General features: G+C 43.2%; 1 protein-coding gene and 2 long non-coding RNA genes across 6 annotated transcripts; 1 reads left to right on the top strand and 2 right to left on the bottom strand.

Moving 5' to 3' along the window:
• The first annotated feature begins 19,321 nt into the window (after positions 1-19,321).
• Positions 19,322-70,171, top strand: LOC143491515 (NLR family CARD domain-containing protein 3-like). 4 transcript variants are annotated; one of them, XM_076990600.1, is made up of 9 exons: positions 19,322-19,455; positions 25,471-25,620; positions 25,946-26,071; positions 27,198-27,272; positions 31,835-33,614; positions 34,159-34,335; positions 34,657-34,833; positions 68,920-69,096; positions 69,201-70,171. In XM_076990600.1, the coding sequence occupies exons 2-9, from the start codon at positions 25,488-25,490 to the stop codon at positions 69,205-69,207; spliced, it is 2,652 nt and encodes an 883-aa protein (XP_076846715.1). In that variant the 5' UTR covers positions 19,322-19,455; positions 25,471-25,487; the 3' UTR covers positions 69,208-70,171. The 4 variants fall into 4 exon arrangements, with proteins under 4 accessions (XP_076846715.1, XP_076846716.1, XP_076846717.1 ...); XM_076990601.1 differs by lacking the exon at positions 25,946-26,071; XM_076990602.1 differs by lacking the exon at positions 34,657-34,833.
• LOC143491513 (uncharacterized) lies at positions 36,608-43,544 on the bottom strand. Its single transcript, XR_013125220.1, has 2 exons — positions 42,570-43,544; positions 36,608-39,342 (listed from the first exon to the last, which is right to left on the bottom strand). It is a non-coding gene; the product is annotated as an uncharacterized LOC143491513 (long non-coding RNA).
• Positions 65,662-66,256, bottom strand: LOC143491523 (uncharacterized). Its single transcript, XR_013125225.1, has 3 exons — positions 66,139-66,256; positions 65,879-66,052; positions 65,662-65,779 (listed from the first exon to the last, which is right to left on the bottom strand). It is a non-coding gene; the product is annotated as an uncharacterized LOC143491523 (long non-coding RNA).
• Positions 70,172-72,089: the final 1,918 nt, after the last annotated feature.

The following is a 72,089-nucleotide window of genomic DNA, read 5'->3' as shown; positions in this document are numbered from 1 at the left end:
TTAAATGATTTATATTTTTTGTCGGGACCGAATATTAAAAAGAAGGAAAACCGGGACAGGTGGCAACACTAACTGGCGCTACAGAGCTTGGAGGCGGACACAAACGCTGAGGAGAGCGAGATTTATTAAGAGGAATGATCATAATCAAAGTCGTTCAAACAGGCAGAGGTCATAACGGGCGAGCCATCCAGGTTTGACAAATAAACAGGCATGACGATACTAAGAATTAAACTAAGACACCGAACGAACACTTTAAACCAAACACGGGGTAAACGCATACAAACTAGAAAATCAGGCTACAGAAAACACAGACGACTGAGCAACGAAATGAGTAAAACTCACAGACCAGGAAGCGTAGAACACTGAACAAAGAGCATGAATAACAAGAGCACAACACGACCAAAGAGCATGAATAACAAGAGCACAACACGACCAAAGAGCATGAATAACAAGAGCACAACACGACCAAAGAGCATGAATAACGAGCACAAACTAACCAAATAGAACAAAACAACCAATAACCTATAAGTGAAACACTGGGACTATAAATACACAGAACTAAACAAGACACACACAGAACTAAACTAGACACACAGGTGAAGACACTGATGACACGGGCGTGTCAGACGAGGGGAAACCATGGAGACAGACACGCAGGGAACAACACAGACACGAGGACAGGAACCCGAAGTGACAGAGAGGGGGGTGTAGCCCTACGTGACAGTCGCATTGCTATCTTACAAAAACAATTTTGTCCAGTCTATTTTTTGAGTTTTGTGTAAAATTATATAATTTTGTCTTTTTGTTCTCTATTTTTGTGTTGTTTCAGTACACACAAAGGACATGAATGTGTATAACAAAAGATGTACAGTCCTTTTGAATTAAGGTTTTTGCATGACAGAGTCAATATGCCAGACTTATAATGTAATGACTATTTTATATAAGCTAATATTTGTGTTTTCTCCCAAGAAGGAAGAAAAGCTAAAGAACATTTGTGAAGGATACTCCTTCGACAGTTGTGAGGAATTCCAGAGAGCACTGAGATTATGGAGTGAAGAGGGCTACCATCCAATGCACAAAATTAAAATTTATTTAAACATGATGTAAATAATAAAAACCCCAATTTATTTCTTTAAAAAATGTACAAACCATCCAGAAAAAATGAATTAAAAAGTCAAATCTGTCTTCTGCATTCTGTGAAATTAAATAAAATTAAAGAGGCTGATAATGTACTGGCAGGAAGAATATTTGTATACATCATACTGTAACGCTGGCGACTGGGTGAAGGACGAGACACAGAATCCTGTTCGCTACAGACGTTACTTTATTTGTCTTTACACATATAGCGCAGACAGTGCACGTTTAACACTCATATAGAGACACGTATAAACAACGACGAGCACAAGACACTGCGCGAACGCACATTAAATAGACAAACTACATAAACCCCACATGATGACGAGACGAGCCACAGGTAAAACGAATTATCACAGGACGCAACTGCACCCACGGAGATCCACTGACGCAGACGACGTAAACACACGCCCAAAGGGAGGGGTCGGGGACCATAACGTGACACATACAATGTGGTGTACATATCAGGGTGCTACAGACAGATATTAACTTGTGTTACATTTTGTTTTAACATTATTTATCACTGGCAGTGTATATTACATTTAGTATTTACCATGTGATTACTGCCATTAGCGGTAAGCGACTTAGGATAATTAAATTGCTATTTAAATTCTAAGCATGGTAAAGAAAAAGACTCACAAGTGAAAAACAAAATTCAAACAGGTCTACCCCATAACCCCAAATAAAAGTATCTTCACTTCTTGTAAAATAATTTGTAAGTAAAATGGAACACAAAAGAATAGTACTAATCTTTGATAAATCAAAATGTTGGGTGCAAATAGTACACACTGCTACGTATAGCCGGGTGCAAATAGCACACACTGCTGCATATACCCGGGTGCAAATAGCACACACTGCTATGTACACCCGGGTGCAAATAGCACACACTGCTGCATATACCCGGGTGCAAATAGCACACACTGCTATGTACACCCGGGTGCAAATAGCACACACTGCTGCATATACTCGGGTGCAAATAACACATACTGCTGCATATACCCGGGTGCAAATAGCATCTGCCTTTTTATTAAAGGTGTAAAGTCACTGAGGAACTGTTGGATGTAGCTGTTATGCATGGAACTACAACGGGACAGGACATTTTTGATGCGGTGGAGAAATCTTTAAGTAAAAATGCATTGCCCTGTGAAAACTAGGTAGGACTAACTACAGATGGTGCACTGGCAATTTGTGGAGAAAAAATGGGCTTGGTAGGACTAATAAAGCAGAAAATGCAAAATATGAACTGTCACACGCCTCATAACGTGTCTTTGCATTATCCACCAAGAAGCTTTGTGTGGGAAGGTGCTGGGGATGGATGACATAGTGACCACGGTCATGAAAACGGTGAACTTCATCCGGGCGTGTGGCCTGAATCACCGTCAGTTCCAGATGTTTTTGCAGGAGATGGGCTCGGAGCACGGGGATGTGCTGTACCATACAGAAGTGCAGTGGCTAAGATGTATATAAGAAATCTTGTATATAAAATGTATAAAAATGTATATAAGAAATCTTTTGTTCCTTCGGCAACCACAATTCTGAACTCAAAACAGGTAGTATTTTAAACTTTATATGTGGTATATAGTATAAGATGGAGTTTTGTTGTGTTTTTTGTGTAAATTTGTGATCTATAAAGCCATGTCAAAGACGAATTTCTGTCTTCAGACAGACAATAAAGACTTCATATTCTTAAGTAGGAGCAAAGTCCTCCGGCGATTTTTTGAGCTCAGGGAAGATATTGCCCTTTTCATGCAGAGTAAAGAAAACCCCTTGTCTGTATTGTCAGATCCAAAGTGGCTGTGTGACTTTGCTGTGTTGTGTGACCAGTGGTGTAGTCCTAAAAAAATAAGTAAGTTGTTGACGGGGGTGTGGGGTGTCAAATGAAAGTTGTTGACTGGGGGGGGGGGGGGGGGGGGGGGGGGGGGGGGGGCAGTGTAAAATCATCGATCGATCGCCAGGGGAATTACTAGCATTACTAAAATGCGACCCGCCCCCACAACACCACTTGGGTGGACAAGGTAGAAATAATGTTTTTTTTTTATTTGAAATAATTTTCTACTTTAAACTTTGCTTTCGTCAAAGAATGCTCCCTTAGCAGCAATTACAGCATTGCAGACCTTTGGCATTCTAGCTGTTAATTTGCTGAGGTAATCTGGAGAAATTTCACCCCATGCTTCCAGAAGCCGCTCCCACAAGTTTGATTGGGTTGATGGGCACTTTTTTCGTACCATAAGATCAAGCTGCTCCCACAACAGCTCAATGGGGTTGAGATCTGGTGACTGCGCTGGCCACTCCATTACATATTTTTTTACAGATAGTTTGTGCATTATTTGGAGGTGTGCTTTGGGTCATTGTCCTGTTGCAGGATGAAATTGGCTCCAATCAAGCGCTGTCCACAGGGTATGGCATGGTGTTGCAAAATGGAATGATAGCCTTCCTTATTCAAAATCCCTTTTATCTTGTACAAATCTCCCACTTTACCAGCACCAAAGCAACCCCAGACCATCACATTACCTCCACCATGTTTGACAGATGGTGTCAGGCACTCATCCAGCATCTTTTCAGTTGTTATGCGTCTCACAAATGTTCGTCTGTGTGATCCAAACACCTCAAACTTTGATTCGTCTGTCCATAACACTTTTTTCCAATCTTCCTCTGTCCAATGTCTGTGTTCTTTTGCCCATATTAATCTTTTTCTTTTATTAGCCAGTCTCAGCCTTTTCTTTGCCACTGTAGGTACCATGCCTCCACAGACAAAAGGGGAGGGGTGCTCTCCCTCGCGGCATGACCACATCAGGACGGATGTGGAACTACGTCATCAGACGAATCCCCTTTGAAAGGGGGGATCCCCCTTTGTTCGCTTTCTCTACCTGGCTGCTTTAAAGTAGCTACCTAGAGACGAAGAGCGCGCACACCTTCGAGAACAAAGCGGTATTGGTTCTGCACTCGGACCCTGTGCAGCACGCGACGCAAGAAGTAACTAGTTCGCTACTTTTATATCTTTTGCGGAGTTCGCTAAAACCAATCGCTTCAGCTAGCCGACGATTAAGAACGGTTTGAACATTCGCGTGACGGCCGGACCTCCGCAAGTTCATCTTAACGTCGACAGCGACCACTTCCCTGGGACACCACGCAACGGACCATCGAGGGACCGCTGATTGAACGGCCACCACAGCTTCCCCTGGACGGAGCAATGCGATCCAGTGGAACCTTCTTCACGAAAGCGCACGAAGGAGTCCTCCTCAAGAGGCTGCCTGGCCTACTGCGTGGGCCGCGGACTGAACAACTAAAAGTAAGACTGTGCATCTGGGCAGACTTAGAACAATATATTGTGATACTCGTTTCTTTGTGCTTAGAACAATATATTGTGATACTCGTTTCTGTGTGCTTAGAACGATATATTTTGATACTCATATCTTGCGCTTAGATCGATATCTTGGGAATGTTTGTTTACGTCTGTGTTCATGCTAACGTTCACGTTAAACTGGATTCTGTTTAAAGCTTAGAGGTAATCTGTTTAAAGCTTGTTCGGCTCATCTTATCACATCATTTACCCCATACTTAGTACCAAAGACCTTGTATAATTGTTAGCTGCGTCCCACTATACGCTCGTTGGGGCTGTATAGTGACCGACGATACTGTGTCTTCGTTAGGAAACATTTGCGTTGTGTTCGTGACTGTAGTGAGAGCTCGGTGTGGATTTCGCGCCATCGAGTTTCTCTTTGTCTGAAAGATCTCCTCCCCCACATGCACGTACACACGCACGCGCATCCGCGCGCACTCGAATACACGCACACACGCGCACTCGAATACACGCACACACGCACGCGCATCCGCGCGCACTAGAATACACATCCACACACCCACACACACACACATGCACACACTCACACACACCAGCCTCCCCTCTTGTCCCCTTTGTTTGCTATGCTTTTATTATTATGCTTTGTGAAAAATAAATGTTTTTATGTTTAAATACTGTCGTTTGAGTCGTTGTTTCTCTGTTACAACTTGAAGCCAGAACTATTATTTGAACCATAACCTTCAGATTTATAGTTTGTTAATCAAACAAATTGGGCTATGGGAGTTGACCACAATTAGTGGAGACCTTAGTTAAATTGAGTTCATATAAAAATGGGTAAATTTAACACGGTCTGAACTTCCACCACTTCGTAGGTAATTTTATGAGACTGATTACTAATTAAATTTGGCCAGCACCTACACCACTCTGCCTTGAACGCCAGCATCCCGGAGTCGCCTCTTCACTGTAGACGTTGACACTGGCGTTTTGCGGGTACTATTTAATGAAGCTGCCAGTTGAGGACCTGTGAGGCGTTGATTTCTCAAACTTGAGACTCTAATGTACTTGTCTTCTTGCTCAGTTGTGCAGCGGGGCCTTCCACTTCTCCTTCTACTCTGGTTAGAGCCTGTCTGTGCTCTCCTCTGAAGGGAGTAGTACACACCATTGTAGGAAATCTTCAGTTTCTTAGCAATGTCTCGCATGGAATAGCCTTCATTTCTCAGAACAAGAATAGACTGTCGAGTTTCAATTGAAAGTTGTCTTTTTCTGGCCATTTTGTGAGTTTAATCGAACCAACAATTGTAATCCTCCAGATTCTCAACTAGCATACAGGAAGGTCAGTTTTATAGCTTCTCTAATCAGCAAAACTGTTTTGAGCTGTGCTAACCTACTTGCACAAGGGTTTTCAAGGGTTTTCTAAATATCCAATAGCCTCCTTACACAGCAAACACAATGTACCATTAGAACACTGGAGAGATGGTTGTTGGAAATGGGTCTCTATACATCTATGTAGATATTGCATTAAAAACCAGACATTTACAGCTAGAATAGTCATTTACCACATTAATAATGTATAGAGTGTATTTTTGATGCATTTAATGGTAGCTAAATTGCTACTTTTGAACGGTAGTGTATGTTTAGTTGCTGTTGCAATGTATTTCATGTTTACATGGTTTTTTTATACAGACAAATGTTTATTGTAATTCAAGCATCTCATTAGTTTGATGCAAGGCTGTTGCAGCCAATTTTTTTGTGAAATGCTATATCTCACGTTATTTTTTGGATTTTATTCTAATTAAGCCTCTTTTCAGTATGTAAAACGTTTTTGATCAAAGTTAATTTGTTTGATATTATAATATACAAATTTATTTATTTATAAAAAAATTCTAATTTATTATATATTTAGTTGAATAGTTTGATCCTTGATTGATGGAGCTTATGGATTTCATAACATGACAAATTAAAAAAAATTATGTTATAACAGAGCAACAAGCAAACATTTTTTCCATTTTAATTGAATAAGTAATATATTCAGAGTTATTTAACATTAAGGAGTAGCTACATTCATTTTATATTACATTTGGTTACATTTTGTTACATTTATAAGTTACATCTGGCCCTTTGAGGACAGCCATTATGCCAATGTGGCCCTCGGTGAAAATGAGTTTGACACCCCTGGTCTAGCTGGTGAAATTAGATAACTCAGAGCGAGGGCAGCACAAAAGGGATGAATGGATGTATATATTGATGCAAACGTACATACTTGATGAAGTCAAGTCACTACCTCAACCCTAGGTTTAGGTTTGGTTCGAAATTCAGGTTCAGGTAGAAATTTGGGTCGGGAAAACATCCAGGATACTTTAGATGACAAACAAACTCAGAGTTAATCGAACTGCATCTGGCCAATCACAAAACATCTCAGAGGTCATTGGAACGCGCGTCTTTCTGCTAAATCTCCCTGTTTGGCGTGTAAGTAGCATGTAAGCAGCATGAAAGTGACCACTGTACCACCCAGAAATGGCACCTTGTGGCAGCTGTCACATAATTGTGGCACTTAGTGTGGCCTCTGTTGTCCAGAAATGCCGCCTGCCTCTGCTGACAGCTATCTAAATGAAATGAAATGAACCTTTATTGTCATTACACATTGTACTTGTACATTGCGCAACGAAATTGGTTTACAACCCCCCCCCCCCTCTTGGTGCAATAGAAAATAGAATTTTTTTTTTTTATTAAATAGAAAAATCTAAAATATAAACAATTTAAATGACTAAAAGCTACATATTGCACATTTGTATTTTAGCAGCAATGTAGTGCATATTTGTAGAAGCAGCATAAGTTTATTGCACTTGTCTCTGTAGCCAGACAGTACACCTGCCTACCGGTGAACTGTATGGTCTTTGTTTAACAGGGATATGGTCCTGTTATAAAAACTGTCCCTCAAGCGATTTGTCCTTGTTTTGAGGTGTCGGTAACGTCTGCCTGAGGGCAGCAGTTCAAACATCTTGTGTCCTGGCTGTGTACTGTCCTTGGTGATCGTGTGAGCCCTCCTGAGACACCGAGTTCTGTAGAGGTCTTCCAGGGAGGGGAGAGAGTGTCTGATGTCCTTCTGCGCTGTGTTGATGATTCTCTGTAGGGCCTTTTTGTGTGCGATGGTACAACTGGAGAACCACAGAGATGCAGTATGTCAGGACACTTTCCATGGAGCAGCGGTAGAACACAGTCAGCAGTTTATTTTCCAAGTTCAGCTTTTTAAGGGTCCTTAGGAAATAGAGACGCTGCTGGGCCTTCTTCACTACTGCTGAGGTGTTAGAACCCCACTGGAGATCTGCATCCATGTACACCCCCAGGAACTTGAAGCTGGACACCCTCTCCACACACTGTCCATCAATGTGAATTGGCTGCAAGTTGGGCTTCCTTCTTCTGAAGTCTACAATCAGTTCTTAAGTCTTGGAGGTGTTGATGACCAAGTTGTTCTCCGAGCACCACTCCACTAGCCTTTGAACCTCCTCCCTGTATGGCCTTTCATTGCCATCAGAGATCAGTCCGACCAGAGTGGTGTCATGAGCGAACTTGATTGTGACGTTGTCAGAGTGGCTGCTGACACAGTCATAGGTGTACAGAGTGTAGAGGAGTGGGCTCAGCACACAGCCCTGTGGAGAGCCGGTGTTAATGCTGAGAGCTGTGGAGAGATGTGAGCCCACTCTAACTCTCTGTACACGGTCTGAGAGGAAGTTTCTTATCCAACTGCAGATAGTGTGAGGAAGACCAATGTCCATAAGTTTGACAGTCAGTCTGGGAGTATGGTGCTGAAAGCAGAGCTAAAATCAACCCAGAGCAGCCTGGCATAGTGTCCCTGCAGTTCCAGGTGGGAGATGGTGGCATGGAGCGCTGTTTCTATGGCATCTTATGGTGATCTGTTTGCTCTGTATGCAAACTGAAGTGGATTGAGGGTAACTAGGAGGTAAGACCTGATGTGGTGCCTCACCAGTTTCTCAAAAAACTTCATGATGGCTGGTGTCAGGGCGACTGGTCTGAAATCCTTTAGGCTGCAGATGCTGGCCTGTTTTGGGATTGGCATAATACATTTGGGCTGTATAAATCCCCACAGGTTGTGTTGTTCAGTGTTGTGCATTCAGCCTGTATTCTCACCTCACTATGTGGGATAATCTGCTCTGCACTTCGGACTTCTGCCTATTTGTGGACTTTCTGCTGTTCTTCATTCGTTTAAGTATTCCTTTGTGTTTGTCCGCCAAGTGTCCTGAGTATTTGTGTTATTCTAAGTATGGATAATAAAGTCTTTCGCTCACAGCCTCTGCCTCCTGCTGTCTCTGTCCCGGTGTCACATTATGGAGGCAAACACATCACACATAGTTCTCACTGCCCTATGCATCACCAAGAAAACCATCCTCATTAATAGGAAATCAGAAAAAGATCTGCATATTACCCATTATTACTTGATGACATTAGTCTGGAGGGAATGTCTGCTTCCTCTAAAAACCAGTAGGAGTAATTTAATACTCTTTGGTTCCCACTGATCAGTTCCATTACTTAGTCGGGGTGGATGGCTGTGGTTTCGTCTCCCGGTGGCCTAGCAGGTAGCTGGGGATTGACCCGGGGGGGCTGCTTGTGTCAATGACTTCCTGGGGCTGAAGGGCTGTGGCTGCACCTCCTACCACAAGCACTGGATTCACGTGGCCACCAGCATTCTCAAAATCTCTTCAGATGTTTACTCCTATCCTGCTGGTACAGATGTTTACTCCTATACTGCTTGTACAGATGTTTACCCATATCCTGCTGGTACAGATGTTTACTCCTATCCTGCTGGTACAGATGTTTACCCCTATCCTGCTGGTACAGATGTTTACTCCTATCCTGCTGGTACAGATGTTTACTCCTATCCTGCTGGTACAGGTGTTTACCCCTATCCTGCTGGTACAGATGTTTACTCCTATCCTGCTGGTACAGATGTTTACTCCTATCCTGCTGGTACAGATAGAGTTCATCAGTACACAGTTAAACAGCACTAACACCAGAGGTGTCAATTCTAGGTTCAGAAAGTAAAAGTCCTCACCAGGATTTTGCTCAGGCTTCCTGGATTGTGTTGATTCCATTAATTTTACCTGGATTGCACTAATTAGAAAATCTAGTGTAGGGGTTTCACCTACTATTCCTTTAAAGTAGATATAATTTGTTTTAACTTCATTATTTAAACTGTCTCATATTCTAATTATACCAGAACCACAACTTTTAGTTACCAACTAAAAGTAATTAATGGTTTGGTATTTGAAGGATTTATCTGGGAATTCTTTGGAGGTTTTGGCAACAACCACTTTCGAATGACATCAACACAGACAATTTGGTGAAAATAAATGATACATTTATTTAAAACAAACTATTCTAAAATAAACAGCATCAACAAGGATCAGTATATTTACAGTCAAGACTCATCTAGCATCTAGTGTGTGTGTGTGTGTGTGTGTGTGTGTGTGTGTGTGTGTTTGTGTGTGTGTAAAAAGGGGAGGAGAGTAAATGTGTGCGTGTGCGTGTGAGGAGGCAGGGGTTGTAGTTTCAGTTCTCCTATGGAGAACAAAGCAACTAAAATGGCGCCGACTTTAAACAGTAGAGCAGCGCTGCTGTATGTTAATGAGCTCAGCTGGTTTATTCCAACGTGGTCAGAACAAAGAGTAATGGAGCTGGCTTAATAACTAAAAATTTATGTGGTGTGTCTGAGAATGGGGACTACAAGCTGTCCATTAATCAGATAAATAAAAGATGGTGGCATGCACAGCAAAGAGAACTTTGTATATACAAATCTTGACGAAGACTATCTAAACAAAGTTGAACACAAAAACACTGAGAAGGTTTTAGTTAAACTTAGATAAGTCTGCAGTTCAAGTAACTATGCCCATTTATTAAACTATGCCCAGCGGTTAGACTCTCACGTGTTGAGGATTTTGGGTAGTGTCGTCGTCCTCCCTGAATTAGGAGGGAATTTCCACCACAGGCTTCTCGTTGATAAAAAGCGACGTCTTCCAGGTGTGCTGGGAATCGTCCTTCTGGATATGAAGTTCAGGAATGTGAGTCTCGTTCACGGTTTACCGATAGGGAATTGATCGCCTTTGTTTCAGTTTGTGTGGCCATGTCATCAAGCTAGATTGAAGTAAATCGGTGAATCTGTTTTCATGGTAACTTTGATCAGTTGGTGGTTAGATTACACCATAACTCGGGCTCGTTAATTAAGCAATATGACTTTCAGCTGTTTGCTGTTAGTCGTAGCAAAGTTCATGTGTTCTCAATAAAGAAAACCGGAGAGAGAGAAAATTGGCTGAGCTTCTCTTTAATAGGTCTAACCTATGTGTCGGTCAAACCCAGAGACCAGGGGCGGACTGGGGAGAAAAAGTGGCCAGAGAGTTCCTGACAGACTGGCCCACAATATATATATATATATATATATATATGACCCTGACAAAATACAGGGGAAAAACAACTGGAAAGCTACTGAAACCTACATTGTTCACTCAGTGAGTAACCTCTGCAGCTTTTCTTTTTTTTCTCTCTCAGCGCCACCTTTACGTTTCGTAGTTTGTTTAGACCCTGGCTTAGACTGCTCCATCTTTTTGGCAACGCGGACTTATTTTTTCACGTTTCAGTAGTGTCAACCGTGTCGCGGTGGGATCACATGATGAGTTAGACCCTCAGCAGTGTCAGTGGGCAACTGGCGTCTCTCTCTTGACTAGTCACTCGTGGGATACAAACAGGGAGATACAATTAATGTGGCATTAGTATGGACAAGGCTTTTCCAGTTCGTGACTAATTGTATTAATAAGTGACACAGCTGCTGTATGTTTTCGTAGTCCGGCCTGGATTGTCTGGGACAAGTTGGTCTTTTTTCTGATCTCCGCTGCATGCCGTCAGCCCACATCAGCTGGCCGGCATGCTTGTTCATGTGTTTACAGGCCCAGTCCGCGGCTGCGCGCTTAGCAGATTTGCCTGACTGCAGAGGGGGAGAGTTCCTTATACTGTTAGATCTTAGTGCAGCTTTTGATACTGTAGACCACAACATTTTGCTGGATAGACTAGAAAACACGGTAGGTATTAAAGGAGTCGCACTCTCCTGGTTTAGATCATATTTGACCGACCGCTTCCAATGTGTAAGTGTTAATAATAAAACCTCTAAATCTGTGCAGGTTAAATATGGTGTCCCACAAGGGACAGTCTTAGGACCACTTCTATTCACACTGTACATGTTACCCTTAGGCGAGATTATGCATAAGCACGACATCAGTTTTCACTCCTACGCAGACGACACTCAGCTATATTTATCGGCTAAACCCGATGATTTAGGCGTAAACAGTAAAATCGAGAAGTGTGTAGAAGATCCTGATAAAACAGAGCTAATAATAGTTGGGTCTAGGGCTGCGAGAGACAAGATACGTAATGTAGCATTGAATCTACATTCTTTTACTATAACCCCCAGTGCAGAGGTAAAGAACTTGGGCGTCACAATAGACCCAGATCTCTCGTTCGATACACACATTAATAATATAACTAGGGTAGCGTTCACTTATGCAACATTGCTAAAATTAGAAACATATTAAATACTAGTGATGCGGAAAAACTAATCCATGCATTCATATCCTCTCGTCTAGATTATTGCAACTGTCTCCTAGCTTGATGTTCTGGTAAATCGATAAACAAACTCCAGCTGGTTCAGAACGCAGCAGCGCGAGTTTTAACAAAAACTAAAAAGTTTGATCACATTAGTCCCGTACTATCGTCATTACACTGGCTGCCAATTTGTTTTCCTATTGACTATAAAATACTTTTATTAACATATAAAACACTGCACGGCTTAGCTCCAGAGTATCTTAGTGAACTTATTGAACATTACAACCCAGCACGTTCACTTTGTTCACAGGACGCAGGGTTATTAACTGTTCCTAGGATCAAAAAGATCGGTAACACTTTACAATACGGTTCCTTAATTAATGTTTAAGTACTTATTAACTAAGCAATAGGTAATGGAGAATTATCGTCATAGTTTTACCTTAATTACTCTTCACTATAATAAACTACTATGTTAGGTAACATGTAAGTAATTAATAAGTAGTCTTCATCAATTTTCGTAACTACTTACTTTCGGTTCCTTAATTAATGTATTAGCTAAGCAACAAGTAATAGAGAATTATCATCATGGTTTTCATTAATTACTTTTCACTTCACTGTTAGTTCACATATAAGTAATTAATAAGTTGTCTTCATCTATTTTTGTAACTACTCACTTAATCAGTCCTTCATTAATGCTTATGTACTTGTCACTCCGGCGTGTATTTTTGTGCATGTGCGCTAGTTTGGGTAAGCCCCCTGTGTGAGTGTGTGTGTCTAGCGATGTCTAGTCAATCGCCTTTATAAGTTCTCTCACCTATCTCTAGTCTCGTTGCACACGTTATGTATTATTGTTAACATTGTCATGAGTGTTGTGTTGTTCGTTTTCGCCACTGCTTTAAACGCATCCTTACATACAGGCTACACTTTACTAATATACACTGCACACTATAACACTTCCTCATTGTAATTACAGGTAATTACAATGAGGAGTACTTAGTGTTAAAGAAACCATACTGTTAAGTGAATACGTGATTACTTATTCTGAAGTTACTTACTGTGACGTTGCGAGTAGGCAGGATACCGAGATGGGAGCAGCTTTTAAAGCAGTGATGAAAACGAACAACACAACACTCATGACAAAGATCGAACAACAACTGATGAAGGACATGGGCAGGACACACACTTACATATCTCAACAATAATACCCAAACCAGCGCACATGCACACAAAGACACGCCGGAGTGACAAGTACATAAGCATTAATGAAGGACTGATTAAGTGAGTAGTTACAAAAATAGATGAAGACAACTTATTAATTACTTATATGTGAACTAACAGTGAAGTGAAGAGTAATTAATAAAAACCATGATGATAATTCTCTATTACTTGTTGCTTAGCTAATACATTAATTAAGGAACCAAAAGTAAGTAGTTACAAAAATTGATGAAGACTACTTATTAATTACTTACATGTGACCTAACATAGTAGTTTATTATAGTGAAGAGTAATTAAGGTAAAACTATGACGATAATTCTCCATTACCTATTGCTTAGTTAATAAGTACTTAAACATTAATTAAGGAACCGTATTGTAAAGTGTTACCAAAAGATCAAAGCAGGTGGAAGAGCCTTTTCTTTTAAAGCTCCATGTCACGTAGGGCTACACCCCCCTCTCCCCGCTGTCACTCCAATGTCTGTTCCTCGTGTTTTCTGTTATTTCTTGCCCGTTAATCCCGCCCCGCTCGTTTGTCCTCGTGATTCCTTGTTTATTACCACGCCCCTTGTTATTACCGTCACCTGCCCCTCGTTTAATGTCATTGTATTTAAGTCCCGTCAGTCCCCAGTCTGGTATCCGTGGTTTTGTCATTCCAGTTTGTTCATGCTGTTTGTCTGATCCTGTTTGCAGTGAGTTCTGCCGTGTTGTTTGCGTTTTTGGTTTACCTGTCCTCCGTGTGTTTTGCCTGCCCATCTGTTGTTTGCCTGTCTCGTTGTTTCCCATAGCCTGCACGTTATGACCCCTGCCTGTTTCATCGACTCTGGTTTTGGTATTCCCTGTATTAAATCTCGCTCATCTCTGCATTTGTGTCCGTCTCCTCGCTCCGTTGCGTGAGCCACGTTACACTCCACAACTGTGGAATAATCTTCCTGCCTCTATTTGGGACTCAGACACGGTCTCAATGTTTAAATCTCGACTAAAAACTTATGTTTACTTTGGCCCTTGATTAATCTGTTACATATTTACCACATCCATGGACGTAGTTTTGATTTCATAAGTGGGGGGGACACAACCTGGGGTGGCGAACTGTTGAGCGGGGGGGGGGAGCGCTGTGAACAAAAATTGTTGAGCGGGGGGGGGGGGGGAGCTCGGAGCTGCATGATCCTAGTGCTAGATTTGTCGCTATTTGGATATTGTTTTTTTAACCGTTAAGAAGTGGGGGGGACATGACTTCGTCGCTACTTAAATATTTGGTTTTAACTGTAAAAACTGGGGGGGACCAAAACCGGCTTTTGAAAAAGTGGGGGGGACATGTCCCCCCCGTCCCCCCCCAAAACTACGTCCGTGACCACATCACGTATCTTTCTTCTCCGAGGTTCACCTGGGGAGTAACGCTGCAGTCGGGGGCCTACAATACCAGTATCAATGCTCCGACACGGAATGAAAGCCTGGCGTTCATCAACAGACATTTACAATGACAATATCAACACCCAGAACTTTCATTTTTACCTTATACTTAGTCTGATTGTGTGATTTGTGTGTGACTTGTGTATTTGTCTGTATTTTGTGTAATTTGTGTGTTAACGGGCCGCCCAATGGAGGATGGGTTCCCTTTTGAGTCTTGGTTCTCCCGAGGTTTCTTCCTATTCCCCACCATCATAGGGAGTTTTTCCTCGCCACTGTTGGCTTTTGGCTTGCTCATTAGGGATTTGGACCCATAGTATTGTTAACCTTGTAAATCCTGTAAAGCTGCTTTGTAACAACATGTGTTGTGAAAAGCACTATAGAAATAAATTTTGATTTGATTTGAGAGGTGATAGGCACCATTAAGGCTGGATTATACTGTCGCAAGTGACCGTAGCGCGCGACTCCGCACACCTCACGCTGGGATTTTTACTTTACTTTAGCCTAAATTTCAGCACTTTTCGAACCTGAAACGTAAAGCAACATTAAAATTTGTCCGGTAAATGTTCATTGACCCTGTTTTTGAGGGGTGTTTCTTTATACCACCACATCCACATATCGTTTCGGAGAACACTGCACAGAATGTGACGCGTGTGACAGAAATAATTGATTATTGACTAATTATCATTGATTAGATCATGTTTAGTTATTATAAGAGATCATTATGAACTTTATGATTTAGGACATGTCCATTCTGACTAAGCAGAAGGACTACAATTATAAAGTAGTGTGTTTCAGTGTAATGATGTACTTATGTTTAGTTCATATTATGCATGTGTGCTGTGTGCTATACTGTGATCCAGGTCAGGGAGAGTGCTGAGGGTAAGAGCACTCTGTTAACTGGTAGTCACTAGGCTACTAAACTTGGGTCATTTAGCTTTCTCTGTGTTCAACTGATACATCAGGTGCTTCCGCTAACTCTAGGGAAGTCCATATTAGGAGATGCACACGTGTGAGACAAAGTAGCCTGCTGGACGCCTATGTTTTGGAACATGCTGTGCTAAAGATAACCTGCTTGCTAGAACTGCTGTAATGTGTTTAAGATTGTATATAAGCAGGGGGAGCGCTCCCCTAGCCTTCAGAGTCGTCATGCTTGAATGAGACTCTCATGTCTGTGTCTGTCTTGTGTCTGTCTTATTTATATATATTTATATTTTTGTAATAAATTAATCATTTAACCACGTCTGAGTCCTCATCCATTTATTAGAAAATTTCCACGACACGCGCCAAGTATAAACGCCTCCGCCGTTCGCGGGAGGTGTGCACTACAGTCACTCGCTGTAACGTGGCTCATGCCACGGAGCGAGGAGACGGACACAAATGCAGAGATGAGCGAGATTTAATAAAGGGAATACCAAACTCAGGGTCAAGGAGGAAAGCATTGGTCAAATCCGAGAGGGAGTCCGAACACGAAACATGGAGAGACATGACAGAACAAATACTAGAAACAAAACACGGGTAGAACGCAGATCAACGAAACCAAACAGAATACACAGGGCAACTGGGCAGCAAACGGGGAGTACTCACGAACAGGATTAACATACACGAACACGGCAACACGATGCATGGGATCAGGACCACGAAAGAACAGAATGAACAAAACCACAGATAACCAGACTGGGGAATCACTGGGACTTATAACACTGAACTGAAACAAGGGACAGGTGATAACAATGACACAGGGGTGTGGTAACAAACAAGGAATCACGAAGACAAACGAGCGGGGCGGGATTAACGGGCAAGGAATACGGACATAAGGGAACCCAGAGTGGCAGCTACGAGAGGGGGCGTTGCCCTACGTGACACTCGCGAAAGTATTATCCAGCCTTTAAACAGCAGCGTGAAAACGGGCCGGTGCCGCAGTGCGCAGCAATGGCTCCTCCACGGGCTGAGTTAAACCACCAGCGCCCGGCAGCCACTAACCCATCGGCCCACCAGGGAAATCCCCAGTAGTAATGTATGCCAGTCCACCCCTGCCAGAGACCGTATATATATTGGACGGTACGTCACCGTTGACTCCCATTGTGAATTTTTCAAGCCACCAAGATGGCCGCACGGACGCTGCCATCTTGGATGCGCTTGCACAGTAGATGAAAATTGGAGCCAGAGCATGCGCATTAGAACCGGTAGGCAGGACAGTATCTCCACCAGAGCATGCGCATTAGAACCGGTAGGCAGGACAGTATCTCCTCCCCAACTCTGATCACATTGGTTAGGATACGCCCACCAGTATAGACGGGGTTGCGCATACGGACTGTGCCACCTAGCTAGCTACTACTGAACAAAGATATTGTTTCACTTAACACTAGGACTGCAAACGCCACGAAAATCTTCGCGAGGAAAATCAGCCACCGAGTAGCCCACTTCCCCGCTGTGAAGCGATTAGTGCTCTTTGTCTTGCTAATGAGATGGTACATGTTTGAAGCGCTGACCCCCGCTCTCCGTATAGCACTTTTGACACAGCTTCAAGAAGCAGTTCAAAAGTTACAACCCGTGAATCTATGCTACTTACTTTATAGCGCGATGGTAATTATTCCTATGCTGAATAGGAATCCTTTGGTTTGAAACGCGCTTAGCACAAAACATTCTAACTGAAATAAATATTTGCACTAAAGAATAAACAATGTATTTGAAGTAGGCGTACGTGTTGTGCCATTTTCACTAGGCAAACCAGACACTGACTAACTGAAAATGTAAGTGAAAAAAGCTATTGGCTAACAGCCAAAATATAAAAAGCACGGTTAGTTTGATGAGGTTTAATGTGAATGACTTTAACTATATATACATAATTAATCTTGTATGTGTATACTGTATATATACCGTCTCTGTTGTATACACACACAGACACACATGTATACACGGTCTATGCTTCAAGTACATTTCGTTTGGTTCGCTAAACTACAAACTAGCTAGCACAATTTGCTATCCTGAGAGCATTTAAAGATCTGGCTAGCTAGTCAATTATCTAACAGCTGTTTACTGAAGGAACTGCAAAGAACTTGACCCTAATGGTTTGTTACAACAATTTACTGCAGAACAAGACATTGCGGTGTGGTATAAAGACACTTTTGACGTTTTACAAAATAAACAATGATAAAAGGTTTTAATACTGCTGTCGAGAGTTTTGCTGTTGAGCGCTTTCACGTTTGAGCATCTGGTATTAGATGTCAATCAATGCAGTTATTAACTGTCAATCACCTTATCGCCACACCCCTTTAAGTAACACTTAATAACTTCTATAAAATCAGTTTATCGTAGAGAAAAACACCGGGAGAGATACTAGATACTAATGCAATGGGGTCTTATAGAATTGACAAAATTTAATTGCTCAAAAAACTTATTTTACGTGTAATAAAAATTCAAAGTTTCTCGTCCGTCCCATTCACTTACATGGGAATGGGTGGGGTTAAAAGTTGTACTGCAGCCAGCCACTAGAGGGCAGCTGACACACGGAAGCTTCACTTTTCACTCGTGTTGTCCAGTCCACTTATATATATGATCTCTGGTCAAACCAGAGAGAGAGAAAATTGGTCAATCCAGAGAGAGAGAAAATAGGCGGAGCCTCTGTTTAATAGGTCTAACCTATGTGTGGGTCAAACCAGAGAGAGAGAAAATTGGCGGAGCCTCTGTTTAATAGGTCTAACCTATGTGTCGGTCAAACCAGAGAGAGAGAAAAGGATGACTAATCAGGGTATGGATACCTGGATACCACGTACTTTAGACACACCCTTTCTTCCGTCAAAGCAAGCTTGTTCCATGTGTTGCCAGTGGTACTGCCACCTGCTGGTTTAGCATGGTATCTACACTAGCAAGCTTGAGCAAAATCCTGGTGAGGACTTTTACTTTCTGAACCTGGAATTGACACCTCTGACTGATACAGACTTCAACCTGCAGTCTGAACATCCCCCTCTGTTTGGACTGATCTCTGATCAGCTCATCAGTACACAGTTAAACAGCATTGAACATCCCCCTCTGTTTGGACTGATCTCTGATCACTTCATCAATGAACAGCCTGTAAAACACTCTTAGCTGGGCAGGTCTGATCCTCCACTGTAATTTTGAACAGGAGGGGCCTCTGATCTGGGAGCTGCATTGTCATGTCTTTCTCCGCCTCTGTCCTCTTAGTTTGGTTTCAGTGTTTTTCAGATCCCTCCTTCTTGTGTGTAACCCCGCCCCTCATTAGCATTACCAGGTGTTTGTACTTAGTTTTCCTTGGTTTGTCGTGTGTAGTTTGTGCTGGTCATTGTTTTGTGCCCTGTGGTTCGTGTCTGTAAGTCTTCTACAGCTGTTTGGTGTGGTCTTTGTAAAATATTAAATATGAATAACTCACTGTCAGATTTGACCTTGGTCTATTTTTTGACCCTGACACAACACCTCGCTCTGCTCAGCACATAATTCCCCCTCATTGCTCCCAGACACCACGGGTGTTACATGCAGCTACACTGTTCTCAGATCAGAGAGGTGTCATTTATTTACAGTAGTTCTGTATGTTGTGTATGATACAACATGTGTGTACTTGTATCAGTCTGGCTGCATTCCTCACCTGTGAACCACTTACCTGTGACCCACTCTGGTGCTGTTATTCAGCAGTGGGAGATAAACCTGAATCTGGAGTCTCCACCTCCTACAGACTCATATGAGAAACTGAACAGGACAAACAGATTCAGATCAGAGTGAGAGAGACTGAGCAGGATCATCATTTTATGAGACACATGAATCTATTTCAGAGGAACACGGTGAGTATGTGAGTCTGTGATAGATAATACAGTAGTAATAGAACTAGGGATGCAAATGATTAATCAACTTTTGATTAATTGTCAATCAAGATGTTACTCGATCAAAATGTATTAATCACGATTAATCGTTAGAGAGCACTCCTGTAGTAACTTGAACAGAGCGTAAGAACGAGAGGTGAACACATGTCGCGAAAGACCAGAGTGGAAAACAAAATGAAGCGGGCGAAAAGACATGCGGTGTGGGACCATTTCAACATTGTTAATTTAGGCAAAGAAGTCAAATGTTCTCTGTGTAATGCGGTATTGAAGTACAACAGTTCCACTAGCTCACTCAATTATCATTTGAACACCATGCAGCTGTCCTGCATATCACCAGTGCACCTGGTCAACCTAAAATCACAGCTACACTGGGAAGGCGAGCGTTTTCGAAGCTCGCTACGAAAAAAGAAGAGTGAGCTAAAAACAAAGCTAGCTACTGCTACTGCTGTAGCTCTTACAACAGATTGTTGGACGGCTCTAACAACAGAAAGTTACATTACCGTGACGTGCCACTACACTGACGAGAACTGGCAGCTAAAATCTGCAGTGCTGATTACGACGAACATGTCGGATAGACACACCGCTGACAAGCTCAATGATGTTGTGGAGACTTGGGCACTCTCCGGTCCCGTTACAGTGTGTGTTCACGACAACGCTAGAAACATTGTGTCACGTCCAGCCCCTCCCTCCTCCCTGGTCCCGCCTAGCTCCCCGCTCCCATTCGTTCCTCCCTCTGTCTGTCACGCCCCCTCGTTAGTGCCCACACACCTGAGTCTCGTTTCACCGTCTTGTCTCTGTGTATAAAGAACCCCGAGTGTTTCATTCCCTTGTCGGTCATTCCCTGTACGTAAGTTCCTCAGTTGTACCTTGCTATCTGTTCATGCCTTTTCCCTTGTACCCTCTCTGTTTTGTTTCTAGTCTTTGTATGTTGGTTTGGTTCCCCCCCCCCCGTATTTCATGCTTGTGTTTACTTTGTGCTTGTTCTTAGTCTTAGGTAATCTCTTGTAGTTTATATTTCCTTGTCTGTTTAGTTCATAGTCTACGCTATTGTTGTCCCAGCATCATTGCTCCCCTCATTGTGTACCTCCCCCCACATATGTTTCGTAGTTCTCGGTCCATTGTGGTTTTTGCGTTTACGTTTCTCTGTAGTTTAGCTTACCCGTGTCGTTGGTGTTTTCTCCCTGTCGTTAGCCTAGCTCCCTCTGCCTTCTGTGGTTAGTCGTGTTTGTCTCTCTTTTCATTAAAACCCTTTAAATTCTGCAAGTGCGTCATGCCTGCCCGTCATAAACGTTACAGAATGACCGACCAGTTTAACGCGACGCAGCAGAATGACAACACGGTGGTTCTGTCAACACAACCGTTCGACCGAGACGCTTTCAACGAGCGGTTGGATTCTATCCAAGCTATGCTTGGAAAGGACGCTGAGGGGAAACCGGTGGCGCTACCCTCTCTCTGTCTCGTCCCTGAGGTATACGACGGGGAGAAAGGATTAGTCAGGAGCTTTCTCCTCCAATGTGAGGGTTACTTGCGTTTCCTCACGGTACCCCCACCACCCGAGAGCATACAGGTCGTATTCATGCGGTCACTATTAAAGGGAAAAGCCCTAGAGTGGGCTAACATTGTCCTAGCGCACCGGGTTACGGATGCATGGACTGTGAAGGGATTTTGTCGGACGTTATGTGAAAGGTTTGGTGGAGGTGTGTATGAGTCTGCCCCTCAGTGTCGACGGGAGATACCTGCTGACCTGTTGGTCAGTAGTGGGATCGAGACCTCCACACCTCCCGATGACGCCTGCACAGCCGCCCGGCCTCCCGACGACCCCTGCACAGCCGCCCGGCCTCCCGACGACGCCTGCACAGCCGCTCGGCCTCACGACGACGCCGCCACGGCCGTCCCAGCCTACGACGACCGCATCCTGGAAGCCACTCCCCAACGGCCCCCCAAGAATTTTTTGGGGGGACGCAGTGGCCACTCACCCCAGGAGTGGCCAGCTCGGGCCCGTGATGACGTCAGCGTGGCGATCACGCCCCCCGATGACGTCAGCATAGCGGATACGCCCCCCGATGACGACAGCATAGCGGATACGCCCCCCGATGACATCAGCATAGCGGATACGCCCCCCGATGACGTCAGCATAGCAGATACGCCCCCCGATGACGTCAGCATAGCAGATACGCCCCCCGATGACGTCGGCCCGGTGGACACGCCCCCCGATGACGTCGGCCCGGTGGACACGCCCCCCGATGACGTCGGCCTGGTGGACACGCCCCCCGATGACGTCGGCCCGGTGGACACGCCCCCCGATGACGTCGGCCCGGTGGACACGTCCCCTGATGACGTCGGCACGGCGGCTTCACTCTCCGATGACGTCTGCACGGCGACCCCGCCTGTTCCCGCTGCCCGCCAGCGGCCCCCGCCTGTCCCCGCTGCCCGCCAGCGGACCCCGCATGTTCCCGCTGCCCGCCAGCGGACCCCGCATGTTCCCTCTGCCCGCCAGCGGACCCCGCATGTTCCCTCTACCGGCCAACAGGTCCTGCCGGTCCCTGCGGCCCGTCGCCTGGCCTCCCAGGCCCCTGCGGCCCCTCCGCCGGCCTCCCCGGTTTCCGCTGTCCCTCAGCTGAACCCGCCAGTACCCATGAACCCTTCCCCGGCTCCCCTGGACCCTCCTCCGGCTCTGCTGGTTCCCCAGGACACTCCTCAGCTTACGCCAGCCCCCACAGTGACTGCCTTGCCCGCCTGTGGGCCTGGGGCTGGTCCCATGCTGAACTGTTCAGACACTGACACTCATGTTAACCCTGTTTTACACTCGCCTGTGTTCCCTCTTTTGCCCTGTCCCCTCCCTGGTTTCCTGTTGGTCCCCGTTCCTGTGTGCGTCTCTGTCCGCGTCCACGTGCCTGTCCCTGTGTCCGTCCGTGGTAGTGTCCTCCATGTCCCTGTTCCCGTCTCTGTTCCGCAGATCGTCACCCACTTTGTTCCCGTCCCTGTCTCTGTCGTCCTCCACCTGTTTGCCTCTGCATCTCAGTCCTCCCTGGTGTCCGGTCCTGTGCCCTTGACCCCATCTTGTCCAGCTCCCTTGGTCCCGCCTCCTGTGTCGACCCCCTGTCCTGTGCCGTCTGGTCCCTTTCCCACGTCACCGCCCAGTCCTTGTCCCGGTCCTCCCATACGTCTGGAGTCCGGGCCGTTGTCTCCATCCTGCCCCGTGTCTGTTGTCCCTGCCCCGGCCTCGCCCGTTCGTTTCCCTCTGTGTCATGGTGTCTCTGTCCCCAGCGTCTGTCCGGCCCTCCCTGGTTGGCGTGCCCCGGAGTTGCACGCCTTGAGGGGGGGTTATGTCACGTCCAGCCCCTCCCTCCTCCCTGGTCCCGCCTAGCTCCCCGCTCCCATTCGTTCCTCCCTCTGTCTGTCACGCCCCCTCGTTAGTGCCCACACACCTGAGTCTCGTTTCACCGTCTTGTCTCTGTGTATAAAGAACCCTGAGTGTTTCATTCCCTTGTCGGTCATTCCCTGTACGTAAGTTCCTCAGTTGTACCTTGCTATCTGTTCATGCCTTTTCCCTTGTACCCTCTCTGTTTTGTTTCTAGTCTTTGTATGTTGGTTTGGTTCCCCCCCCGTATTTCATGCTTGTGTTTACTTTGTGCTTGTTCTTAGTCTTAGGTAATCTCTTGTAGTTTATATTTCCTTGTCTGTTTAGTTCATAGTCTACGCTATTGTTGTCCCAGCATCATTGCTCCCCTCAGTGTGTACCTCCCCCCACATATGTTTCGTAGTTCTCGGTCCATTGTGGTTTTTACGTTTACGTTTCTCTGTAGTTTAGCTTACCCGTGTCGTTGGTGTTTTCTCCCTGTCGTTAGCCTAGCTCCCTCTGCCTTCTGTGGTTAGTCGTGTTTGTCTCTCTTTTCATTAAAACCCTTTAAATTCTGCAAGTGCGTCATGCCTGCCCGTCATAAACGTTACACATTGTCCAAGCATAGGCTCAATAATATTCTGTTTGGCTCTCTATTTAATTTCTTCTTTTTTTTTTTTTTTTTTTACATTTTTTTAATGTCTAATGTTTCAAATGCAAGAACGGAGCCAGTCCTTAATTGATTCCTTTTTTAAAATAAAGAATGTATTTTGTTATACCATAAAAATTTCCTAATGCATAAATACTTGAGCAATATATCATATAATACAATATAACTATCATAATATAATATATACTTTTTGAACAAAGTGTTTTAACTATTTAGCTGATATTTTTAAAGGCCCTATTGAAACACTGAAATTCAGTTGAAAAACGCCGCTTATCAATTAATCGAAAGTCAATCGATAAGATCAATCAACTAACGATTAATGAATTAATCGATAATTTGCATCCCTAAATAGAACTCCTAGTGTTAGTGGAGACATACAGTAGTAATAGAACTCCTAGTGTTAATCTGTTATATTGTGCTTTGGTGGTTTGTGTCCGTGTTTATAACACTGTAATTTGCTGTGAATGTTTACCTTGAAGTTTTGTTGATGAGGAATTGTGATTTTCGTATTCTTAGGTTCAAATTTAAAGTTTATGTGTGTTACGTCCATGTGTGTTACTCTTAGTTTCAGTTTGTCCTTTATTTGTTGTTTATACCTTTAGTCTGTTCCGGTGTTCATTCGTCCTAATGTCATAACCAGGGTTGCCAACTGTCACGCATTGAGCGTGAGACACACACATTTGACTGTCTTCACACGCTCTCATGCCACACATCCGATTTCTCAAGCCGAAAAAAAATTTAGTTTATTTACCTCTGATCCACATATATGATTCAATGATTGCGATAAAATACTTAATTTGTGTCCATTTTACACCCCACCCGGTAACAACTTACGCTTGCCACCCCAACCTCCTCCCCCTCCCCACCGTTAACAACTTACTATTGTAAGTGGTCTGGTTTGTATGTCACTATGCCCTAAGCATCAGTGTAATTCTTCTTTACAGATTGGCTATGTGTCCCCTTGTGTCCCTTCAGTAGAGAAAGACTCTGAAAAGGCCAATAAACCCTTGTTCTCTCAGCTTTTGTGTTTGTCCACTTATCTGTATGTGGCTAGAACATTACAATACTGCATATACTCTGAACTGTATCATACAGAATGACACTGTACAGAGTACATACAGTATATACAGTATGATACAGTACAGATTACATACAGTATACACAGTATGATACAGTACAGAGTACATACAGTATATACAGTATGATACAGTACAGATTACATACAGTATACACAGTATGATACAGTACAGAGTACATACAGTACATAAGTATGATACAGTACAGTGTATATACAGTAAGGTCTGAGGGAGATTACAGAGTGATGAATTATTACTTCTCAAGGTCAGAGGGAGATTACATGCATTACATACTGATCAAAGTACAGTCATGATTAGGGGAGGAGCTAATGGGGAATGATATACCATCATCATTATGGGAGGAGCTAATGTGGAGAGGAATGCCATCATCAGTAGGGGAGGAGCTCATGAGGAGAGTTATACCATCATCAGTAGGGGAGGAGCCAATGAGGAGAGTTATACCATCATCATTAGGGGAGGAGCTAATGGAGTGGTAGACTGTCATCAGTACATTTATTTACCAGTTCAGTTTTCTTTTCTCTACTCTTAAATTGAAAAGATTACTGGAAACATCATTTGATGTGATCTGAATTAATGTATTCGTATGTGAAAGAACCTTTATTGATTGAACTGTGTACTAATAATATGAACCTGCTCACAGCCAACCATCTACAAACTTATCCTGTATTTTTTAATTATTATTTTATTCAAAAATTATTATTATTATTTATTATTCAAATAATAAAATATAATTTGTTGTTTTTTTACTATTTAATGCTGACTGCAGATCTTAGTGAATAAACAAACTGTGAGACACACTGACCTGTGTCATACTCTGGGTGGTGCTATTTCACTAACTTATTTAATGCCATCCTCATATGTTGATGAAGTAACGTCTGATTAGAAGATGGAGGGATCTACTCCAGTCCAGACCAACATCATAGATCAGACCAACATCACAGCTCAGACAGAAGGGAACGTCTGTGCTCCTCAGATCCATGGGAATCAGATTAATGCACCAGCGAACATTATATATGGAGGTAAGAGATGAATCTGAATGTTGAGATGATCAGAGTCCACAGTTAATATTTATTTATAATTACTGGGTTTATATACATACGAAGGTCATGAATACAATTCTCACAGTTGTAAATCTTCTTTCTAAGATCATTATCAGCTGTTTGGTATCATTGATTAATCAGACTCCTGACTGTAATTCTACAAAATGTCTGACTTTGTGCAAGTGGACCTGGAAGTATTGAAGGCACAGGGTGGTCACACAAATTTGATCTGATTTTGATGACTGTAATGTCGGGGAGCTGGGAGGTGAACACAATATCTGAGAAGAACACGTTTTATTTACAGGGACTCCAGTAACATCTGGAAGCCCAGCTGTGCTGACAGGGAGAGGAGAGGGGTGGGGAGGGATTATGAACAAAATAACTAAACCCATGATGGAGACGAGATTAAAACACAACAGGAGAACTACCGGTAACATTTGTACGCTAAACGGGAACTCGATGAACATAAGAATACAAAACAACCACAAGATGAGAAACCAACAACCACTAAGACAGAACAGACATAAAGAATAAAACACTTGATACTACCACACTAAAGCAGACAGAAAAACTAGCAGTGATACACATACTCAACAAAACATGGACTAGGGAAGTTCAACCATAGAACAACACGGACACATGCACTAGCACTAACCAGAACATAGAACAACATGGACACATGCACTAGCACTAACCAGAACATAGAACAACATGGACACATGCACTAGCACTAACCAGAACATAGAAAAACATGGACACGTGCACTAGCACTAACCAGGCTGTGAGTGAGCACAAGAGTCTCAGATTTACATGAACATGAGGGCAAGTGAACTTACACCAAATGATACATGACAATAAACACCTAGACCTACAAGGAAAGACTCGAACATGCAGGGAATATAAACCCAACTACTCACAAGGATAAACCAGGAACAGCTGACAAAACTCAACATATGGCGGGAAAACAGAAGGTGTGACAAACAGAAGGAAAGCTAAGGCAACCAAAACAACAGTAGAACTAAGAGAACACACACCACACAGGGGTAGAGGGCGGGGCCAGACGTGACACATGAAAGCACCACACAGGGGTAGAGGGCGGGGCCAGACGTGACACATGAAAGCACCACACAGGGGTAGAGGGCGGGCCAGACGTGACACATTAAAGCACCACACAGGGGTAGAGGGCGGGGCCAGACGTGACACATGAAAGCACCACACAGGGGTAGAGGGCGGGGCCAGACGTGACACATGAAAGCACCACACAGGGGTAGAGGGTGGGGCCAGACGTGACACATGAAAGCACCACACAGCGGTAGAGGGCGGGGCCAGACATGACACATGAAAGCGCCACACAGGGGTAGAGGGCGGGGCCAGACGTGACTGATTCTTACTATGCATTTCCCCCACACCTGCCCCAAACCTTATATAAACACATTATATATAGAGTATAGCATATAAAACAAATGAATACAGCAGTTCTCATAGTTGCAAATCCTCTTTTATACAAAGTTAATTATGTTACTAACGTTGGTATTTTCCACTGTTCTCTCCTCCAGTTCAGGAAAAGTCCAGTTCAAGCACCATCCCAGTTCAGACTGGAGGATCTTCAGGGAGTCCTGCACTCAGTGAAGGTCTGTTTATACATGTAACGTTTGGGCAAGGTAGGCTGGACACAAGTGTGGACTCTGAAGTAGTTTAATAACAAAACAACCAACACTACACAGAATATACTGACATAAAACAAAGACAAACCAAACAGTAACCAAATACACCAACTAACACAAAAATAAGACGAGAAACAATTTCAGAAGTGTTGAAACTACCTGTTTGTGGTTTAGAGACTGAGTGAAGACAGCCAATTGACAATACCACTCGTGAATAATCTCAAAAATTCAGCCAATCCGCACCCCACTGCAAATGTTTCCAAATCACACTCTAAAGTGAGCACAGCACCCGATATGGCTGCCTATATCTCAGTCTCAACATAGCCACATCTGAATAGTACCGAATCAAAATAATCAAGAGACTCAAGTTAAAACAAGGGTACCTCGACCAATAACTAAATGTACAGGTAGTCACACAAGAGTAAGGGTTTTTAAAACAACGGGTCACTTAAATACCCCTGCGCAGCATATCATTAAAAGACCGCTATAGGATTTGCTATGGTAAGATCTTTTAAATAAAAAAAAGAAACACAAAATAAAGAAAACAAAATAGAAAGCAGTAGCAAACAGAGATAACAAAAACCGGTAGAAAACAGCAACTGACAACCCCTAAAGCCGTGGCCCTTCCCCATTCATCAGGATTGACCAACTTCACTCATGGACAGGATAGCAGCTTGTCACAGCACACTGGTAGCCGATCATTCGTAGATCAGGAAGAGAAAGAATGGATGTGGCGTGTCACCAACAGACTCGTATTCCGTACACACGCCGGCTGTTGCTACATTAATGACCTGCGGCCACTCCGCCTAAACACTCCTATACTCGCGTCCCCACACTTCGGACTCGCTGGTACAGACACGCTTCCTCTAGACGCCGCCACCTGCATGCGCTTTAGCCACCACGCTCTCCTCTAGGACCCCACAGGTGTCCCTATATGTGCCTACCTGTAAATGGCTCACCCAATGCAGGTGCTATTCTACTCATGACGTCATCCTTCATGTGCGCGCCAAAACAAAGAAAGCGTCGCCTTGGCTACGCTGGCTACAGAAAAGTGCTGGAATTTAGGGTAAAGTACTTGAAAATGCTTGAAATTGTAACTACTTCGTTTCACAACAAATAGCTGTCTGACTGAACAGTTCTTTTTACGTTTGTAACGATGGATGGCAGGCACGACGAGGCAAGTGCGTTGCACAAACACACATTTATTTGACGTAGAAACAAGCAACACAAGTAGCGCACAGCAAACTACAAAACACTCAACACAGACCTGACACTGGCTTACAACAAAGACAAGCACGAGACATTGCGCGAGCGCACATTAAATAAGCGAACTACACATTCCCCAGTGATGACGAGACTTGTCACAGGTGGGACCGACGAACACGCGCACACACACAACCACACCCACGGAAAGACATACATGGTTATAACCCGACGTAGAGAACATAAACACACGCCCAAAGGGAGGGGTCCGGAGCTGTTCCGTGACAACGTTAACAAATACGAGCCTCTTGTAATTCCAGGATGAAACATGAGAGAATGTGAAGATGTTAAGATTGGGCGTTTTGAAAATAAACAACCATTAAATAATGTGAATAAAAAGCTAATTAATTCGAATTATTTCGAGTATATGTATAAATATTTAACTTAATTAAGTTTAACGTGCTGGGAAATATTGAACTGGACCTTTAAAGTGGCGTACAAGTTCTTTAATTCCACCTTATAAAGGTGTATGAACCCGGCAAACATGACTTTGTTCATTGCGCTGAGGCGCGGCACACGCAAAGTAACAAAATTGGAGAGGTGCACGACCTCGCGAATCGACAGCGCGCGAAGCCCTCGCTCACGGGCGGAGCCACTGCGATTACGTCATTTTCACCGCGCAGACCCTCACCACTTGTGCGCGCTGCAGTTACTTTGCGGGCTACCGTTGCATTGTGGGGAATGTAGTGTTTGTTTATGCAAAACACCAGCGGTGCGGCTGTGGCCTGCGGGCCGGTTCTAATAGTAATTAAATATCATCCAGGGGGCCATAGATAATCAATTTGCGGGCCGGATCTGGCCCGCGGGCCTTGGCTTTGACATATGTGGTCTATATAGATGCACTGTACATACGGGGTGTTATGACAACAAAAGATCAAGCACTAAGCACTAGGTTGACCCTTTTCCAGCAATAAGGAACCAGAACTGCTCTGGTTTGTAAATCTAATTTGGAACCATTTGTTGTATTTCCACCAATAAAAAGGTTCTGGAACTGTAGATGTTTGATCCCAGCTGGGCGTGGGGAATGATTACAGGACACACCCATAACCTCAACCCCAAAACTCCTATTGAGGGATCAAACCATCACCCTCAGGGTGACCAAACCAGTGTGATACCAGCACAGAGAACCTAAACAACTAAAGATGTCAGTGGAAAGGGCTGCTAAAAACGTCTCTTCCAACGAAGGAAGAATGATGAGAACTTAAGAGTGTGAAGACAGAACTCAAGACTGTAGAGAGGAGGAATAGAGGAGAATCAGCAGACAGCCCTTAAGATCTCTTTAACTAACACTGACCACCAGGGGGCCTGTCAGCTGCTCTCCAGTGGGCTGGGTGAAAGGTGTGGCTGATCTGTGTCTCCCTCTGGTGGCCAAAAATGGCTTAGCCCGGGCTGAGCTGTTGCATGTTACAAGCAATTTTGGATCAGACATCTTTGATTAGCACAGAAACACTTTAGTAAATCTGACTGGTTTGCATTATCTGACTGAGAAACAATAGACAAACAACACACTGTTCATAGTTTATCTTCATAATAAAACACATTTGTTGAAGTATTTTAGAGCCATTAGCACATACTGTTTAATCGTATATCAATAAAAAGAATTTAGAAGAGCCTTCAGCATTTAAATGCTCGTAGAATAATTATTTGTGAGAACATTATAGTTGCCACATTACTAGGGGGCTGTGGTGCACACATGTCCAGAGCGGTGGGCAGCCCTAGCCCAGCACCCAGGGAGCAGTTGGGGTTAGGTGTCTTGCTCAAGTTATGGCGTCAGGCCTGGGAATCAAACCCACGACCCTCCGGTCACAACCCACAATTCCCTAACCACCAGATCATGACCATATAGATTATTGATCTTGATGTCAAATAAATCTATTTTTACTATTTACTATCAGTATGTCTGAGGGGGGCATAGTTCATTTGGGTTTAGTGCAAACTGAATAAAGGTATTTTAAAAGTGGGCCAGAGATAATATCTGTCACGCTGCAGACGCCCCCTGCTGGCCACCTCCGGCCACAGCGGCAGTATTTCATGTTGTCCTGTTGTTGTGATGATGTGTTCGTCCCTGAGGTGGGTGGGTGTAACTGGCCTTCCCTATATCGGCCCTTGCTCTCTGCGTTGTGTTCTGGTAGTAGTAACAAAGTGACGCAAGTCAGCTGCTCTTGGCGTACCGAGGTTTATTGTCAACTGTAGTGAAATAATAAAAAAAAAAGAAACATCACAGTCAGGCTCATCATTCACAAAGAATATGCACCTCTCTCTGCCGTATCCAATGCAGACTGACTTTTTGACAAAAGTAATGAAGCAAAGTTACACAAACCTTACATCAAATTCATATCAATCAATCAATTAATCATACACAAAACGAAATAACAAATTATACATATATAAACATCAAACATTTTCCCCACCTCAATCATTACATTACTTAAAATCAGTAACCCATAAACGAAAGGAAACATTTACCAATGTGGTATTAGAAATAAAGCGTATACACATACCTGTAGTGAAATAATAATAAAAAAAAAAAGAAACATTACAGTCAGGCTCCTCATTCACAAAGAACATGCACCTGACATGAAAAGAAGGCAAGTTTAACCATAAGTCCGCGAAAATGAAATGGCGGAACTAGCCTCTTACTAGTCTATAACTAGTCTGTGTTCAAGCCCTCAAAACGTACACATACAGGTAAAAATGACACAAAAACTACACAGAACTTCCAACATAACAATTCCTTTAACGTACCTAACTACTGTGAGCAATTAAATCGATGTTGTGAACCTGAAAATGCAAACTATAAATCATACCACACGGAGTACGTACCTCTCTCTGCCGTATCCAATGCAGACTGACGAGAGGCGTAAAAATAACGGTCACCAACGTCACCCAACGGTCACCAGAATTCGTGACACTGCCCATCACAACACTCCCAATATTTGGTGAAATTAATATGCAGCATAGTAAAATAAATTCCATAAACAACAAAAAAATCGCTAAAATTTTCCTTCTATTTTATACCCGTTACACGGGGCCTATTAGGATCCCACCACCTGAGGGTCGTTTGTCTGTCTATATATGTCTCGTCTTTGTACCAGTTGACTGCTGGTTATTTGGGTTATGCCATGCGTTTTGTGCTGGTACAATTTATCCTTTAAATCCTTCATTTTCCCTGAGACTGGAGTTATCACTTTGTTCTTTTTTAACTCCCTCACCGTCACAATAACTAAATAAAAAATTACTGTCATCATGTGTTTCTGTTGTTTTAGAGATGATATCTGCATATCAGCAAAAGCTCAAACACAAATTACTGGAGAAATATAAAAAAATTAATGAAGGAATCTCAGATCATGGAAGCTCAACCTTTCTGAATGAGATCTTCACAGAGCTCTACATCACAGAGGGAGGGAGTGGAGACGTCAATAATGAACATGAGGTGAGACAGATTCAGACAGCATCCAGGAGACCAGCAACACAGGAGACACCCATCAAATGTAATGACCTCTTTAAAGACAAACCCATCAGAACAGTGCTGACTAAAGGAGTTGCTGGAATTGGGAAAACAGTCTCTGTGCAGAAGTTCATTCTGGACTGGGCTGAAGGAAGAGCCAATCAGGACGTCCGCTTCATATTTCCACTTCCTTTTAGGGAGCTGAATTTTATCAAGAAAGAAATGAATCTGATGGTTTTGCTTCATCGCTTTTTCCCAGAAACAAATACATTACAGTTAATAAACTGTGATGCTTATAAAGTCATTTTTATCTTTGATGGTCTGGATGAGTGTCGATTTCCTCTAGATTTCCAAAACAATGAGGACTTGTGGGACATAACGAAGTCGACCTCAGTGGACGTGCTGCTCACAAACCTCATCATGAGGAATCTGCTTCCCTCTGCTCTCCTCTGGATAACCTCTCGACCAGCAGCAGCCAATCAGATCCCTCCTGAGTGTGTTGACCTGGTAACAGAGGTACGAGGGTTCAGTGGCCCTCAGAAAGAGGAGTACTTCAGGAAGAGAATCAGTGATCAGATCCTGGCCAATAAAATCATCTCACACATGAAGTCATCAAGAAGCCTCTACATCATGTGCCACATTCCAGTCTTCTGTTGGATTGCAGCCACTGTTCTAGAGAGCATGTTGGGTGAAGCAGAGAGTGGAGAGATCCCCAAGATTCTGACTCAGATGTTCACACACTTCCTGATCTTTAACATCAAACACAAGGACAGAAAGTACCGTAGAAAAACTGACACTGATCCTCACCAGACTAGAAATATTGTTCTGGCACTGGGAAAACTGGCTTTCCAACAGCTGGAAAAGGGCAACCTGATCTTCTACGAGGAAGACCTGAGAGAGTGTGGCATTGATGTCAAAGAAGTGTCCGTGTATTCAGGAGTGTGTACCCAGATCTTCAGAAAGGAGTTTGAACTGCACCTGGAGAAGGTGTTCAGCTTTGTACATCTGAGTGTTCAGGAGTTTCTGGCTGCTTTATATGCATTTCTCTCCTTCATCTCCAACAACACAAATGTGCTGGAACATCAAACCACTGCAGACCTACATGACATTAAAAGATCAACAATGTCTGACTTCCTTAAGAATGCAGTGGACAAGGCCTTACAGAGTGAGAATGGACACCTGGACCTTTTCCTCCGCTTCCTTCTGGGTCTCTCACTGGAGTCCAATCAGACTCTCTTACAAGGTCTACTGACACAGACAGGAAGCAGCTCTCACAGCACAGAGGAAACAGTCAAGTACATCAAGGAGAAGATCAGGGAGAATCCCTCTCCAGAGAAATCCATCAATCTGTTCCACTGTCTGAATGAACTGAATGATCATTCTCTAGTGCAGGAAGTCCAAACATACCTGAACAGAAGACGTGACAACACAAGTTGTCTCAGTGGAGCCAGATTCTCTCCTGCTCAGTGGTCAGCTGTGGTGTTTGTGTTGCTGAACTCAGAAGAGGAGCTAGATGAGTTTAACCTGTATAAATATGACCGATCAGAGGAATGTCTACTGAGATTGATGCAAGTGGTCACAGCATCCAGAAAAGCTGAGTGAGTATTTTCATTCATAAACACATTACAGCACTGGGGGGACTTTCCCGAAAGCATTTTACAATCTGTACAAAATCACAAGTTAACATTGTTAACTGCAAAAAAGAATTATCATCTCTCTCTCTCTCTCTCTTTCTCTCTTTCTCTCTCTCTCTCTCTCTCTCTCTCACACACACACACACGTTTTATACATCATTGCATGTCTATTCTTCTGAATACACACACAGTGTTTGTGTGAGTGTGTGTGTTGATGTGTAAGTGTGAGGAGTTTTTCGCCTTCTCACTACAGTCTGTCTAACTGCAGTATTAGAGAGGAAGGCTGTGCTGCTCTGTGTTCAGCTCTGAGGTCAAACCCCTCTCTCACTCTCTCTCTCTCTCTCTCTCTCTCTCTCTCTCACACACACACACACACACACTTATGCACACACATACTCACACACACACACATCACTGTATGTTTGTCCTGAATACACACACAGTGTCTGTCTTTGTGTTTACGTGTGTGTTGATGTGTAAGTGTGAATTTTTCTCCTTCTCTCTACAGTCTGTCTGAGTGCAGTATTAGAGAGGAAGGCTGTGCTGCTCTGTGTTCAGCTCTGAGGTCAAACCCCTCATCACACCTGAGAGAGCTGAAACTGAACAACAATAAACCAGGAGACTCAGGAGTGAAGCAGCTCTCTGCTCTACTGGAGGATCCACACTGTACACTGGAGAAACTAGAGTGAGTTAATGACTTACTGACTCCTTGTACACACACACACAGAGATACACGCACTTTCTCTGTCTCTCTCTCTCACACACACAGTCAATATCCTCTCTCTTTCTCTCTCTCTCTCTCTCTCTCTCTGTCACACACAGTCAATATCCTCTTTCTCTCTCTCTCTCTCTCTCTCTCTCTCACACACACACACACATACTCACACACACACACACACACACACACATCACTGTATGTTTGTCCTGAATACACACACAGTGTCTGTGTTTGTGTTCACGTGTATGTTGATGTGGAAGTGTGAAGTTTTTTACCTTCTCTCTACAGTCTGTCTGAGTGCAGTATTGGAGAGGAAGGCTGTGCTGCTCTGTGTTCAGCTCTGAGGTCAAACCCCTCATCACACCTGAGAGAGCTGAATCTGAACTACAATAAACTAGGAGACTCAGGAGTGAAGCAGCTCTCTGCTCTACTGGAGGATCCACACTGTACACTGGAGAAACTAGAGTGAGTTACTGACTTACTGATTCTTTATACACACACAGAGAGACACACACACTTTCTCTGTCTCTGTCTCTCACACACACAGTCAATATCCTCTCTCTCTCTTTCTTTCTCTCTCTGTCACACACACAGTCAATATCCTCTTTCTCACTCTCTGTCAAAAACACACAGGCAATATCTTCTCTCTCTCTCTCTCTCTCTCTCTCTCTGTCTCTGTCTCTCTCTCTCTCTCTCTCTCACACACACACACACACACACACACACACACACACACAACACACACACACACACACACACACACACACACACACACACACACACACACACACACATACTGTAGTGAGGTAAGAGCTCACCCCATCACCAAACCCTTAGGTACAACATTCTTCCCAGATGAAGAGATCTCTTGGGGGGGGGGGGGGGGGGGGGGTCCTGGGTCACCCAGGGGGAAGATCTGGAGACCATGAACCTGCTGCACTGATATTAATTAGTATGCAGACTTGCTTTTAAAATCACTTAATGGGACAATGATGTGATCATTTCCATTTGTGGTGATATAAGAACTGTCATGTGTTCACCTCACTCATATAAGCTGTGTGATTAAATGTTTCCCTTACCTACACCTGAGGGGGTGGAGCCCTGTCTGTTTGGGGAGGGGCTAAGGCAGGGGTGTCAAACTCATTTTGGTCTGGGGGCCGCATACAATTTAATCGGATCTCAAGGGGGCCAGACCAGCAAACTCATTCCAAAATTACATGGAACTAACAATAAGTCCACTTATTTTTCTTTGTATTAGTGCAAAGAAGTTAATTATAAAAATCTTGATATGAAATGAATTGTCCTTTTACTAAATGCCTTTTTCCTAAATATATTATGAACAAATTTTACTTTTTAAGAAAAGTATGTGCAATTTCAACAACCACTTTTACTCATTTTAACATTTAAGTGAATTGTGCATAAAAGCTGATCACAGTGACATTTTCCACATCTGCAAAGCAATTCTGAACACATGAACTTTCCATTTTTCTTAAAATCCGACACTCTGTGTCCACTTTTCTCTTTTTTGACAAAGACATTTCACTTAAGAGGGTGCCAGGGTCAACAGAAAAAGTGGGTAAAGTGATAGAACACACTAAAACACGCAGAACTGCAGATTTTAAATAAAATTGAGTTTATTCTTCTTTAATAATGCAGGTTTATTCCGCGGGCTGGACTGAACCCCCTGGCGGGCCGTATGTTTGACACCCCTGGGCTAACTAACCGCTATGTTCATTACCCCCCACCACATAACATACACACACACACAACCAGTGGTGTGCACACATAGACATCAGCACCACCAACTCTGCCCTTTATCAACGAAAGTGCCTTTTTGAAACTTCGTTTTTTAATAATAATAATTATTATTATTATTTTACTGAGGTCGGTTTGAAATGATCTTTTGAAAACCTGAGCGATTAAAAACAATGCCCTGAAATGAGCCACCACTTCACACACACCTCTCTCTTCCTGTCACACCAGATGTGCTGCAGCATAGTGATTTTCGGCTCTATTTTGAGATGCGGCTCTAATGGCTCTTCTTACTGTGGAGAGCCGGCTCTTTCGGCTCCCAAACGGCTCCCCATATATATTTTACATTATTAATTAATTAATAGCTTAAACCTAATTTTATAACATTTTGTTTCATTATTGACATTGTTATGGGCTGTAAACTTCTATCAACCACTATAGCCCAGCGTGTTCGTTTGATGGGAAAGAGATGAACAACATACCAAAATTATAGCAATAACAAAAAGGCCTTTATTAAAACAGAGATATCTCTGGGAGAATCTCAGAGACACGAGCAATAACTGCGCATCCGAGAATTCTCGAATAAGTATGGTTACAGGCAGTCTTTATATACTGTATTCCACGCCTCTAAACAGCTTGATCTTCTCCAAAACGTCTGTGCATGGTATTGCGGTTTCTGTAAACCATGCTTCCCTCTTTATCTCATATTTTAACATCTATCATGCATGTGGTTCCCTTCGCTGGATGCTCCGGTCAACAGGAGGTCACCATGCATTACTTTTCTGACCCCCACCTTTGGGTTGCACAATCATCTTCCCTTTCTCAGCTCAGACAGAGAGGTTTCGCAAGGCCTCTATGGAATTCATACACGTACGCATTTGAACAGTGGTTACATACAAGTCTTAGATTATATTTAGATTCTGCTATAAAGGTGAGTAAAATACTTTTATTGCTAATGCTATAGGTAAGCAAAAACCCCAATCACAACAGTTCCCTCTCTTGATCTCTGATTAAAACAGAGATCACAAAATGTTACCCTCTCATCTGACTCCCCATGATACAACAGTGACATCATAGCTGCTTGTCCCTGAGGATCCCCCTGTTCAATCACAGTGCTGATAAAGCGTTACACTAAGTTTCTTACGCATGGAATACAACAACAATTTTGCAGTTGCTATTAAGACAATAAAGGCCTTGACCCACCATGGACCCACATACACAGGGGGCGCTCCCCTGAAGGTCCTGGTGAGACAAACATTTTATGGCTTCACATTCGAATCAAAATCAAATCAAATATATTTGTATAGTGCTTTTCACAACACATGTTGTCACACAGCGCTTTACAGGATTTACAAGGTTAACAATACTATGGGTCCAGATCCCTAGTGAGCAAGCCAAAGGCGACAGTGGCAAGGAAAAACTCCCTATGATGGTGGGGAATAGGAAGAAACCTTGGGAGGTCCAAGACTCAAAAGGAAACCCATCCTCCATTGGGCGGCCCGTTAACATTCTGTTACATAATAATCATCACATTAGTGCCAACTTTAATAATAGTACAGAAACAAACAAAAAACAAATAACAATAAACCAACAATAAACAAGGTCAAATAAACAATGTTAAACTAGGCCTTTAACGTGCCCCAGCTCTAGTGTTATTTTAACTCGTTGTTTGAGAGCTCCGTATCTCTGCGCGCTCAAGGGATGTTTCTGATGGTCGGCACTGGTTGAAGTGATACCACATTTCTCCTTTGCCCTTCAATTGGATGGCGTGTGATGTCTTCTCAACGACTTGGTGACTGGTAGATATGCTCATGGCGTTGATTCTGACTCCTCCTTACACCTGGACAGAATAAGCTTCACAGACAGCTTTTTAAGGCATTTTACCATTATTTGTACAACCTTGTGGTTTTCCTGTCAGATGTCGCAAGCACGTTGGGGGGTCCCCGAAAACTTCTCACTGTCATGAGCTCAAACGAAGTGAATCCTGTAACAAAATTCACTGAAGATCTTCTGGCCAACAATACAAACACATACATTTGTGCACATATCTTTTCCTTTATCCTTTGTTACCATTTATCCTTTCCAATTTACCCTGAGATTGAGAATGATAAACCAACCCATATTTGTGTCTCAAACCCAAATTTTGTTTCACAAATTTTAGCTCCTTGCTAGTGAAGTGCATCCCATTATCTGAGTACACTTAATTTATTATACAATGGTGCAGTATCCAGTAATTTTATCAACATTTTGCAGACCAACTTAGAGTCCTCTGGCCTGGTGGGAAATGCTTCTACCCAACATAAGAATTTATCCACAGTCACTAACAAATACCTTAGTCCCCGTTCTGGTATTAACATGTCAGTGTAGTCAGTCTGAATCTCCTCTCCTGGCTCCTATTGCCCAGGAAACTTTCTTAGACCTGGTCTTAAAACACAAGTTATGTGCATTACAGATATTCACATTTTCAGTCCAGTCTGCTATTAAGTCAGTTAAGTATGGGTGTGACCAGTAACACATTTTCCTTCATTTTTCCTACCCCTTGTGCTTCAGACAACACTGAATTAATCAATTGACTTAGTAAAACCGGTCTCACATTAGGTCCTTTCCAAACCTCCTTACCTCATTTACCACCTTTGTTTAACCACAACATTTTTCCTGTAGTTTACGTAGCTCTGAATCCTATGGCAGAGGAGACCACTGTTCTCTGCCCTGCAAAACATCTGATGGGCTCCTGTTACATATCCTGCCTCTTTTTAGCACCCACGTCTGCAGCTGCATTAACTCTGTGTTAAATTGCCCCCTTTTGATAACTTGAACATTTAATGATAGCAACTCTTACCAACAGTAACAACACCTTTTACATCTTAACATTGAATGAATTTACCTCCTGAAGTAGTGTAACCTACTCTCTTTGTACAGAGTTCTACATGAACCACTCCTACCACGTACGCAGAGTGTGTACAGATGTTAACTTTCTTGCCTTCCACCCACCTTAGTGCTACAATGACAGCCAAAATCTCAGCCCTCTGTGCTGATTGTACTACCCAGTTTTACCTGAATGTGCTACCCAGAACTCGTCTGCGTCTTCCTGAGCTTCCATTACCACCACAAATCCTGATTCAACACCACCATCTCGACTCCTGAATCTGTCCACATGTTCGCTTCCCCAGGGTTCCATTTAGCTGCATATGCCACCTCAGTTACACACTCATGTGCCGGACCCTGTAACATACCATGCCATATTAATTTCTTCAAGTGAAAACATTAAGTTTTAAAACACAAACCTTCTGTAGTGTGAACATTTGTGATTTTACAAAAGTCATGACGCTGTGGCTGGTTAGAATATATAATGAATGTCTTGTGACTATGTGTGCTGTTTTATTTATTTAAACAAGTTGATGTAATAAATCAGCACCTTACTGTCCCCCCCCCTTTTTTCTGAAACACAAGAGGGTGTTTCAGAAACATCTAGAGTAATCTGCCTGTGTCTCAAACGCAGCTGGTGGCTGTGAGATGAAGCCAACGTCATGAGGTCCCTCTGATCACAGAGAAGCTGTTATCTGATCTAAAATTAAATTATGGTCAAGATGATCGCAGCATTCTCTCTCCTGGAACCTGCTCAACATATCACATTAGAATAACTTTGACAAATGACATTGTTTTAATAAACCAAGTATTACAAGACTTATCATAGCTCACACATGGAATATTAGTTATTACCCAATGCTATAGTGGCTCTCCTAATCATTCCAGTGTCGCTAAGCAGGTTTCAGCCTCACAGGGACCACCACACCATCAGGCTCCACCCATATGCCCCTGGTTGCAATCTCCCATACCTTATCCTGTAGCTCTTCCTCAAATTCCTCCCCAAAATATGGATCACCTATTGGTCATAAAACAAATTAACATGCAGTGGGTCGGGCGGCAGGACGCGAGGCTCAGAGTGATCCACAGCCTCTAGGCCATGAAGACAGAGTGGACGCTCCTCGCAGTGCAGGAGTCTGGCTCCAGAAGATGTGAACTGTGGGAGGCCATTCCGTGGGGATCACCAGTCCTAGAGGGCTACATAACACAGTAGCTCCTAGTTTAAAATGTCTCTTCTGCAGAGGTTATCAGGTGCAGTCTCTGATATGAGGAAGTTGTGGTTAATGGGCTGCTGGCCACATTGCACAGTCATTGGAACAGACTTTGGTCACAGAATCAGCATCAGGTAAAACACAGTTGATTGCTGAATGAGTTGCTCCTTTGTTTCAACCAGAAATGACAACCTTTGAGTACGGGCAGTGAGGGGCAGCATGGGGTCTGCCGCAGCTTTGGTTTGGTGCTAGTACATACGGACTTCTGGACCTCCCTTGTCCAACGGCGTTCTGAGGACACTCCCTCGACCACCAACACTCCTGCCCACAAAGAAACATCCACCCGACATGCCACGACCACAGTTGCCAGGACCACCCTGACCATCGTTGCCCCTTGCCCGACCCCTCCCTCTTAAACTTGAGTTAAATCTCATTGGTGGGTACTCCCACCCCTGTTGCAGATAGGGAACATATTGAGGAGTCTGGGGCGGGCCCCTGTACGCGTACACTGCCTCCGTACACCCTTTTCTAAACCAGTTAAGGTGTGAGCATTGGGACACCCGGATGTATGCTGTTTGGCTCTGATAACTTGTGGGAGTTGACTTATCCAACCATGTGACTTTACAAATGGCGGATGCTGCATGTACTGGCCATTTAACAGAGGGCCTCACCTAATGCTCCATTATGTCTAGTGAGGGGTACTTCATGTAGCAGGTTAGTTGTGCTTTCTGCATACTGAAAGGCACTTAACTTAAACAGTAACTTCACACTGTATTCCCTGATAGTGTGGTGAACTCATAAAAATTATTCTATTTGTAAGCAAAACTGCAAAACAGTTCAAACAGCTTAAAACATTAAGGTTCATACAATGAGATTCAAGTTTTAATCTCAATAAGCTCAACATTTTCAAGTGAAGACAATCACTAAACTCATTGTTTTTCATTTAATATTTGCTGAGCGTCTGACGCAATGCGCTCCTGCATGCCTATTGGTTAAAACCATCTAATTAGCATACTTCGATTTTGTGAACAAACATGGTGGACAGTGCGGCTGGTGCGGGAAAACTACACTGTAAATCCAGCATTAAGGTTTTGCGCTGTCTTAGCTTTTTGTTATGTTTTAAGTTTCGATTCCCAGACCTGAAGCCATGACTGAGGTGTCCCTGAGCAAGACCCCTAACCCTCAATTGCTCACTTGAGATAAAATGTAAGTCGCCCTGGATAAGAGCGTCTGCCAGATGCCACAAAAATGAAAAAAAAGTTAAGTTGGAGGAAATTCTATTAATTATATAATTATTACTAAAAGTATTGTAGTATACAGTACTTAAATATATATATATCTTAAAAATTAATATTTTCCTAAACTTATATATTTTATCTAAAGTTTTATTTTTTTTTAAGTTAACTGTACTTAAAAATTATATTACATGAAAGTAACATTTCTTAGGTAATCGGTTACAGCAAAACTTTTGAGTTTAGTGAACTTGTTGGGTTTTACAGTGCACTTTAACACTAAGAATATGAAGGTCCACCGTGACTTTGCAAGGAAGAGAAATTTATATGTAAGGGAATGTTAACATAACACAGGGCACAGGGAAAACACCATAGGAACTAAAGCAACTAGCGATACAGAAACAAAAAAGAACCTTATTAACTAAACCACACTGCTAAAAACATGTGTAGCAAGGGAACATGTCAGTAACCTAAACCGAAGACAAAACTGCTAGACAGGCAGATTCAAACACTAATAATGCATGAACATCTATCATACTTTCATTAATAACCAGACATCAAAACAAACTAAGGACAAGGAGGCTAGATGAACCAGTAAAAATCCAATACCAGCAAAGATTTTAAACATTAACCTAAACAAACTTATTACCCGACTGACCAGAGTAACAGAGGGAAAAAACACAAGATCACAAACACAATAACCCACGATCAGAACATATAAAACCAGGAACTAAATCCCAGACAATAATGAGATATAAACTAGAAACAGCTGAGATGGCAAATGAGGGCAGAACTAAACAATGAATGTATGACAGTGCTACCACACCTCTAACGTCTCCCAAAGCCAATATCTTATCAAAACTTATCTAGTTTAACTTGCCAAATACATCACCGTTTCACTCTGGCATGTCTACCTCACTTACTCACTTCGCTTATCCCGGTGTGTGCACCATCTATAACTATCTCCACCCAGTCCCTATTAATTTGCAGTTAACCCTTACCGCACGACCTGACTTACTTTTATTGTCTATTTCCCTTTTTCTTGGTCCCTTAACTCCCTTCTTGGTCTTTCCTAGTTTAATTCCTTTAGCAGGATTAGCACGTTTTTTATTTTATTTTATTTTATATTTATTTATTTTACCTCTGCTCGTCTGCCTGTCTTCTGTGTGCAGCGTGTTCTAATGTTGTTCACCACTTCCTCTCTCAGTCTCTCCAGAGTGCTCAGATTCACTTCCTCATTGGTCGCAGTTCTCCCCCCCCTGCTTGCTCTCATCTTGTCGAATGACTGAATTTGCATGGGGTTTTTTACACTCTTTATTGGGGGTTTTAACTATTTGGACTGTTCTTGTTTCTACATTAACCACTGAATAGATTCCTTTTACTTCTCCCTGAGTTTTGGTGGCACTCTCCTGTGAGGAAGCTGTGGGCATTACCGATCATAAGGTGGCACATTTTTCTGACTGTCTGCTATCTTCCTGGCCTGTTCCCCGATAGCCCCAGCCAACAAACTTATATTTTGCATCGCAATGCTAGTTCTCTTTCACAATTGATTATTTTACGGTTTAACTGCGCTCGCTTCAGTCTTCCTACATTCTCATGTTGCTCTTTCAGTTATTCTAATTTGCAGAGAGACTGTGATGATTTATGGTCAATGATGTCACCTAAAGACACACGGTCGTCGCCTGCCTATCTTGGTCACCTCATACTTTTAATGTCTCATAACATTGGTTGTATGAATTACTTCACAAATCACAGTCATTTGTTCCTATAAAATTCTCCACTCACATAAACCAACACCATAAACCAACCATTTTACATCAAACTTTTGCATACATTTCGCATTTCCTCACCAGCCATTGTTGTTGATAAAAAAAACTGATACTCGCCTGCAGTCGTCTTCAACCTTACTTTAATAGATTGAGGGCTCTGTTGACACCGTAAGGTTTACCACCCTCAATCAATTCAGGTTTTTGGTCCGAAACCAGGCGATTTTGGGGGTACCTCAAGTCCCCGGGACGCCTGTGACCCAGCTGACTCGAGAACGCCGCTCGGTCTTACCGTCGCCTCGTCAGGCAAACGGGAGGGTTTGCCACACCCCAGGAAACAAAGAAACACTTATTAGACCAGTAGGGACTCTAACCCTATATTTTCCTTTTAGGGACTGAAACCCTTTTTCCTTTTAAACCATATATTTTACCTTTTAAACCAAACCAAAAAAGATAATAAAAATAAAAAAAAAATTGCTATTTAATTTAGCATCGACCAAACACCATTAGTTCATCACAATTTGGTATTATACAAATGTGCAGAAATTTTGTTTTAACAGGTATTCTGCTTTACCTTTAGTTGAGCCGGCTCGGATGAACTAACAGTATTTTAGAAGACGTGCTCCAAAAATCTATCTCTTCCCATCACGTCGGGGTCACCAATTGTTATGGGCTGTAAACTTCTATCAACCACTATAGCCCAGCGTGTTCGTTTGATGGGAAAGAGATAGCAGGAACAACATACCAAAATTATAGCAATAACAAAAAGGCCTTTATTAAAACAGAGATATCTCTGGGAGAATCTCAGAGACACGAGCAATAACTGCGCATCCGAGAATTCTCGAATAAGTATGGTTACAGGCAGTCTTTATATACTGTATTCCACGCCTCTAAACAGCTTGATCTTCTCCAAAACGTCTGTGCATGGTATTGCGGTTTCTGTAAACCATGCTTTCCCCTTTATCTCATATTTTAACATCTATCATGCATGTGGTTCCCTTCGCTGGATGCTCCGGTCAACAGGAGGTCACCATGCATTACTTTTCTGACCCCCACCTTTGGGTTGCACAATCATCTTCCCTTTCTCAGCTCAGACAGAGAGGTTTCGCAAGGCCTCTATGGAATTCATACACGTACGCATTTGAACAGTGGTTACATACAAGTCTTAGATTATATTTAGATTCTGCTATAAAGGTGAGTAAAATACTTTTATTGCTAATGCTATAGGTAAGCAAAAACCCCAATCACAACAACATCGATAAGCACTTGTGATGAGTAAAAATGCTGCATAACAATGCTTTATAAATAAAACTTTTATTATAACCAATTATTCAATTATCACTAAATAGCACCAAAATAGAACGCAATACAGCTTGGCCAATTGTCTGCCTGTTTCCACAAAAAAAGTGGAGATAACTTTTTTTCTCAGTGTTTTCCCACCACATTATTAACTGAAAGCTGCGTGTGATTGGTCAGATGTGTGGAGCACACGCTTGACATGCGGACATTGGAGACATTCTGTTAAGTGTTCTCCTAAACGATATGTGGTAGTGATGGGAATTTCGGCTCTTTTTAGGGAGCTGGATCTTTTGGCTCAGCTCCTCATAAAGAGTCGGCTCTTTCGGCTCCCAAATGGCTCCTTATTTGAGGGGGTGGCAAACGTAATTTGTTGACGGGTGGCGAACGTAATTTGTTAACCGGGGGGGGGGGGGGGGGGGGGGATCTTAGAGGGGAACCGGCTCTCGTTGTTCACTTAAAAGAGCCGGCTCTTTGAACCGGTTCGTTCACGACCGACACATCACTAATATGTGGCAGTATAAAAGAAACACCCTTTAAAAACAGGAGAAGGAACATTTACCTGACGAATTTTAATGTTGCATTGTGTTCCAGGTTTGAAAAGTGCTAAAGTAGTACTTGAAAATGCTTGAAAATGTAACTGTATTACGTTTCACAACAAATAACTATCTGACTGAATCGATGTGATAAAAAACGAATTATTTCGAATCATTTTGTGTATATGTATAAATAATAATAATATTAATAATAATCTTTATTTGTATAGCACCTTTCATACATACATGTAACTCAAAGTGCTTTACAGTACAAATAAAAGAAACATTAAAAGGAGATAAGACAAAGACAAAAAGACAAAAAGAAAATGTTAAAAGAAATTAAAGATAAAAATATTAAAATAACATAAAAAGTAAAAAGTAAAGTAAGTAAGATAATAAAAAGTAAAGTAAATAAGATAAAACTATTAAGATAGAGTTTCTTAACTAAAAGCGGATCTAAACAGGAAAGTTTTGAGACTGCTCTTAAAACTATGCAGGGATGAAATGCCTCTGAGCTCTTCAGGAAGAGAATTCCAGAGCTTTGGGCCATAGTGGCTAAAAGCACCCTCGCCAATCTTTAATCGGCTTTTAAGAATCACCAGTAGATTACTGTTTGAAGACCTGAGAGACCTGACTGGAACATATCTAACCATCATTTCACTTAGGTAAAGAGGGGCAAGACCATGAAGACATTTAAAAACCATGACTAGAACCTTAAAATCTATTCTAAAGCTGACAGGTAACCAGTGCAGTGAGTGGAGTGCAGGTGTAATATGATCTCTCTTTCTCCTGTGGGTCAGAACCCTTGCAGCCGCGTTCTGAACTCGCTGTAGGTGCGAAATAGAGCTCTTTGGAAGAGCAGATAGAACAGCGTTACAATAATCTAGCCTTGATGTGATAAATGCATGGACAAGTTTTTCACTGTCAGCAGGAGAGAGCATATCTCGGACCTTAGCAATGTTTCGAAGATGAAAGTAAGCTGTCTTGCATGTAGTCATGATGTGTGATTTGAAGCTGAGCTCATTATCAAAGGTGACGCCCAGGTTCTTAACACATTGTTTGGCTTTCAGATTCATTTGATTTAAATAAGTCTGGACATCATTCCTTTGTGAATCACTGCCAAGAACAAGAACCTCTGTCTTCTGTTTATTTAACTGCAGAAAATTGTCAGACATCCATTTCTGTATATCATCTATGCAGTCAAACAGTGAGCAAATTGATTTTAGGGCTTTAGGTTCTAGCGAAATATAAAGTTGAGTGTCATCTGCATATTGATGATAACTAATACCATGTTTATTAATGATGGGTGGTAACGGAAGCATATATAGGTTGAATAGTAACGGCCCAAGAATTGATCCTTGGGGGACGCCACAAGTTATTTTTTGACATGTGGAGGAAGAGGTACCTAATGCTACATAGTAATCACGCCCAGTTAGGTACGATCTAAACCAGTCTAAGACTAAGCCACTAAGGCCTACCCAGCTCTGTAGTCGATCAAGAAGTATTTCATGATCAACGGTGTCAAAAGCGGCGCTTAAATCTAGCAGAAAAAGGACTGAGAGTTTGCCTGCATCCTTATTCAATCTCAAGTCATTTACTACCTTAACTAGGGCTGTTTCAGTGCTGTAGAGAGCTCTGAAACCAGATTGAAAAGTGTCATTTATTTGATTTACTTTGACATAGTCATTCAACTGGATTGACACTACTTTTTCAATGATTTTGCTTAGAAAGGAAAGGTTAGATATAGGTCGATAATTATTAAGAATTGTGGGATCAAGATTTCTGTTCTTTAATAGTGGTTTAACCATTGCAGTTTTAAAAATTTTAGGGAATTCACCCAATTGCAAAGACTGATTAACAATTGTTAGAACTTCATTTGCTAATGAGCTCAGAACCTGCTTGAAAAAGCTTGTTAGTAAAGGGTCCAGTTCACAAGTAGAGGATTTTAGTGATGAAATCACATCAAGTAGTGTTACCATGTCAACTTCTTGGAAATAAGACATATTAAAGTTAGGCTGAGTAACTGATATAAGGGTTGATGGTCTATTAGTGCTTGTTGCTATGTTCTGCCTTATACTAGTAATCTTGTCCCTAAAAAATATAGCAAACTCCTCACATTTTTCAACTGAAACAGTCTCAGGGAAGCCACAGGAGGTGGGGTTTACTAGCTGATCTATGCTTCTGAACAAGACAGCTGAGTTATTATTGGATGAATTGATTAAGGTAGAGAAATAGTTTTTCCTTGCTGATTTCACTTCACTGTTGTAATTCTGCAATGTTGTTTTATAAATATCAAAATGTACTTGCAATTTTGACTTTCGCCAACGTCTCTCAGCCTGCCTACAATCTTGCCTAAATTTTACAATAGATGGAGTGTTTCTGCAGGGCATCTTAATTTTACCAGAGATTATTTTAGTTACCTTTGGTGCCACAGCATCAATACAGTTCCTAACTCTGTGTGTGAATGTTTCAACTAGCTCATTCCCATTTTCTGAGAGGGGAGGGAGGGACTGTATCATGTCTGTGAAGGCCACGGCACTGCCAGCACTGAGATAACGCTTGGTTATTGTGCGCTTTTCACTGAGTGTTCTAGTAGATAATGACATGTTGAAAAATACACCAAAATGGTCAGAGATTGCAACATCAGTAATTTCAGTATTATTAACCTCTATACGTTTAGAAATGACCAAATCTAAAATGTGGCCATGCTTATGAGTTGGGCCTGATACATGCTGTATGAGATCAAAAGAGTTAGGCATCCTCATGAATTCTGAAGTGATTGGATTTGTGGATATATCCATGTGAATATTAAAATCCCCAGCAATTAAAACATAATCAAAATCAAGTAAAATCCTTGAAAGCATTTCTTAAAAATCTTCAAGAAAATCTGCATGTAGTCTGGGAGGATGATAGATAACAATCAAAAGAACTGAATAAGTACTGTTGAGTTGTACTGCCAGATATTCAAACGTAGGATGTTCCCCTAATGAGATCTGCTTACAGCGGAATGCTTTATGGTAAAAACATGCAACACCACCACCTCTCTTATTTACCCTGGAGACATTAAAATAGTTAAAGTCGGGAGGTGAAGCTTCATTTAGCACTATTGCTCAATTGCTATCAAGCCAAGTCTCTGTTAGAAAAAGAAAGTCCAGACAGTAATCTTCAATTAATTTAGCTATTATAAAAGACTTGTTTGTGAGTGAGCGGACGTTTAGTAAGGAGACTTTGAAGACTTGATGTGTTTGATCAGCATCGCTTACATCACTTGTGCATTTCACTGGGATCAAATTTTGTTTGTTACAATGTTTTGTACCCTTATGTTTTCTTCTGATTACATTTTTATTTAGATTCTGAGAGCCATGCCACCAGCTATTTAAAATAACTGGAATGTAGCACTGACTAGGAGCATGGGTTCCAGTGTGTCAGACCTGAGAATTTACTGAGTGTGCAGGAGAAGTGGGTGAGTTCCTGCAAGACAGCAGACTGGTTCTGTAGTGTTGCAGAACCTCTTCAATCTCCTGGAGTTTACCTCTGAGACTGTGGACAGATTCTCTGACAGGAGATGGTGGGCTCCTTTGACTGACATTACTGACGTTACTGCTGGTGGTTGGGTGCAGATTCCGCATGTGAGTGATTCCATACATTAGATTATCCACAAGCATTTGAGTCCCAGCCCTGTTAGGGTGAAGCTGATCAGGTTTAAAAAGCTCAGGACGCCTCCAAAAAATGTTGAAATTGTCAATGAATGAATGAATTTACCTTCCGATGTGCACAGGCTGTAGTGAGCCAGCTGTTTAGAGCCAGCAGTCTGGTAAAGTGACCACTGCCTCGATGTGCAGTTGGTATCGGTCCAGAAATGAACACTTCACACCGGGAAAACTCCAGAATGTTGAGCAGATGGTTAAAATCCTGTTTCAGTATCTCAGACTGTTGTTTGTAAACATTGCTAGAGCCGACATGTACAATCAGTCTTTCCGTAGCTGGATGGTCATGCAATATGTGTGGAATCATGGGTATCACTTCACAGACAGTAACACGAGGAAAGCAAAAGGCCTTAATACTGTTGCTCCATACATCTCTGATGACTGAGTCCCCAATTAGCAGCGTTTTGGGCTGTGGCGGTGTTCCTCGTCTTCTTTCATCGTTAATGCCTCGGCGGCTAACATGGTTAGCATCCCGATGGCCAACATGGTTACCACCCCGATGGCCAACATGGTTACCACCCCGATGGCCAGCATGGTTACCACCCCGATGGCCAGCATGGTTACCACCCCGATGGCCAACATGGTTACCACCCCGATGGCCAACATGGTTACCACCCCGATGGCTAACCCTCTTAGCATGCTTGTTAGCATGCTGCTGGCTAACACAGTTGGCAGCCTGGTGGTTGGTCCGCGAATGGCCAGAGTTATTTGCATGCTTAGCAGCCAGACTGGAGTCGGATTTCTTATGCTGATTGGGGTGCGTTTGATGTCCTTGATGTCCTGGAGAGGGAGGCAGTATGTTGTGATGAGACTGCTCAGTTTCTGCTACTTCAGTTGAGGCAAGAGCTTCATATCTGTTATTGAGAAGAATGTTCTGTTCTGAAGATTGCTGCTTGCCGCCGCTGCTGTGCTGGTTTCTGCTACGTTCCTTCCCCCGAACAAGAGTCCAGCCCTTATCACTGTTGTTGTTAACAGGATTAGGAGTTGAGGCCAAAGATGAGCTTAGGCTTTGCCCCCAGTACATCCCAGCGACAATGGAGAGAAACGTCTCTTTCTTTGCCAGTCACAGGGACGGTTTTGTCAGCGGTTTGTGTGGCAAGAATCCAGTCCAGATATTCTTCCTCCTCCCTTATAGAATGTAAGGTATGGATTCTTTCCTGAAGTTCTGCAACCCTCTGAGACAGTTTGATACACTCAGAGCAAATAGATGATGTGGAAGCATGAGCCATAATCGCAAAAGCACCGGGCACAAGGCTCAAATATCCAAGTTAAAAATCCAAAGTGCAAAAATAACACCCAATAAGTTCTGGCAGGTATTTCACAGCTGAAAACAATATCAGCTGCTGATAAAACAGTGCACAAAAACTACTCACAAGGATTAGGCGCAAAAAACAGTTCACTCGCAGTGTTGGACTGTCGGAATGTAAAAAATGCTAAATTATCCTTTATAGATTAATGTAAAAAAAAAAGCTTACCAAGTGAAGTAACGAGTAATGGATCCTTTTAACTTGTAAAAATAACTTGAACTTGTAGATATAACTCAAATAAATGAAAGGACAGGCAGAGCTGACAGAAAAGCGTCTGTACAGGAGGAAAGCAGGAAGCACAGATAAATAAGATAAATATTTAACTTAATTAAGTTTAAGGTACTGGGAAATATTGAAAATGGATCTTGAAAATGACGTACAAGTGCTTGAATTCCACCTTTTAAAGGTGTATGAACCCTGCAAACATGACTTTGTTCATTGCGCTGGCAGAAGCAGAGCAATACGCGCAAGGAGAGGCAGAGACAGCGAGAAACCGAAGGACAAATAAAAACGACGTTGGAAAAAAACTGGCACTGTGGCACTTGCAGAGCATAAGCGCGACGACAGGGAGGTAGAGAGACAGCGAGATACCGAAGGAAAAAAACGGCTCCCAAATAGGATCCAAAAACGGCTCCCATTGTGGAGCCGGTTCCAATCGTTCAATTCAAAGAGCCGGCTCTTAGAGCCGGATCGTTCGCGAACGACACATCACTACTGCAGCAGCAGTTCAGTTCAGCGAGGTGAAGGAAGCGTCTTCAGCACAGCACACACGGTCACAGATAGACTTCTCCTCCCGTGCCCCACCAGCCAGGTCACATACACATCAAGTAAAATCGTACCGTTTGCCCTCTAAACCCAACGTGAAATAATTTTGTGCAGTAAAATCTCTCATACAGCACCAAACAGAGAGAGATTAGAGGACGGCATATTCCAAAAAAGTGATTTACGACTTTGACCTCTAGTTGACCCCCCCCCCCTCCCCCCACCCCCCCCCCTCCCCCCACACTCCCCCTCCGCCCCTCCACCCCAACTCATGACATCATCATCGCATCAATCAACGTCAAGACGACCAAAGAGTATTAAGTTGTGCTTTGATATTTTGCTTGATAAGGTTAATTATTATTATTATTTTGATCTTCTTTGATGTTGACTCTCCGGAGCAGTATAACCCTAGACACCTGCGACACACACACACACACACACACACATAAACAAACACGTGCACAAACCCTAGTCACACAGACCAGCGCTAAAAGATAGGGATCTCAGACACACGCACACACACACACACACCCACTCCCCTGAACAGCGCACACACACCCCTAGTCACGCACACCCACTCCCCTGAACAGAACGGCGCACACACCCCTAGTCACACACACCCACTCCCCTGAACAGCACACACACACACACACACACAGAACCGCGCATGCGCACACAAATATGCTTACTTTGAGTAACTTCAAACAGTTAACAAAACTATGATGAACCAATGAGGAGGCAATCTCAACAGACCAATCCGGGGTGCGTGTTTAGCGCGCGAGCATTTAAAGAGAGAGAGGGGAAACGTTTCCTTGAGGAGTCACCATGCAGTCTATGGTGGTAAGCGATTGTCCGTACGCTCCTAAAAAAAGTTTCAAGTGGAAAAGAAGAATCGATCCGATGGCGCACGGCGACACTCAACGCTACTGGCCTCTGAAAGATGAAAGGGGTGGCGGAGGGTACTTTTTTGACGAGAACACCTGCACGGTTACCTTCTTCGCGATCCCAAGAACGGCCGCCCTTATATTTGAGAATGCTACAGAGAAAGTGGAATACGATCTGTACGACTGGAAGGAGTTCCGAAGATGGCGTACGGAGTTTGAATACCTTGTGGAGAGAGGAGAAGTGCCGCTTCATACTATTAAGGAGCACGAATGGAAAGGTTACAGAAGCCCGTACCACGTTTTCAACATCCGAGCGTGTATGCTCGCCGAGGGAGTAGTAGACCTCTGTTTGGCGGTGACCTGCTCGCGTAAACGCGGGGCTCCCGGAGATGACGTTGGGAAAAATGGTGAGGTGAAGTACGGGCGTCTCAACTGGTACCACATGCTAAAGTATTTCGCCATGGTCGATAATCTGTTCAAGAATATGATGAAAAACATGGGCATTGAAACTATTAAGACGAATCTGTACAGCATGTTTGAGGAGTGCAAAGAAGAAAAAGTCGTGCCTCCGTCGCAAATCATCGAGGAACCCTACGAAGAGGACTCCTCCCACTCCTCATCATCCGATATAAATGAGCCGACCATAGCCGAGCAAGACAAACTGGTCATCATCGACAAACTGGTCATCATCGACATGGCGAACCTAGAGGAGGATCTCGAGACCTCTTCCTCGTCGAGCTCTAATGACGACAAAGAACAGCCTCCTTCAGATCCTGAAGATAAAGAGAACGTGCCTCCCGAAACACCTTCAGTCGAAAAAACAGCCGATGAGATAGACGGCGTTCTCAGCACGAAGGTGCTAAAGATCATTCGAACCGTGATCGGAACCCTGCTGGATGGGATTATCGATAAGGATATCAAGGAAAACAGCAACGGATGCGCTATCGATCACCCGAGTCAACGTCAGCACCAATGCCTGAGCGACCCTGACCCTAGCTATTTCTGTCTGAACCTACCCAAGCTGCTTAAGAAGGTGTTCAAGCCGTGGTTCCCGCAAACGGTGACGTAGCGCTGAATATGTGCGGTGTCTCAAATCCACCTCCTCACAGCAAGATCTCCGCCGCTGCTGAGGCGATGATGATGGAGCTAAAACACGAAAGTAACATCAAAGATGCTCTGAGAGAGATTGAAGAGCAAAGTCAGGATCTGTGCGAGGACCTGCAGGAGCGCCTTAAGGACATTTGGACGCTGCAAGAAACCATGGCCCTTGACGAGTCGTCTGAAAAAGAAGCCTCAACAGTCTGAAAATTGAGAGGAAATGTTCTAAACTATGGGAAACCTGGTCAGCAGGCGTGACGGTTCTACATCCGAGAACAATCAATTAATAAGGGACATGATCTCTTTGTTCAGCAACACCGTTGACGTCACAGCTTACGATCTCGCCGATGAGAGATTATCTGCTTTAAAAAAACTGATGTGTGTAGTACGGGAATCTAGCGGTCTATGGAGTTCTCTGATCACCGAAGCCAATAATACTAGTTATCCGACGCATACGTATATATCACGCATTCTTTCTTGCATGTTTGAAAAACCCTTTGTATGTAAAGACGCTCACCTATTATGCATTTTCACCTTTGTAACCGACGTGTGTGTTTTGAAACTAAGTAAAGATGAAAAGGTTGATGTAAAAGAAGCCTTTGAACATACTCTTTCATTATTAAATGAACATAATATAAATGTAATCTCTTTTGCCAAAAGTTTGTTTATGAAACCATAAAGCATTGTAACCTCATTTGCCAATTTCTTTTTATAAAAACTATTAAGCAATGTATCCTCATTTGCCATTTTCTTTTTATAAAAACTATTAAGCAATGTAATCTCATGTGCCAAGTTTGATAATAAAACCACGAAACAACGTATTTGTTGCATCATTGTATTCGGATCAACATGACCGAACGTTTGCTGAAAAAGATTTACTATAACCCCTCAAACCCCGGGTCTTACGGTGGGGTAGCGGGTCTGCAAAGGAGCGTTGAGGAGAAGACCGGTAAAAAAGCAGATGCCGAAAAAATCAAAACCTGGTTAGCGGCGCAGGATGCGTACACTCTACATAAACCGGTCTCAGGGAAATTTAAAAGAAACAGAGTAGTCGTGAAACACATTGACGAGCAATGGCAAGCCGATCTGGTAGATATGTCTGGCTTATCGGAGCATAACGACGGCGCAAAGTTCATGCTAACCTGTATAGATATACTATCCAAATACGCGTGGGTGCGTGTCCTAAAAAACAAGACCGGCGTCGAGGTTACCAAGGCCTTCGAATCGATTCTCAAGGAGGGTAGGGTTCCTAAAAAACTTCAGACCGACGAAGGGAAAGAATTCTTTAACAACAGATTCCAGACATTAATGAAAAACAATAACATCGTTCACTTTGCTACCGGGACCGGACAGAAAGCCTGCGTGTGTGAGCGGTTCAACAGGACGTTAAAAACCAGAATGTGGAGATACTTCACGGCCGTCAATACGAGAAAATATGTAGACGTGGTGCAAGACCTGGTTCACGCCTACAACCGCAGCTATCATAGCAGCATCAAAATGAAGCCCTCAGAAGTGAACGAGGGAAACTCTTTCAAAGTTTTTAAAACCTTGTACGGATTGTTTGCGCCGAGAGAACAGAGAAAAAAATTGAGTTTCAAGTTTAAAGTCGGCGATACCGTTAGAATTTCGCGATTAAAACATTAGTTTGAGAAAGGTTACGTACAGAACTTTACGGATGAATATTTTACAGTGTCTGAACGAATAGGGAGAGATCCTCCCATATACAAACTGCAAGATTACGACGGTGAGAATTTACAAGGAACCTTTTACGAGCAGGAGCTGCAAAAGATTATACTCGGTAAAGATAAGGCTTTTAAAATAGAAAAGATTATATCTGAAAAGACTAGGAACCGAAAGAAGATTTGTCTGGTCAAGTGGGTCGGATGGCCGGACAAGTTTAACTCGTGGATTCCTGCCGAGGAAGTCCGCGACATCGTGAAAGGATAAAAGGAGGCGTTGTACTTTTGCATAAAATTATAACTCCGTAATCATGGAGGAAAGCGGATTCTTCGTTACTCTCCCGAGCAACGCTTCGAGAGGCATATACCCCAATAACAGAATTTCGTGCTACAGGACGCATTTCTTAAAACCTATAGAGTTGTCTGGTGAGTGGGAGGTAGCTCTCGCGGAGGTGCAATATCCTAACACGTGGTTCAATCTGCATGAGAAGAACGGCATGGAACCTACCTTTATAGTTAGAAGGGAAGGCGTCGAGAGCAAGAGGTTTTTTATTTCGCAAGGGTATTACGATGACATAAACCTCATCGTAAAGGAAATGAATAAGAAGATGAAATCTTTTGACCCTGAACTAAAGTTAGAATACCGTCCGTTGATAAACAAAATCCGACTTGCGGCCTCCACCAAACCCTATTGTTTGGAGGCTAAAGGTAACCTTTCGCTTATTCTCGGTCTGGCATCCAAACACCTCATGCAGGAAGAGCCGGAGGCACCCTTCCCTACTGATCTTCGCGGAGGGATTTACTCATTGTTCATGTATACCGATATTATACAATATCAGAGAGTGGGGGACAGCTTTGTGCCTCTGTTGAGATGCGTACATATAGGGGGGAATAAACACGATTTCGTCACAGTATCGTATGATAAGCCACACTACGTACGTGTTACCAAAGCTCTCATAAACGATATAACCGTCGAAATCAAATCCGATCAAAATATCGAAGTACCTTTTCAATACGGGAAAGTTATAGCTAAACTTCACTTTAGACCGGTAAAACATTCATTCTGCATTTGAAGAAAAGAAAGAAAGAAAGAAAAAATGCATCGAACGAGTTACGGAGATCCTCAGATCTATGTGGACTACTATAAGCATCAAGCCGGAAATGGTCTTCCGGGGTTCCAAGGGTCTCCGGTCATGTATGGGGCGGGACTCGGTGGTATGTTCAAATCGCTTTTTAGGATGGCGGTTCCCCTTATCAAAAGAGGATTCTCTATTGCAACGCCTCATTTAAAAACCGCCGCGAAAGGGATAGTAGGCGACGTGATTAGCAACATTGTGGCCAAGAAGCAAGAGGGATCGGGACTCGCCGCCATTGCCCGCAGGAACGCTAGGTGTCCTCCCGGAAGACGCCTCGCGTCATCGTATAAAAAACGCAACGTCGTCGCGAGTAAGGTCAAAGTGAAGAATAAAACCAAACGAAGAAGCGGTAAACGTCCTTCCTCCGACAACAAAAGAAAACTGAACATCTTCTAGAACAGCTATGGCCTTTCTGCGTAGTATGTCGACCGAATGCGCCAAAACGGAACTGGATATCTTCACTCTGCCTTATACTCAAACGAGTATCGAAAAGTACGCGTACGTGGAAATACCGCCGCTTTCATCCGTTGCAGATGGAGGAGCGCCGATAGATTTTTACGTAGCGGGTAATAGCGACGATTACCTGGATCTCAACAACACTTTTTTATACCTAAGATGTAAAATCACAAACCCTGACGGAACCGACATAGCCGCCGACGCAAAGGTCGGCGTCGTGAACTACACGATAGCCTCCCTTTTTTCACAAGTGGACGTTATGCTAGGAGACCGCCTCATCAGTCAGTCGAGTAATACGTACCCTTACAGAGCCGTCATGGAATGCCTCATGAATTACGGCAAGGACACGCTGGAGGCTCAGTTTTCAAGCGGTATGTTTTACAAGGACACTGCGGAGCATATGGATGCTACGGACCCGGCGGGCCGGAACATGGGTCTCAGAAGCAGAGCCGCGTTTAGCGGCGAAAGTAGTCCCTTTGACCTGATCGGATACATTCACTCCGATATATTTTTTCAGGATAAATTTTTACTGAACGGAGTGGACCTGAAAATTAAATTTGTAAGGAGTAAAGACGAGTTTTGTCTGATGAAAGAAGGACAGACGGACTATGTTATAAAAATACTCACGGCTTCTCTTTTTGTGAAAAAAGTCACCGTGTCTCCCGCTGTGAAGTTGGGCCACGCACACGCGCTTCTGAACGCCACAGCCAAGTACCCCATGGAAAGGGTGTGCATGAAGACCTTCAGTTTACCCGCGGGGAGCCGCGTATGCACCCAAGAAAATCTGTTCCTGGGCCCTCTTCCAAAAACCGTCGTTATAGGAATGGTGGATAACGACGCGTACGTAGGAGCCTACAATAAAAACCCCTTTAATTTCAAACACTACGACACAGAGTTTATCGCACTCTACGTGGACGGAACCCAACATCCCGCTAAGCCTTTTCAACCAAATTTTCAAGCCGGTAACGCCGTTCGCGAATATCACTCGCTAATTCTGGCTTCGGGAAAACACCTTAAAGATCAAGCTCTTTCCATCGGTCGTGAAGAGTACATAGGAGGCTACACATTGCTGGCTTTCAATCTATCCCCCGACGATGAAGGAGGGCAGCATCTGTCGCTGATAAAGTCCGGAAATATGAGAATGGAACTCCGGTTTAAAAATCCTCTGCCGAGGACCATAAATCTCGTTATTTACGCAACGTTCGATACCATACTGCAAATAAATAACCACCGTAACGTGCTCATCGACTACCAATAAAAACGCATGGACACCGGAGAACTTACCGAGGTGATGAGAAGCTGCCGCGCTTTGGAGAAAGTCTTTTCGGGAGTGGTTCCCTGCGACCGGCTACCTAGCATTAAGCTGAAACGCTTTCCCGCCATGTTTGTCGTAAACACGCACCCCAGTCATATGCCCGGGGAGCACTGGTTGGCCCTGTGTCTGAACGACGAAAGGTCCGGAGAATTTTTTGATTCTTACGGTAACCCTCCAGACTACGAACTCTTTCCTAAATCTATTTATTCATTTATGAAAAAGAACTGCAAAGAAATAAGACATAACTCTACACAAGTTCAGAGCTTTGATTCCGTTTGCTGCGGCCCTCACTGCGTTTTCTTTTTATGTCAAAGGGCTAAAGGAAGATCGTTTAATCAAGTTATATCGAATTATAAGGACGATGTAAAAATCAACGATAAAATGGTTGTAGCTTTTGTCAAAAAAATGTACACTAGACTGAATAAGAGATGTTCCGTTACTTGTAATCAGCGAGCGTGTTCCGGCGAAAAGTTTAAATGCTCTGTAAAAGATTAGACGGACACCATTTTGTCTTTTAGTATTTTTTATTAATAAATTGTAATTACAATGAACAAATAAACGATACAACCGCCTATTGTTGTCTTTATGTCCTTAATCAAAATTCACCCACGCCGAAGAGTTAAAAGCATAATCAGAACTCAAGCTAGTTGAATCAGAACTAGATGAATCGGAACTAGCAGGGGCGAAACTCGTCGAGTTTTTAATGGCCGACACTTTTTGACGTACGGCGTCATTAGGAATGGTGGAATACGGTACATTTAATGTAGCTACCGTGTGTAGTATTTCATTCCAGCCTAGGGGGCGTCTGTTGTCGGGTATCTTGTGGGTAGCCGTGAGGTTTTTAATCAAGTCCAGCATGTGCGAGCCTTTAATCGTTTTTCCTTGGAAAACAAGCTCTCCCTCATCATTCCACGATGCCGTTTGACCCGATTTAGCTATTTTGTCCAGAATGTAGGAGGCGTTTTTTCTGGCTCTCGCCGGTACGTTTTCGATAACCTCTTTTACCATCTCGTCCTTGGTCACGCTTAGATTTACCGGTTGATCCTGTATCTGGCTGATCGGTTCCTTGGGGAGGGATAGGGTTAATCGCGACGTTTCTTCTTCTTCGCCTCTTTTAACGACGTTTAAAAATCTTTGCAAAGCCGCGCAGTAAAGTTTAGCCTTGTCGTAGGGATTCATGTCCGTCCTAGATAAAATGTGACGCATAACCGCGTCTAAATCATTTTCAACGGTCCGTCTTATATTTTCTTTACCCGTCGACGCATTTTTAAGCATATCTAATTGATGTTGAGGAACCAAATACATCTTCTCAGCAGTCTCCATTTTTTTTTTATCCTTTGCCCGATAGCAGGCTGCTTATAAAAGGAACGGCTACGCTGAGCAGAGGGAGAAGGAAACCTCCGTGCTGGTTAATAGCTTTTCTCTTTGTAGCTACAGAAGCTCTTTTATTCGCAAAAAGTTTTATCCACTTTTTCTGTCTTTTCAAAACACGGTACTGTTTAGCGGTCAGAGGAATGTTCCCGCGGAGCAGATTAAAAGCCAATTCGCATATAGAAAGTATGAGTTCCGGCGAAGCTTCGTGTAATATAACCTTCCTACGTCGGGGTTGTGACTTATATAAGGTTTTCAACGCGGGTAGGTTCGTCCTTAGTCGAGCCGACATTTTCTTCCCCGGCCTTATTTGATTTTTTTCTTCTTGGGGACGTACACGGCGGGGTTCTCCCAGGAAAACGCGCTTGACCTAAGACGGAGCTCTTCTGGCGTTTGAGCTTTCAAGTCTACTAATAAATAGCCGTAAGGTTTAGAGGCGGCGTCTTGAAAGCACTCTATAAAGTATTTTGAGTTTCCGGGGTACATTTGACGCGCCAGTACGCTGATCTGCGACTTGTCTCTGGGATTTTTAAATAAAACCATGTAGTTTGCATTCAGGTTGATGGTTCTACTAGTCTTACCTTGAAAGAAAAGATTTTGCACCAAATACAAAACGCTCAAGTTTCTGTGATGCGTGTATTTTGTAAACGCTTTTTCAATCTCGTCGTTTTTGCTGGCATCGTTCATGAGATCGTCCAAAATGAGAAGGTTAGTCCTATCTATAGGAAACAGTTGGTCGTCACACAGAGATTCGGGTATTCCTTGAACAAAGCGAACATTTATTTTGTTCATCAAATCATCGTACAGAGGTTGCCAACATGTATAACACCAAACGATATTATCCGGGACTTTAGACATCGTTTCATTACATTTTTCCAACAACTTTTTAATAAAAAAAGATTTTCCACAGTTACTGGGTCCGCAAACTATACAAGAAAATGGTAGCTGAAACCTAGCATCAAAATGCTCCATGACCGGAGACCCAAAAATGTTAAAGCTTAATACCCGTAGGGCAGAGTCCTGAAATCGGGCAGCAAAATGCGCTTATCGTACACGATCCTGAACCTTTTCTGTTGTGTTTTGTTTTTTAGGAGGAAGCCTATTTTATCCCTGACAATCATGTTGCGGGACGTCATTATCTCTCTAGAACGGGAGGGGTTCTTAACGTGTTCGTCGACCAGTTCCGTCAAAGATTTCAGGTTGACTAGTTTATCGTTGGTGTAATTTAACGTGAGCCCCTTAACCTTCATAACGTTCTCACCCTTTAATGTACGGAAACCATACGTTTTTGGCCCTCCGCTGACAAACTCTACAATGCTATCGCCTTCAGAGAGTTCGCTGGTGAGTCCCCCCAAATAATCGCTCAACGGCGGCATCCAATCTCCGTCACGGGAGACAAACACTACCGAATCTGTGTCTGTGTAAAGAACCCTTCTTTGCAATTTGTCCATGAGCTCATAAAGCTCCAGTCTGGCGTAGGCGGTCGTGAAAACGCCTATGAAAACGTTTGAGACGCCGGGGTCCATGCATCTGACGTCGGCCTGTCGCCACTGCACAAGCGCTACATCGTCGTTCAAGAACGACAAGTCCCTGACTTTGATGCTCGTTGAAAAAATAAACTTTAAAAACATTTCAGGCTGCGTGATCAGAGTCGTGTTCAGTCTGTCGGGCCGCTGACACATTTTTCCCCAGAGAGAATTTAGAGCTAGTTTAGCCACAGATCTCTTGGCGGGGTTATGCGTTATTTTCCCAGCGTCCAGACGAATTCCTTCATGTTCCTCGTACCCTCTCAGGTATTCCTCCTCGTCCGCCGCACATTTTACCCAGGAGGGGTACCCGCTGCTCTCCTGTTTAGTTTTCAAAAACATTTTAATGTAATCCGCAAACAGGGTGTCGGAGCGTAAGGGGAAATGCCAGACTTCAAAGATTTTCTGCACCACGTAGCCTTTTTCGACGGCTTTGATCACTTCTTGAGTGCACCAAGTACCCGTCAGGGCTCTTTCGTCGTCGCTATGCTCGCACTCCGACAGCCGATGTAGCACGCAGGTTCTACAGAGAGGGAAGGTGAGTTTGCCGTTTACTCTGTAGGGCAGAACAGGCGCCCACAAGCCTCTGGGGGGCAGAACTTTGACTCTGACTATACCGAAATATTGTTCTAGCGGTAGGAAGTCCTTGAATACAACCACAGGGTGTCCGAGGGGGTAGGTCTTTGTTTTGTTGACGAATGGGTAGAGAGATGTGAAGTCGTAGTAATCGATCCTCTCCTCGGGTTGAGCCACGTAGTGCAGATTTAACGCGTTGGTCCTCCCCCCAAACAAAGCATCGCGGGGATTTAACCTTTCTGGAAAGTCAAATGATTTCAGAAAACTTTTCACATCCTCGTCGGTCTTTTTCATCTCGCTCCACTCGTGTTCCCATATCGAGGTCACTCGCAGATCGTAAGTGTGCTTCAAGTGTTGAATTCTCGTCTTCGTTCTCTCGAGTAGACTCCCGTATGTCGTACCTTGGGTCAGAGGGTGATGCTCGTGCGAAGCATTTATCACAGCCGTGATAAAAACACCCTAAAAACTCGTACGCTCTCCGCATGCCTTTGTGCTCGCTGTATCCGTCCACGGCGTATTTGCCGAATTTCACCTCCCCGCCGTTCAGAGCATGCTGAATGTTTATCTTCCGCTTTTGCGCCACATACTCCAACCATTGGATAGAAGAAGACGAAAAAGATTTCTGCCCGCTGACGTAATGATCCAACGGTGGAATGGCCAACGTGTGTGGAGAAAGAAACTTTGTTCTAAAGATTTTCATGCACACACTGGCTATGGTGATGCAACTGAAGGGGTCGACTGTTGTGCTTTCCAGGATCTCTTCCCTGAATATCAGACAGGCTCGCCTCAAAATCTTTACGTCGTTCTTACAGTACTTGGCCATCTCTTTCTTGAATAGAAAGATTCCTCCTTTGACCCCTTCGTACCATCGGAAGAACTCCTCGCGTTCTTTCGGCATCATGCTGTCGGCACCGTAGAATTCGGGAGCGGGGTAAGGCCCTACATAGTCCTGATGTTCCGGGATGTTCCAATAGTGTGGAAAATATCCTTTAGCGTCTGACTCGAACCCCATAGCTTTAGCACTAGAGCTCCTAGAGAAGCGAAAAATTTCACAGGGCTTGGTAGGGTCCATGTAGCCCACTCCCCTGCTGTGAAGGGATTAACGCCCATTGTCTTGGTAATGCGGTGGAAGCGGCTCACCCCCAGCTCATACGCCTGCCAAAGCACAAGCTGGCTCACCCCCAAGCTCATATGACCAAAACACCAAACGTGATACTTCACGAAAAAGTTGAAGTTACAAGCAGACTGTATGTTACCGATACTACAACAAACGGCAGAAAATTTGTAGACTCGTGTTTCAAAAGTTACAATTCAATCGCACGTAGAGACGACAGTTTCTCTAATGAGTCCCGTCAAACAATAAAAATAAATAAAAATGTTTGAATCTTGCTCTTTGTATATTTCATATACTATACTATATAATATTTGTTGTAATCAAACACTTTCTGTTTCCGCGTTTGAATTCGCGTTTGAAAAGCTAAGAAATTATATGGCGCAATTAGCTTGATGCTAATGTTATATAGGAAATCCCATATCATTGCTAGCGAAAATTAGCATGGTCGCGTTGCATCACTGCATCACTGATAAATGTTGTGATCTAAACAGCAGGCTGGAAAAGGAGAGGAAAAGACAGGAAAACAAATTCATGTGCTCTCTATCTATCTATCTATCTATCTATCTATCTATATATATTTGTGTTAGAAGCATTTGATAGAAGCATTTGTGTTTCTGCTTGTTTGTGATCTAAACAGCAGGCTTGAATCTTGCTCTTTGTACATTTCTCATACTATCTATCTATCTATATATATTTGTGTTAGAAGCATTTGATAGAAGCATTTGTATTTCTTATACATTTTTCTTGTATAGTATTTCTTATACTATCTATCTATATTTGTGTTAGAAGCATTTGATAGAAGCATTTGTGTTTCTGCTTGTTTGTGATCTAAAGAGCAGGCTTGAATCTTGCTCTTTGTACATTTCTCATACTATCTATCTATCTATATATATTTGTGTTAGAAGCATTTGATAGAAGCATTTGTGTTTCTGCTTGTTTGTGATCTAAACAGCAGGCTTGAATCTTGCTCTTTGTACATTTCTTATACTATCTATCTATCTATATTTGTGTTAGAAGCATTTGATAGAAGCATTTGTGTTTCTGCTTGTTTGTGATCTAAACAGCAGGCTTGAATCTTGCTCTTTGTACATTTCTCATACTATCTATCTATCTATATTTGTGTTAGAAGTATTTGATAGAAGCATTTGTGTTTCTGCTTGTTTGTGATCTAAACAGCAGGCTTGAATCTTGCTCTTTGTACATTTCTTATACTATCTATCTATCTATATTTGTGTTAGAAGCATTTGATAGAAGCATTTGTGTTTCTGCTTGTTTGTGATCTAAACAGCAGGCTTGAATCTTGCTCTTTGTACATTTCTTATACTATCTATCTATATTTGTGTTAGAAGCATTTGATAGAAGCATTTGTGTTTCTGCTTGTTTGTGATCTAAACAGCAGGCTTGAATCTTGCTCTTTGTACATTTCTTATACTACCTCTCTATCTATCTATCTATCTATCTATCTATCTATCTATCTATCTATCTATCTATCTATCTATCTATCTATATTTGTGTTAGAAGCATTTGATAGAAGCATTTGTGTTTCTGCTTGTTTGTGATCTGTGATCTGTGATCTCTGTGATCAGAGACTTTCTGGATGAGGCTGCTGCCTCAGTCTTGCTCTGTGAATTAACATAATAAAGGGTGATGTTTGGCTTTGCTAATTGCTGGCAAGAAGGAGAAGAAGGAGGGGTGATGTCCTCAGAATCCTGAATTCTCAGGAGCTCTAGTGTTAGGCATTGCGGAGAGTTTCATAGGCATGAAGCATAGGCTGTCGATAAACCTCTGATTAAACTCGGAGTCGGTAAAACACAGAATTTTGCTGCCTTGTGCTACGATGTTAGGAACTACCCCTTCTTTCACCAGGTAGTTAAGCAGGAGATAGGAATCGTATCCTCTAGCGTTGTGTGCTATGAAAATATAGTTGCTGTATGCGGGCTTGCGGAATTTTGCAAAGAATTTTTTGACGCAGTCTTCCCCGGACCACGTCCACGTTTCTCCTTTAAAATCCATGCAACATAAAAAATTTGCAACGTGCACACCCGTCGCTTGATGGCATTCTAGATCGTAGAAGATGAGTTTGTTGCTCCGCTTTTCTTTCTCTAGAGGTTCGATAAAACACTGGTGATTAAACAGTTTATCCATCTTCTCCCCACAGAGACTACAGCTTTGACCGATGCATTTATGAGACTTCTGCCCAGCGAATGATGTTTTAACCATCGTGTTACATTGTGCGCAATAGTACGCTCTTTCGCATAATGTGTACGTAATGTTTTCATTCGTCTTTTTCGACTCCTTGTGTTTGTCATAACAGTACTGAGATCTGCACAGTCTTAGACAGTCCGGGCATTGTAAGAGACTCTTCTGTTTGTGTTTGTGACATTCGGAATCGTTACAGACGCCGCACGCGTATTTACAATTGTGATTCCTGCGGTCATTGTAAGTAGCGTAGCAGTAATTGCAGAAGTAAGCCGCGCCTAGAAGTCCTTTTATGTTTTTTACATCATAGTAATGTTTATCGTGTAAAAATATGAACAAAGTCCGATCATTGGGGATTTCAGAGGTTTGAAAAAATGAATATCCTTTTTTGGAGACGGTACGGTGCAATACTACAATTTTACACTTGAGATGACTCTCAAATCGATGTACGTCCGCAAACCCGACTTCGTCTTGGGGTCTTAATCCCGCATCTCTCTGTAACTGTTCCGCTATCCTACATATCTCAAAATGACTCCTCCCAGGATTCAACAGCTTAGCGACGCACAGCGCGAAACACAAATTATTACCCTCGTTTAGAAAAACGTATAAATGCTTGAGCTTTTTCCTTACAACTTCGGAATGGAGGAGGCCTGATAATTTTCTCCTGTCCCCACCCCCTCCCCTCGGAGCGTGCACTAATTGAATCACCAAATCAACGGCGTCGCTCATCAACACTTCATGGTTGCTCTGCATAGCTTTCTCGAGAGGTGATAGAAACGAATCTAACGCTACTCCCTCAGAGGTCACTTCAATAGGTTCTGAAATGCTCAGATTAGGTCCGTGAATTTGAAAAATCATGACGTCGTTCGGTTCTACGGCTTCGCGAGCAACGTCTACCATCTCATCTATAATCCCTAAAACGTGGTTGTGAAAATCAGAGAAACTGCTGATGTCCTCTAATGAGGAGAAATTTACTTTCCTTCTAATTTCTGTGTTATTGAACTTTTCTCTCTTTTTAATTCTAATGCTCGGGTCTGTAGCCGCTCCACAGCCTACTTGTTCGGCGTCAATATTGATCATGGGGTGAGAATAATTTGGTCTCTCCTCATCAATTTCAATCGGTACGTTATTTTGATTATCAGAGGTTTGGCTATTTAATTCTCTAAGATATTGCTCTAGTTCTTGGAAACAATCGTATTGTTCTGGTTGTGTAATCTCGGTTCTGGCTTCGGGGCTCTGAGCATTGTAATTGATAGGTATTGCCAATCCTCCATTCAGAGAATTTACGGCTTGTAAAACGTGAGGATTTACTGTATCATTTAAACCTCTAAGATATTGCTCTAGTTCTTGGAAACAATCGTATTGTTCTGGTTGTGTAATCTCGGTTCTGGCTTCGGGGCTCTGAGCATTGTAATCGATAGGTATCGGCAGAATTCACTTGGCTCTGCGTACCGTGGATACGCGCGACTTTCAGACGTTCAGCGGCTGCAAGAGCGTCTCTTGCCCTTCGAATGAGATCAGCCGTCATGAGGTCCTCCTCCTCCTCCTCCATGACATATCGATTCGGCTCATGTTCCTGAAGATGACCCGCTCCGTCTTCCTGATTTGAAGTTGCGCTGGCGGCTAAAGTACAGATGAGTAAACAATCTTACTATCGAATTGTGAAATCATTTTTTTCACATCATCATGTTCGGTAAAACATTCAAAAAAAAAAAAACTTACGTGACGGAGGAGGTCCTCTGAGCGGTGAAGCATGTTCCCCACTGTCGAAACGCAAAGAACTCGCTTCAGACAGCGTTTCCCAAGCGTTCGGACCCTGTTCAGTAATTACTGACTGAGTTTCTAACGCTGGAGCGGGCTCCCAGTCGTTCATCGCTTGATTAATGATGTCATCATCTTTGAAAAAATTTAGTCAAATGAGAATAATTTAGTCAAATGAGAATAATAATGATTCAAAATAATAATAATAAAATAAAACATACCCGGAGATGCACGAAAAGGATGTACAATCGCTATATGTTCGACGTCCAGATCAGTATATAATGAAATCTCTTGGTATTCAAATTCATCTTCATTATCTAGATATTATGAACAATAGACATATATTAATTCGGTAGGAAATTATCTGAAAAAACATTTCAAAACCTGAAATCTTTTTTTAATAAAATCATTACATTAAATGGTCGCTAGATGGCAGTGTAGGATAACTAATGGAAGAATGATAGAAGTTTTCTGTGAAAACCGTTCCCAGAAATCTTTTTATGAAATCAATACATTAAATGTCCGCTAGAAGGCAGTGTAGGATAACTAACGAAAGTTTTCTGTGAAAACCGAGGTTCATTCAATATGCTCTTTGAACTCTTACAATGCATGGAAGACAGTTTTAAATGTAACGTTCAATCAATATGCAATTTTAACTTATTGTGTTACCTTATTATACATATAATTATACATATTATTGTGTTAACTTATTATAACGTTAACTTATTATACATCATTTGTGAAATATAGTATAAATGTTTAAATGAGTACATTTAAGGTTTAGCTACGTTTTATTACTTTCATAATAATACTATAGTAATTTAATACATTCAAAATAACTCCAAAGTCTTACCTCCTGCTCGAGACGCGTTCATATCAAATGTCGGCTTGCTTGGACGGGTCCTGGTCACCGAGTGAAACATCTAACTTGTTACGATGCTAGAAGCACCTTTTTGTACATTTCTCGGACGTGGGGGAGATGTATTTTGATATATTACTCTGTGTGTGTCTGTCTGTCTGTGTGTGTGTGTGTGTGTGTGTGTGTGTGTGTGTGTGTGTGTGCATGTGTATGGGAGACCTGGGTATATGCTCTGTAATCAGTGACAGGGGGTTAATTCATTGGAGAAAGGTGCCAAGGCCATATAGAGAATGTGTGCCTGAGACGCCGAGGACCCTCAGAGTTACAGCTTTAAGTCAGTATGAGGCCTCACTCAGGAAAAAAATGGTTTGTATGGACAATACCACAGTCGAATGCATGGTGACTCCTCAAGGAAACGTTTCCCCTCTCTCTCTTTAAATGCTCGCGCGCTAAACACGCACCCCGGATTGGTCTGTTGAGATTGCCTCCTCATTGGTTCATCATAGTTTTGTTAACTGTTTGAAGTTACTCAAAGTAAGCATATTTGTGTGCGCATGCGCGGTTCTGTGTGTGTGTGTGTGCTGTTCAGGGGAGTGGGTGTGTGTGACTAGGGGTGTGTGCGCCGTTCTGTTCAGGGGAGTGGGTGTGCGTGACTAGGGGTGTGTGTGCGCTGTTCAGGGGAGTGGGTGTGTGTGTGTGTGCGTGTGTCTGAGATCCCTATCTTTTAGCGCTGGTCTGTGTGACTAGGGTTTGTGCACGTGTTTGTTTATGTGTGTGTGTGTGTGTGTGTGTGTCGCAGGTGTCTAGGGTTATACTGCTCCGGAGAGTCAACATCAAAGAAGATCAAAATAATGTTTTAATTAACCTTATCAAGCAAAATATCAAAGCACAACTTAATACTCTTTGGTCGTCTTGACGTTGATTGATGCGATGATGATGTCATGAGTTGGGGTGGAGGGGCGGAGGGGGAGTGTGGGGGGGGGGGAGGGGGGTGGATGGGCGGAGGGGGAGTGTGGGGGGAGGGGGGGGGAGGGGGGGTAAGGGGCGGGGTCAACTAGAGGTCAAAGTCGTAAATCACTTTTTTGGAATATGCCGTCCTCTAATCTCTCTCCAAACTACTAAGCATTTTTAGCCGACTGGTCACCTGATAAATCGCTCTAGCCCATATCAATGATAGATAACGTGAGGACTGTGACGGGCAGGGTGAGCGAAAGTAAATGGAAGCGATCACGCCAAGTCTCAGGGAAAAAGGGTGATTTAATATGTAAAGTGCGCAAACCAAAACCCGTGAACTGATCCGAATTAAGGATATAATAACCAGCGGTCAACTGGTACAAAGACAAGACATATATAGACGAACAAACGACCCTCAGGTGTTTTGAATCACGGGCTCCGCCCACCTGAGGGACGAACATAACACCACACCCACAGGACAAGCTGCTGCTGTAGACGGGGGCGACCAGTAGGGGGCCCGCCGTACCGTGACAAGGACGACCACATACAAATAATTAAGGTAGAGTTTGCAAGTCTGTGTGTTAAGCTGAACGTCTTCTGTTGTATAGGTTTTGTTAGGCAACATAAATTAACACATTCGTTTGTGAAAGAAGAAACGGGAAGTTCCCCATTACCTGTAAAAAAAATGCCCATCTGCATTCATGTAATGACAACACTCAGTAGCCTATAACTCCTTCTCCTACTTTTTGGTATTTTTACTGTCTTAATTGTAGGCCTATATTGATTTACTAATTGCATATACAGGACTTAACAATAACTGTATATAGTTAATATTGGATATGGATTTTATCAGTTGGCGGTGTGACTTTTTTCCATTGAATGTTACAAATAAAAGTCAAATTTCATTCAACATGCACTTGTAATTTTTTAAATAATGAAGTGTTCCATGTGCGCTAAAAAGTGCCCCCCCCGAGCACTTGCCCCCCAAAATGTCTGTGCACGCCACTGCACACAACCTACACACACACATAACCTACACACAGACATACACACACGCACATACACACACATGCATTCACACATACACACACATCACTGCATGTTTGTCCTGAATACACACACAGTGTCTGTGTTTGTGTTCACGTGTGTGTTGATGTGTAAGTGTGAGTTTTTCTCCTTCACTCTACAGTCTGTCTACCTGCAGTATTGGAGAGGAAGGCTGTGCTGCTCTGTGTTCAGCTCTGAGGTCAAACCCTTCATCACACCTCAGAGAGCTGAAACTGAACAACAATGAACCAGGAGACTCAGGAGTGAAACAGCTCTCTGCTCTACTGGAGGATCCACACTCTACACTGGAGACCCTAAAGTGAGTGTTTTCACTGATTAAGTTTGTGTACAGAGTGTCTGACTGTGATGAGTGTGTTCATGAGTGTGTTCATGTCTGATTCTGTCCTATTCTCTGTCTTACAGTATCTGACCACTTCAGTGGAGACACTGAAGTTGATCTGAGTCTCATATACAGAGAAGAGGACTACCACACACACACACATACACACACACTTGTCCTGAAACTGTTGCAATATGTGTCATGCTACAGCCCTGGACCCTTCCAGGGTGTTCATGTTGTCTGCGTCTAGTTATGTCTGTCTATGTAGCTCCGTGGGTGTGGTTATATGTGTGTGTGTTCATCAGTCTCACCTGTGGCTTGTCTTGTCATCACTCTAGGCTTATCTGGTTTGTCTATTTAATGTGCGTTCGCGCAGTGTCTTGTGCTCTTGTGCTGAGTCAGACACATGAGTGTTTATGTGTTCTATGTGCGCTATCTGTAGTCACCAATAAAAGTAACATTGCTGTGTTCGAGCTGGACTTCGTACCTCGTCCTTCTGCCCGCGCCCAGCATTACAATATGACTGTAATGTTTAGTAAAATGGTTCAGAAAAAATAAAAATTAATGTTTTTCTAATTTTGTTTTATGTTCTCCAAGTTCCACCATAAACATCAACACTGTGATGTTATAGAGCTGTGGAGGTGGAATAATTGCAATTATTATCACAATATGAAATTGAACCAGGAACTGTGTGTGAAGATAATGTTGTGTATTTTAATCATTTTAATAAAATGTAGTCTGTAGATAAAAAATATTGTGACGGCGCTGGGAATATGGACTTATGAGCTCCACCACCGACTAGTGGAGGATGCTGGGAAATGTACAGGGTGGGAGATTTATGTTTGTTAATGTTCATTAACATGTCAATTTATGCATCTTTGTATTAGCGGTTCATTTATGAAAATGTGGGAATGCTTTGGGGACATTTTGTTGGCGAGAGTAAAAATCACCATCCATGTTAAATGTGTGCAGTGATATGGCATGACTGTCGCCAAAGCACCTGTGGTGGAAAAAGAAAGTAATAGAACAGTTATTACCGTTGTTCAATAAAGTGCATTTCTTGCAAAATGAGCTTCCTGAGTGAGTCTCCTTCTTCACCGGCGCCACAAGTGGTGTCACTGTAACGTCAGGAAGAGACAGAGAGGGATCCTTATGCAAAAGCACAGTGCTCTTTATTTGGCAGATAGATACAACAAGAGAATGCGAGATGTTAAAGCATAAACGGAGTTGATCTAATGCCGTTTGTTGAGAGTGGTCTATCCGGTCCGGGGTCGTAACGGGAAGGCAGAGTCCGTACGGTACCTGAGGGCTAGGCAGAAGACGGGGTCGAGGGAACAGGCAGAGGTCGGTACACAGGAGAAACAGCAGGGTATGATAACGCTTGGTATGCAACATGGTTGGCAATACTTCGCGACGAGGTGTTGTGATGACGGTGTATATGAATGTGTCAGGGTTGGACCCAGGCACGTGCCTCCTGCCGCCACTAGGCGGAGCCCGCGAGCTGGTACCAGGGGCAATCAAGCCCGATAGGTTACACCTGTTCGGCTGCCTATTTAAAGCAGGCGACTTCAGCAATGCATTGCTGAAGTTCTCTGTAGTCACGTACTCTTACAGCCCAAGCCATATTTTTCTCTTACCTTCGTACCACTCTCTCGTTGCTCTCTTTCTCTCGTTTCCCCCCCCTGAGTGTTCTCAGGTTTGTTTTGTTTTTTTTTACTTCTCCCTCTGTTCTTCGTCGGTTGTCCTCCAGTGTTCTGGTTGACAGTCTGACAGGTAACCTGGTAAGAAGCCGCTGGTCTTGTACCAAAGCTTCGTCTTTTGTTTTGTGTATTTTTCTCCTCTCCTTCTGACACGTTGAGGTTTCTCTGTGTGTTTTTCGTTTTCCTGTTTTTTCCCTTATTAGACGCGTTGTATTTCTTTCCGCGTGTTTTTTGTTTGTTTACTTACCTGTACACGTCGAGTTCCTCCGTGTTATCCTTCTGTTGTTACCCTTGAATTTTATTTTCATTTTTTCCCGCATCTGCGGAGGTTTCAGTTGGCTGTCTTTTTGCCGTTTTATTTTTGGTTAGCGTTTGGGTTCTCACCACGTTTAAACCAACGCGTCACCGCCGTGATCGGCGGCAACGCGTTACAGAACAACTTCAGCCTATTATGGACCCAGCTAACCCTGACGCCGACGACATGCGAAACGCCCTTGCCATACAAGGGCAGACTATTGGCAGGCATGAGCAGGCGTTGCAGGAAATTCACACTCAGCTCCAGGCTATCGCTCTCGCTGTCCAAAAGCCTGATCCGCCTGCTGCGGCTCCCAGCCCTCTGGTTTCCCCCGGGGCTGTTGGGCTGCCTGCTGACTCTCGTGCTGAGCCCGCATTGCCCGCTCCGGCGCGTTATAACGGGGATCCCAACGAGTGTAGGGGGTTTTTGTTACAGTGTTCTCTTATCTTTGAGCAACAACCGTCCCGTTTTCCCACCGAACGTGCTAAAGTGGCTTATGTTATGGCGTTACTCTCGGGGAAAGCGTTACGGTGGGCTACACCGGTATGGGAGAACCAGCCGGAGCTCTGTTCCTCATACGAACGGTTTTCTCGGGCTATGCGGCAGGCGTTTTTTCATCCTGCTTCAGGGGGTATGGTCGCTTCCAAGCTGTTACGTTTGCGACAGGGCAGATCTGCCGTGGCGGAATACTCCCTGGACTTCCGCACAATGGCGGCAGAAAGTGATTGGGGTTCGGAGGCGCTGGGGGCCGTTTACATAGAAGGCTTGAGCGAAGAGATCAAGGACGAACTGTCCCTCAGGGAGCCTCCTAGCGGTCTGGACGACGCAATAGACCTCACCATTAGAATAGATAATCGGTTGAGGGACCGTAAACAACACCGCCGTTTGTTCACTTCGCCCAGTGTTAAGGCAGTATCCCCTGTGCGTAAGACCACACACGAGGAGGGCGCGTCATCGGAACAGCCCATGCAATTAGG

The sequence above is a fragment of the Brachyhypopomus gauderio genome, unplaced genomic scaffold, assembly GCF_052324685.1.
Source record: "Brachyhypopomus gauderio isolate BG-103 unplaced genomic scaffold, BGAUD_0.2 sc76, whole genome shotgun sequence".
Taxonomy (NCBI): domain Eukaryota; kingdom Metazoa; phylum Chordata; class Actinopteri; order Gymnotiformes; family Hypopomidae; genus Brachyhypopomus; species Brachyhypopomus gauderio.
The sequence above is the reverse complement of the archived record's forward strand: the minus strand, read 5'-3'. Positions and strand labels throughout refer to the sequence as shown.

Excerpts from the sequence above, each read along its gene's own strand:
- LOC143491515 (XM_076990600.1), top strand. The coding sequence starts at position 25,488 with ATGGAGGGATCTACTCCAGTCCAGACCAACATCATAGATCAGACCAAC. Across the intron at positions 27,273-31,834 it reads GAGTCCTGCACTCAGTGAAG|AGATGATATCTGCATATCAG; the intron begins GTCTGTTTATAC and ends CTGTTGTTTTAG. Across the intron at positions 34,834-68,919 it reads TGTACACTGGAGAAACTAGA|TCTGTCTACCTGCAGTATTG; the intron begins GTGAGTTACTGA and ends TTCACTCTACAG.